This window comes from Lonchura striata, chromosome 20, assembly GCF_046129695.1.
Source record: "Lonchura striata isolate bLonStr1 chromosome 20, bLonStr1.mat, whole genome shotgun sequence".
NCBI lineage: Eukaryota > Metazoa > Chordata > Aves > Passeriformes > Estrildidae > Lonchura > Lonchura striata.
The window spans coordinates 4,586,699-4,644,328 of NC_134622.1; the positions used below are offsets into that span (position 1 = coordinate 4,586,699).

The following is a 57,630-nucleotide window of genomic DNA, read 5'->3' on the forward strand; positions in this document are numbered from 1 at the left end:
AGGCAGAGGAATACAATGAGAAGGCTTGAAGCAAGGCCAGCCCCCAGGGCTGGGAGCTGTCCTCCTTGCAGGAGGACCTGTGACAGGCTGGGCTGAGCTCTGGAGCACCCTCTGCCTCCCATGCCTCAGCTGCGGTGAACCACAAAAAATGTGTTTATCAAACTTGAAAATGGAACCTGCATTGCTTCAGGACCTCCACGCCAGTGGAAGCTGCAAGACATTTTCTATAAATGAATTTACATAGAAATAAATAAGCCAGAGCTCCTCCCTGAGATATCTGCTGTCACTTCCTTGCACTGGCCACTGTCTCTGGTTCTGCCTTGGGTACATTTCTGTAGAAGTTGGGTTTGTCACCCTCTCAGCTGGAGAGCACTGCCAGTCACCATCAACTACAGGCTTCTTCCAGCAACAAGGGAAAACTGGAAGTACCTGAAAAGTCAGAAGCTGGTGTTCACATGGGGAGAGTCACTGGGAGCAGGTTTGAGCCGGGTCATGGAAGAGCTGCTGGAGTGAGGGAGCTGGGCCAGGTGCACTACATTGAAAAGTCCCACAGGTGTGGTGGTGGTGACCCTTAGCTGGATTGTGCGGTGGATTTTGGGGGAAACCCTCCTTTTCCAGATCAGGGCAGCTGTCAGGGTGCTGCTGGTGGTCTCTGCTGCATGAGGGAGCTGCTAAAAGCAGTCATTTTGCTGCTGAAGAAGTCATTTAAGTAGCCTGTCACAAAGAGGGATGTAAAGCCCTTGTGTGGTGTAACTGGAGCTCCGGCCCATCAGGAACTGGGCAGGAAGGGGACAGGGAACCTGGCTAAACAGGGGAGTGAGACAAGCTGAAAAATCCTTGCAAAAACATAAGAGCCTCCAGGATAAGCCCATTCCTCAAACATGGATGCTCTGCCTTCTGCATGGGGACGGGGAGCACTGAGGAGTGTGAAGTGTGGGTGTCCCAGGATGTCTGGGATGTGCACAGTGAGGCTGGTGCTCAGGTTGTACCACACAGGAGCTCCCTCGGATCCTTCCTCTGCCTCCCTGCAGTGACAATTTACATCTCACGTTTCCAAAGACAAAGGCAGCCCAGCACAACTGCCTCTCTCTGGAGACTGTGCATTGATGGGAACAGCGTCAGTGGCTTCCACAGCTGTCAGGCAGGGATTTGTAATTCCAGGGCTCCTGCTGCTATCATACACTGATAATCCTGATCCCACCGAAGTCAGTGGACATGGAAGTGCTGTGCTTCCAGCAGAGTAGGAGCAGGGCTGGGGAATGCCTTTTCCAACTCAAAGTAGGGTGCTGAAGGGGACTAAGAGAATATCACTCTTAGGCAGTCCCCTTAGACCCCACAGCTGAGCTGCACCCATGCAGCATTCCCACCTCCTTCTATTGCTCCTGATATTTTTAATATTATTTTTTGTGATGGAAATTTTACCTCTCCTCTTAACTGCTTAAGACACAGCTATTTCCTCTGGACTGTTTCCACTGCCCACAAACCTGCCCACTTCTCAGCCTGGAAATCTGACAAAACATCGACAGGCTGAGGGAGCTGGGCTGCTCAGCCTGGAGGAGAGGAGGCTCCAGGGAGAGCCTAGAGCCCTGTGCAGTGCCTGAAGGGGCTCCAGGAGAGCTGGAGAGGGACTGGGGACAAGGGATGGAGCAACAGGACACGGGGAATGGCTTTAGGCTGAAGAAGGAGACTCAGATTAGATATGAGGAGGAAATTGTTCCCTGTGTGGGTGCCCAGAGCAGCTGTGGCTGCCCCTGGATCCCTGGCAGTGCCAAGGCCAGGCTGGACGGGGCTGGAGCAGCCTGGGACAGTGGGAGGTGTCCCTCCATGGCAGGGGTGGCACTGGGTGGCTTTAATGTCCCTTCCAAGCCCTGCCCCGGGGGTCCCGCGGGGCCGGCGCTGCCGAGGGGGCGGCGCTGGGCCCGGGGGTGGCGGGAGCGGCGCGGGCCGGTACCGGGGCGGTACCGGGGCTGTACCGGGACAGTGCCGGGGCGGTACCGGGGCAGTGCCGGGACCGTACCGGGACAGTGCCGGGGCTGTATCGGGGCGGTACCGGGGCTGTACCGGGGTTGTATCCGGGCGGTACCGGGGGCGGTACCGGGGGCGGTACCGGGGCTGTATCCGGGCGGTACCGGGGCTGTATCCGGGCGGTGCTGGGTCGGTACCGGGGCAGTGCCAGGGCAGTGCCGGGGCTGTAGCGGGGTTGTATCCGGGCGGTACCGGGGGCGGTACCGGGGCGGTGCCGGGGCTGTGCCGGGGCAGTACCGGGGCTGTATCCGGGCTGTACCGGGGTTGTATCCGGGCGGTACCGGGGGTGGTACCGGGGCCGTACCGGGGCGGTGCCGGGGCCGTACCGGGGCGGTGCCGGGGCCGTACCGGGGCGGTGCCGGGGCGGGCCCGGCGCCGGGCGGGCGGAGAGGTGCCGAGGCATCGCCGTGCGAGCGGCGCCCCGTGTGCCTCCTGCGCCCCCGGCCAGCACCCCCGGGCCGGGGCATGGAGGCGGCGCACAGCATCCCCGTGCTCGACGTGCTCCGCCGCTTTGGGGTCAGCGAGAGCTGCGGGCTCAGCCCGGAGCAGGTCCGCCGCAACCGCGAGAAGTACGGCCCCAATGGTCAGTGCGGGAGCGCCGTGGGATGCGGGGCGGGGGTGGGATGGGGCAGCGCTAACGGGACGCCGGCATCCCGGCTGGCACCCTCGCTATCGGGACCGGGATGTGGCCGGGATCCTCCCTACCGGCATCGGGATGTGGAGCCGGAGTCTCCCCGCCGGGATGGGGATGTGGAGCGGGATCCTCCGCCGGTACCCGAAGGCTCCGGGTGCCGCCGTGGGTGTCCCCCGGAGCATCCTCCGGGGCCCGGCTGTGCGGAGGATCGGTGGGGATGTGCCGCGGGACACCTGTTGATTAGGGCAATATTTATCGGCTTTAATTAAAAGCTAATTACTGCGGGTTCGAGCGACCAGGAACGTCGGCAATTAGCGGGGTGTTAATTCCGCTGGCGGAGTGACAGAAAGCGGGGAGGGACAGCGATATCTTGTTACCAGGAAGGAAAGAGGGGAAGGTCTCCTTGCCTGCGGGTGACGGAGGGAAACCCCAAAGAGCCGTGAGCGGTGTCCTGGTGGGGGGATCTCGCTCGCCCCGGCCGCAGCCCTGGCTGCTGGGACCGGGGGCGGTGCTGGGGGCACGGTTCGTGTCCGGCCCTGCCGGGGTCGCACGGACCCGGGGACCCTCTGCGAGCGGCTGGCCATCCTCACGGGACTCAGAGGGGACTTTGTGTGTTTGGAAAGCGTTCAGTGTGCCCAGGAGGGGCTGGCTGCGGTGTCAGGACCTGCCCAGGTGATTTTAGGGTGGCTTTGTTCAGGCTGTGACCGAGGTGGGGTGTTAACTCTGCACAGGAGACAGGAGGGTTAGGGTGGTTTGCTCCAGTGCTTTGGAGCAGTGAGTCCCTTCTCAAACTTCTGCAAGGAGATCAGTGTGTAAACTCTCCTGGGCTGGAGCTTGCTGCATCTGCTTTTTGCTTGATCCTCACGGATGAGGCTAAGCCTGAGTAGATGCTGGCAGGATTGCTGTCTGCATTTCTGTGTGTTGGGAGGGCTGTGTTAGGTGGGATCAGAGGGCTGTGACTCCTCCAGCCCTGTGGGCAGCTGACCCGTGCTGAGCTGTGCTCAGGTCCCACCATCCCACCAGTGCTCCCTGTCCCAGGCTTCAGCTCTGTTCCCTGAGCCAGCATGGTCAGGGCTGCACTTGGGAGCTCTTGCCATGGAGCACCTGCACAAGCTGCAAGCAATGGAGCACCACATCTGCTCCTGTTAGGCTTGATTTTGGAGAAGGGCAGCTGGGGACCTGTCTGGTTAACTGGGAGGAGGCCCTCTGCTTTGGGGGCTGAAGGCAAAATACATCCTTAACGCAAAATACATCCTTAACGCAAAATACATCCTTAACACAAAATACATCCTTATCAAACAGGTGGCTGGTCTGATTGCAGGGTATAATTGCAGCCAATTTCTGTGCCATGCCCTGGCCCCACAGGAGCATGTGGCAGAGGGCTGGTCTGTGCTGTGCAGCAGGGTGTCACCGATGGGCATCACCGCTGTGGGGCTCCTGGTGGCTTTGTCCCTGTGTTTGCCCAAGTGAATCATCATCACTGAGTCACGTTGGCTGCTCAGTGCCACCGGGCTCTGCCTCGAAAAAGGGAGCTCAGAGCTGTGACGTAGGTGCAGAGCAAAGGGTTAGTGGTGGCAATTAGTTTGCCTTCAATTTTTTTTCTTTTTGCTTCCTCCTCGTGCAAGCAGTGGCTCTGTACTCTCCTCACTTGGCAGTTTTGTTTCCCATGCCCTCCAGCATTGGGTTTCTCACAGGCTGTTGGCTCAGAGAGCTGCTGACTTTGGGGTGTCCTGTGTCTTTCACCTTCCCAGCACAGCTCTGCAGCTCCTGTACTGCACAGCTCGCAGTGATGTGCATGAATGTTGAGAGCAGCGATGTGGGCAGTGCAACCCTCAGTGAAATGTGCTCGAAGGTTTTTAAGAATTCTGAACTTCTGCAATTTCTGAGCAGTATTTTCTCGTGGTGCAAATGAGACGTGGACAGTTTAGAACAGTTTAAAACCATGCAGATAGGGACCTGTGTGGTTTGCTTGGTTTAAAACTTTGGTTTTAAGCAAAAAGTGGCATTTTCTTCCAGCATGGTGAGAACTTGCAGGTTGTGTTGTGGCAGCAGGCACCAACCTCCTTGGCTGTGCTGGGATACCCTGGAGTGTCCTGTTTGGGAGAGCTGCTTCGGGTGAGGGTGCCACAAGGGAGCAGCTTGGAACAACGAGCTGGGCTTGGAGATGGGCTGTATTAAATTGCATTTCAGTTTAGGTTTAAATTAAACTCCAGCAGCAGAAGTGTGGGGTAGTTTGGTGACTCGTTTGAGCTCACACAGAAGGGGAAGAAAAATCTTGTGTGGCTTGAAGTGCAGAGCAGGCCTTAAGCTCCAGCTACTTTCATTTTCGCACCCTCCTGTCTCACATTCATTCATTTCCTTCTAATCTTGATCTCTAAACTGCCACTGTGGTCGTGAATCACAATCTAAAATACATAATCTTTCTGAAAAACTGCCTCCTGACATGCTTCACAGAGCTGCTGGCTGCTGCTTTTTTATTGCATTTAAAAAAATAAGAGCTGCAACGAGCTCTGACGTTAAGTGAGAAGCAGCCATCATTGGTGTGACTGATATAAAATTATTTTATTTTGGGGGGGCAGTATTCTCTTGGAGCTTAAAATTGTTTTTTCAGATCCAGTGCTCACAAACACATTTGCAGGAGGAAGCAGAGAGCAATGCTGATTATTTGGTATCTCCAGCTCATGGCTGGGGAGCCAAGCAGTGTGGTACAGATTACTGGAGTGGAAGAAGATATTTCTCCATTAGGAAGAGCTTGTGTTCTCGTTTCAGCTCTGTCATCAGTGCTGTCAGCATGGCCTTTCATTTGCCAAGGAAACTGGAGAAGCTGCAGAACATTTAGGTCTCACCATGGCAATTCTGATTCTCCCAAGTCAGTTTTAATTAATAAATGCTTTGGATGTCTCACATGTGCCTGTCAGGTGCTTCCCTATACTTCATCCCATCCCAAGCTCCACATGTTGCTTTTAGACCACAAAACTTAAAAAAGATCCCAAACAAACAAAAATAACCAAATGCACATCTGTTATTTTATAACAGACTGAGCAGGAGGGTATGGGCGTGCACCCTTCCTAAATGTAGAACCAGGGGCACAATTTCCCTTGAAATGATTTGATTTTTGCCAAGGAACAACAGATATAAACAGGAGTTGCTTTGTGGACAGACAAGTGATTTTTCTGTTTTAAATATAGCTCTGATTTATCTCTTCTAAATGGATTTCTGAGTGTAAATGAGCGTACATTTCAGGCAGGATATTGCTGCCATTAATGCGTATGCATAATTTTATTTGCTCCATCGGTAACCTAAATGGGCTGTGAATGTCAGCAGAGTCAAACTCGAGGCTTCGGCATAGGGGTGTTTATCTCATCTTGCGTTTCATCTCCTCTGACTCTGAAGCAGAAGCCCTGCTGTGGTTGGAAACTCAGCTGGGCAGGACCATCCTGCCCATCCGCCCTCCTTGGGGGCTCACCCATCCTGTTCTTTACCCGCCCTGCCCCACACGCGCCCGTGCTCTGCAGGTCCCAGCCTTGCTGAAGCTGCAGCGTTACTCAAACCTTCAGCGCTGGTTCAGCTCGAAGCCCACCAGCAAATTTGCTTGTTTTTCCCACCACACCTCTGTGTGTCTCGCCCAGGATCCCCAAATCTTTGTGTGGATTCTCCCCTGCGCATGGGCGGGAGGAGGAGACATCCCCCAGCCCAAATCCAGCCTGGGCTGTGCTGCTGCTCTCCTCAAACCCACCGAGGCTCGTTCTCAAGGCATGAGCACACATCTGAGCCCCTGTTTTGCTGGAAACACCACTGGGCTCTGATTTATTTGCATCCCCTTCCCAGGATGTGTGTGCCGGCACACGCGTGTGTCCGTGCGTACTCCGCCTGCGGCGTGGGGCTTGACGTGGAATTAGCTGCTGGCGGTTGCTAACGAGCCAAGGTTATGCTCCAGCTCTCTCTTGACAATAATAAAAAGAAGAAAGAAAAAAAAAAAAGAAATAAAATTTCTATTTCACGCTGAAGTATTTGAGGTGGCAGCAAGAAGAGGGAAAGCAGCATTTTCTGACTCATCAAACTCCGCGCTCTGTTCCTCTGAGCATCGCCCACCTTCTCCACCCCCGAAACACACGCTGAACAGTCTGATTCATAAACATGCTACGGGTTGTGGGGCTTTTTTTCTCCTCCTCCAAATCCTTTCCCTGAGGAGACATGCTGAGGCATTCAAACCTTGCGAGCGCCTTCAAATTTGGGGAGAGACTACACAAAGTTTTCATAATTGACAGGGAAACTTGGGATTTTCATCTCTGTGCCATCCTCTGAGGTTACCTGCATTCACACCTACCTTTAAAAAACACTGTGAATCAAGAGCAGTGCTCAGAAAAACTGACATCTGCTGTCTAAATGCTGCAGCAACCAGGGAAGGAAGATTTGCAGGGCAAGAAGACACAGAAACTGCTGTGGGAGAAGGGATTGTGCCTGCAGGTCTTGTGTTTACCCCTGGGGTTGGTCTGCCTTGTAGCACAAGTGTTATTTCATGAATATTTTTAATCCATTGCTGGTTTTAAAGCTGGGGGGTGGTAGGGCTGGTGCTACAAAACACTGATTTAAGAGGAGCTGGATGCACTGTGGATGCCCAGATGCTGGCTTGGGGTGTGCTGCTTCCAGTAAGGGGCTGGAACATGTCCTCCAAAAACACCTTTAGCAGCAGGATCCCCCCCTTCTCCCAGGATAATCCTTTTCCCCAGTAATTCAGGTGTCTCTTTTGCCAGCCAAGAGTGCATGGCCATCCTAGAGCCGTACATACTTGCCATCACCACAAAGTCACACCTCTGCTCTTTGCCATTTCAGCACCATTGGTCTTTCTGCGTGCTTTAAGCCTTTTCTTCCCTCCAAATTTTATTTGAAGTGTTCCATTTCTGTGGTCATCTCCCCCCAGGGTAAATCCCTGAAAAATCCTATTGATAATTATGTTGCAAGTAAGTTTCCTTTCCTAAAGCTTCCCTCAAATCCAATTTTTTTTTTTTTTTTTTTTGAGTAAAAAGCCTCTCTCCATGCCTGCTGTTGCTTTCTTCCTCCCAAGGAGAATTTGAATTTTTGAGAAGCATCCAAGCTGCTGCCTTTTCACTCTGCCTTTGATCTGCTCCTGCCAAGGGATGGTGTGAGAACAGGAGGCTCCTGGCTGTGGGTTGGCTGTGTCCTGGCACAGCCATAGCCCAGGTGATGCCTCTGGCACGGACCCCGTGGTACAACCCTGAAGAGGGGCCAGGGCTGCAAATGCTGGCACAAAGCAGGGCTGGGCAAGGCTCAGGGCTGAGCAAGGGACACTTCAAGTGACTCAAAGCAGGTGGTTGTTGTTTCTGCTGGTGGCAGCTGCCCTGTGCAGCACTCGAGGCCATGGCTGATCCTCCGTGCACAAAAGCTCCCTGGAGAGCAGCGTTCCCAGGGCTGTCCTGTGATTGCACCAGGGACCTGAACTGGCCATCCAAGGGCATCAGGAACCTCACAGGGCTGCTGGCAGCCCCGAGGTGCTTCTGGTTTCATGGCCCTGAGGTGGTTTGATGCTTTTTTTTTTGTATGCTCAAACATCTGGAGGAACCAGCTTTGATTTTTCTCCCACACACAATGCTTGCAGAGTCAGTTGGGATGCTGAGACCCCTCTAAAATATTGTTGGGGGGGTTTATTATGGTTATTTTTTGTAAGCTATGAGCCAGATGTTGAGTGTTTGCATCTTGTGCCTTTTTCCCAGCTGGTGCTGCCCCACTCCTGGGGAAGGGGCTCCTCCCTCTGAGGCATTGCTGGGGCTGGACCAGCCTCAAAACCCTTCTCTTGGTCCATCAAGCTCACCTGGGGAGGGGGTCAGTGGATGCTCCATCCCCGTTAATGGTTTAATTAATCAGTCAGGGCTGTTGAAAGAAGGACTGAGAAGTTAAGAGCAACACCTGGGCTGTATTTTGTGGGGGATTAGGGCATTAAAATCAGAATAACAAACCTCTGTGGGCAGGTAATGCTGGACGTGTGGGTGCTCACATTGCACAAGGGTGCTCTTTAATTCCTACTCACTATTTTCAATGGGAGAAGCCCATCAGGACACTCACAGACCCTTGCTCAGTCCCTTGCTTCTCTCTGCTGGTCATGAGCAGTGAGAAGCAGACCTGAGGCTGTTTTCTGCTGGGCTGGCTGCTGGGATGTGGGTTAGTGCAGTAAAATGGGCTGGAAAAGTTCCAGAGGAGAGGCACTGGGAGCGGGATGTGGACCAGGAGCTGAGCATGGTGATGTTGTCTGGCACTCATGGTCTCCGTTACCAGGTAAAAATACATGATTATCAGAAGAATGTTGGGGTTTTTCTGCTTGCTTTTTTTATACTTCTTTCCTTTTTTCACTTTTCACCCTCCTTTTTTCCCTTCCCCTGGTTCTCACATAGCACACATGGATGACCTCCCATGGTGTCTCAGATGGGGTGAAGGCAATGCAGGCAGCCCCCCCTGCTCAGCTGGAGCACCTCGGGCAGGAGAAACAGCTGGGATAGGTGGGATGGATGGATGGATGGATGGATGGATGGATGGATGGAGGAGAAGGGGCCTGTGCCCACTCTGGGTGGCTGAGTGGGTGGCAGCAGGATGGAGCTGTCTGGGGTTCAGTGCAACCCAGTGCAATATTAACATGCAGAAAACTCGGAAAGCACCAACCCCACAGCCCATTTATCTGCATGTGCTAATTTTTTTAGGGGTGGTATTGTTACACATGTTTTTTTTTTTATTTTGTTTTGTTTTAATATCAGTGTTGGTAGCACTGGAAATGGAAAGTTTATCAATCACCTATATTTTTTTTAAAAAATCCCCAGTGCTCAGTGGAGCTGCTGTTGGTTCCAGTTACCTCGCTGCAAAACAGGTAGCAGAGATCTGGGCTGGAAGTGTAGAAATGTTGAAAAAACCGGAGCCAAACAGCAGCAGAGAAAATTGTGGTTACTCCAGTGTTTCCATGACGTGAGCGTGCACCGGAGGCTCCTCCGTGGGTGTTAACCCCTGGCGGGCCGGGCTGCATCCCGGCTGCTGCGGGGCCAGAATCCCCATCCCGGCAGGATTAGTGCTGGCGCTCCTCTCCACGCTGGGTGGGTGAGTCGAGCACTCGTGAAAGCAGGGTCACATCCGAGTCCAGAGAGATGCTGGATTCATCCTTGCCAGCGATTAGCCTCGGTCTGTAACAAGCATTTGCTGGCTTGCTGTGGGAACCTCCCGGTTTTTGAGGTTTGGCTGCTCGTTATCACTCTGTAAAAACTTTTCTCTTTCCCACCCGCCGAGGTGCCGAGTCTGTGGTCAGGCTGTGGTCTGGTGGTGATCCCATCTGCCTGGTCCAGGACATCCCTGGACATTCAGGACGTGTGGTGGCATCACTTTGTGACCTGTGATGGCTGAAAGCTGAAATGTTATACCTCTTGTTAAAGTCTAGATCTGTAGTAGTCCTAACCCAAAGTGTCACTGCTCTGTCATCAGAATCCTGCTAAAATTTAAATGCTCAGAAATCTGTGGTATGTGCTGATGCAGGTCCTGGCTTTGTACACTGTGGTCCTACATGAACCCACTTGAGATTATATATGCACTTACATATCCCATTTGGGATTCTATATACATGTTCTTCATTTGAGATTGTGTATGTGCATCCCATTTGGGATTACATGTGCTCCATTTGAGAGCAACATATATCCAACCTGAGATTTTTATACCTATATGTATATATATCCCACTTGAGATTTTATATATGTATACAATTTCCCATTTGAGATTCTAGATGTATGTCTTATTTGATGACCAACTAATATAACTTATTCACCCACCAATAACGTATATATAATATATATAGTATATATGTGTATATATACACATATATATGTATATATACACACATATACAGATATATACATATGTGTATGTATGTGTATACATATATAATATGTACAGTATTTTAATTTCTCTATATACAGGCATATACAGGCATATACATGCATATACATGCATATAATATAATATATATAGTATATATGTGTATATACACACATATATATGTATATATACACACATATACAGATATATACATATGTGTATGTATGTGTATACATATATATACAGTATTTTAATTTATATATATACAGACACACATACACACACATACACACACATACACACACATACACACACATACACACACATACATATACACATATACACACATATACACAATTTCCCACCCCCATCAACATTTGCAAGTAACTATGGGACACCTTTGAACAAAAAGCCCTTTATGGAGGGAAAAGCAACAAAGCAGAGGCAATAAGAAGCTGCTTGTCCCCCTGGGAGCTGGCAGGTCCTGCAGAAGGGTGAAGCACTGGGGCCGGTGGCAGGGCCACCCGCGGCAGGGTCACGGGCGATGTTTTGGGAGGAAATCCGCTCCTCGCTCTTGCGTGTCCCCTGTGCCCCTGGGTTCCTGCCCGCGGTATTTTTGCTTCGGGTGTTTCCTGCCATTTAAGCACTCCCAGGGTTTGAAAGCGGCGGGGGGAGGCGGGGAAGGGATGGAAGGGATGGGAGGGAATCCGGCCGGAGGGCTGGGCTGGGCTGGCTTCGCTTCTCTCCGTCCCTCGCAGCGCTCCGGTGCCGCGGCTCCCCGGAGCCGCCAGCTGCGGCCAGTCCCCGCAGCTGCTCCGTGTCCTCCTGGCGTGATCATGGCCAAAACGCATTTTTCCCTTAGATTTTTTTTTTGTTTTTTTTTTCCTTATCTTTCCGTAGAAACCCCCCGGAGCGCTCGCAGAGCCGTCCTCAGAGCAAATGCAAGTTTTTTTTTGTTTTGTTTTGTTTTTTGGTTTTTTTTTGGTGTTAGCTATATACTTTATTATACAGGGTTGTTTTTTTAAATTATAATTTAAAATCCTTACTTAAAATTCTTAGTATTAAAGTATTATTATTTTTTTAAATCTTTCTTCTTCTGCTTTGGAAACAGTTTTCCTTGCATCGCTCGGTGATCAAAATTAGTTGTTTTTTGGGAAAGCTGTGTGGGTGGGGGAGATTCTCTCCTCTTTTTTTCCTTCGTCACGGGGAGTGAAAGCTCGGAGATGCTCGAGGAAGAGCTGAGCTAAACTGAGCTGAACTAAAACGAGCTGAGCGGTGATCCGGGCTCCCGAATGCCGGGATCCAGCTCAGCTGGAGCTTGCCCAGCAGGAACCGCCTGCTCCCGGCAGCTCGGGATAACCCTGCCCTCACCTGCCTCTTTGCACTTTCCTTTTTCCATTCTGCAACCTCCCGAGTCAACAGAAGGGCTAAATTAAGGAATCTGTGGGGAGCGAGTGGAAAATCAAAATGCAAAGGGCTGGCTCAGCAGCGTCGGGCGGGACGGGGGAAGTGATGGAGCTCTGCTGCTGGTCCGTCCCACAGGGTTCCCCTCGGCTCAGCTTTGGGGTTTTGCAGTTTTTTCTGGGCTTTTCCACGCTTTGAGAGCCGGGGATCTTCTCTGCTCCCCTCCAGAGGGGATTCCTGCAGTGACCCAGGAGAAGGGGCTGCTCTGCAGTGCTGGCTCAGGCATTTTCTGGGGTTCCTCTTCTGTTTATAAAGCCTCATTCAAATTATTCTTCCCTTTTCCACACAAATATATTTAGATTTCCCTGTATTTTTATATATATATATATAGATATAGATAAGATTTTGTCCTTATGCACAAATATATGTTGGTATCATGTATATATAGATATATGTATAATATTTTAACTTTATAGTCACACACACAGATACTATGTATATTTGGAAGGCAATTATGAAAAAAACCCTAGCAGGGACTCGTATTTCCAGGGATCTCCAAGTATCTCATTCCAGGAAAGAAACTCCTTCAACTACACAGAAATGTGTGATCCTCAGAGAGTTCATCTATGAAAAGCATGAATTGTCCAACTTGCTCCTTTTTCCCATCCAGAAAAACAGATCCTTTCTATCCTACAGAAATTTTTTTCTTGTGATATAATCCAAACTGAGGGCTGGGTAGACTTCATTTTCCATGAAAACCCATCCAAGAGGATTGCTGAAAATAGACTGTTCTCTGAGAACAGATACCAGAAAAAGCAAAGGGAGGGGTGGAGGCAGGTCATCTGGGGCAAGGAGTTCTGCAAAATAAATTAATGACTGATAATCTCAGTTTGAGTTAAAAGCAGCTCAGTAGCACCCGTGTGGATTAAAGGACACATCACTCTGCAGATACACTGGATGTATTTTATCATCCTGATTTTATTTATCATGGGAGATGGGTTGGGATGGGATGTCGTGTTCAAACTTTGATATTCCCCACAGGTTTGCAGTGACAGAAACATTTCCTCCAGAAAACAAACAAATGGAAAAAAATACTCCAACCCAGCTCCCTCCAGACCAGAGCACATCAAGGATGGAGCTGAATCCATTCAGCCTCGAGCTTGGGGCAGGGAAAGTTTCCAGCCCAGTGTTCACAGTCTGGGTGTTCATGATCCAGAAATGCAGAATTTGTGCCCTGGGGCTTGGCTGCAGGCAGCAGCAGCATTGATTAAAACATATGGATTAAAAGATAGCAAATAAAACAAACATCAGCTTTTAGAGGGGTCAGGGTGAGCAGGCTCCTCATCTTGGCAGGGAAGGGGAAAAGATGCAGTTTGGATTTAAAAGCAATATCCCGTAGTTCTTGTTTGTTTGCTTTTTCCCCCCTTTTTAAAATTGACACTGCAGGCTTGGGGCTCTGTTTCAGTAACTTTAGTTAAATTTGTAATGTAATTTGTTACTTCTGTTTCTTGCTTATTTTTATTATTTATTGGTTTATTTTCCAAGACATGCAAATGTGATATCCTAAATGGTTGCTTACAGCCTCATGGGGATATTGGTCCTTGGGGAGGCAGTTTTGCAGTTCCCCCACTGAGCACAGCAGCATTTGTTGTGTTCTGAGCAGCATTTCTCCTCCAGAATCAAATGCATCCCTTTGGAAAAATGCATCCTAATCTGATTTTCTTACCTGGATAATATTTCAGTTCAAATATTTTTTTTGAAAAATAGGATTTTTCTTAAATCCTTTGGGATTTTTAGAAAAAAAATCCCAAACATGGTCTCACCTTTTTCTTGCCCCATTCCTGCAGAATTCAGCTGAAAGGCTCAGCCCAATTTTGGTTCCTCCCCTGGGGTGTTTGAATCTTCCTGGGGCTGGGCAATCTCTGAGCTGACCTGGCAGTGAGGGCATCACTGGGGCTCCTGGCACTGCCACCTCTGCAGCTCCCTGTGCTTGGTTTCCTAAACTGCTTCCCAGCACTGCCAGGGAAATGTTATTAAGTTTTCTCACTGGGTGTTGGAGTCACTGCAAGTGAGCAAAGTTTGTGCAGTGTGCCTGGAGGGGGCACAGATCCCCCACTGCACTGCCCCTGGCTGGGGCTGAGCATCTCAGGGATGTGGGGAGCAGCCAAGCACCCCAAAAAAATGAGACATTACTGGACAAAAATTCCAAATTTACTTAACACTTAGCTGGAAAATTAGTTTAAGGGTGATAAAGGAGGAAATAAAATAATATTTCTAGGGAGGAAGAAAAGAATATATTGAAGTTGCAGAGAATATATTGAAGTTGCACCAAGGGGGAGTTTTTGCAGCTTCAAAAGACCCCCTTGGTTGGGGTTGTGGTAATTTTGGCAGAAGGTTCCCAGGTGAAACCAGAAGCAATTCCTTACCTTTCTCTGCACTTATGGAAAGGGTCTGCTTGAAGCAGAGGTAGGAAGAAGCAAAAAATACCCAACATGACCCCGAAACTAAAAAAAAAAAATGTATGGAACCTTTAGCTTTATTTTCTTCAAGCTCCTGTAGTGGTTGTGGGGGTTTTTGGTTTGTTTTCTTCTTTTTCCAAAACCGTTACTATTTAAATGCAGATTTTTAGCTTTTCCACCCGGGAGCCGGAGCTGGAAATTCTTTCCACTGCGTTGGTGCAGGAGGGAACAAACTGCTGCTTTTAGTTTGCTCAAATAATCCATCCCTGGCTGGAGCCATGGGTTTCCTCCTTCCCACTCCCTCCCACTCCCAGAGTGATCCCAGGATCTGCTGCGGTGCTGATGGGGACAGGGGTGAGGGGACATTGCTCCAAGTCCCATTTCCCTAAGGTTTTTCTTTTCAATGTCTGCAAGGATTTATTCTTGCAAACACCACGTGGGCACTGGAGCAGCAAGCCCAAGTGGCAGCTTCATTTCTCAGAGCAAATGGGCAAAACCTTCTGGGATAAGTGGGAAATTGGCAGGGAACCAATTTGTTTTTCACTGTGACGTGGGATGAGGATGCTCAGGGCTGGGCAGGGTTGATGGCCCTGTGCCAGGACCCCCTGAACTGCAGTGAGGGGAAGCTTGTGCTGCCCAGCATTTTGGGGACGAGCCATTTCCAAGCATAAAGGAAGTTTAAAGTGGGATGGGTGAGGCTTTCCTTATTTATTTCACACTGCTTCTTGGACCATTGTTCAGATGTCACACTCCCTCCTCCATGCCTGTTTCCCTCTCCTTGGACAGTGGTGCAAGGTGGTGGTGGCTTCTCCTTCAGCACAGGGATGTCACTTCTGATTTTCTGGGGAGGAGATAGCACTGGGCTGGGTTTGCTGGTACTTTGCTGCTCTTGAGGGGCACATCCAGGATAACTGCATTTCCTAGTCCCTGACCTGCTGAGGTCAGCCCAGCTGGCCAAAAAAGGAGCAGATGATCCTTTCAGCTTTCCCTCTTGACGGGTTCTCCACTGGGACCCCGTCACTGTCCTGGGGGGATTGATGGTGCTGGGCTGGGTTCAGAACCTGTGAGTTTGAGGGTGGGATGAGCAGCAGGTCTGGAGCTCTGTCTGCCCCAGGAAGCTTTGTGACCCAAACCAGAAATTTTTGGGGCTGAATTTTTTGCCAGCCATTGACAGCATCCAGGTGCCAGTGAGGAAAGCGGTTGGATCATTTTACCCTAAAGCATTGCCTGGAAAACAGCAAGGATGTTTCTGGCCCTTAAACTGTGCTATCCATCCTCATGTGCTACTCGCCCATCCCCAGCTGAGCTGAATTTGCTTATTTTTGGGGCAGTGGATCCCCCAGCCAGAAGGGTTTTGGGCTTTTGCAGAGTGCAGGGCGTGGCTGGAGCAGGACGAAAGCTGGGCAATTACAGAAACAGCAAACCAGCGGTGTTTGCCGTGGGAGTGGGGGGTTGTATCTTGTTTATTTTATCTTTCTGGTGCCTTTTGAAGCAGCCCTGAATGAGTGGCTGTCGCTGGTGTAAGCAAAGCTCACCTGGCACACCGGAAAAAGCAGCTGTGAGGCGATAGGCAAATAAGGTGCTGGGGCTGGAGGGGCTCCCCACCCACAGCACACCAGAGCCACCAGTGCCTCTGCCCTGCAGGGGAGAGCACAGGAGGAAACCACCTGTGGCTTTGGCACCAGCTCCTGGGGCTGGTGGAGGACAGGGGAAGGGCTGAATCCCATGGGATTGTACCAGGCTGTGGTACAAAGCAGAGCTTGGCTTGGCTGTGGCATTCCCCAAGGATGGGGATGGATGCCACATCCCTGGAAGTGTTCAAGCCAGCTTGGACAGGGCTTGGAACAACCTGACAGAGTGGAAGGTGTCCCTGCCCAAAGCAGGGGGTTGGAACACGATGATCTTTAAGGTCCCTTCCAACCCAAACCCTTCTGTGATTCTGTGCCCCCGGTGCTGTGCCCGCGCCCCTGGGGTGGTTTTAATGCAGGATTATTTTTATTCCCTGTGCTGCTTGGGTGGCAGAGGCTCAGCAGGGCTGGAAATGCTGCTTGCTGCATGTGGGAACTCAAAATGTCCCTCAGACATTTTTAGAGGTTCCAGGCCTTGGTCAGAAGCGTTTTAGACCCTGGCAGGCAGCTGGAAACAGCTGTGATTTTGGGTTTGAGCCATGGAATGAGTTATCAACTTTGAAGGTGGAACAAACAGTCACAAAAGGTTAGATAGTATAGTAAAAGTAGTTACAAAACAGAGGGGAAATTTTTTAGTATTGTACAGGGGGGTTTTAACACCTGTACAGGGGGGTTTTTACTTTGTACATGGGGGTCAGATATTCTAAGATGGAAGAAAGGGGGCTGATCCTGTTCTTCCTCCTTCTTCTTCCTTACCTCCATATTCTTAATAATATTAACATTCACAAATTAATTTAAAATTAAAACCACTTAATAATATAAATAATAAATATTAAAAAATAACTATAAACATATTATACATAATATATCATAAAAAAATAACAACAACCCTAAACAAAAAAAAACCAAAACCAAAAAAACACCAAAGTATCAAAAATATATACGTCTCTACCGAAACCACGAATCAAACAACCACAACCCAAAAACACAATCTATTAAATAACAATAAATTACCTTAAAACCAAACATCAAAAAACTACAAAATTTTTCTTTAAAAACACAAGTTAAAAAAAAAAAAAAAAAAATTTCACCAGCATGCAAAACCCCAAACCAAGCCCAAAGTTCTCCGAGCTGCAGGCCTGGGGGCTCCCACGCTCTCGCTGCAGCTGTGCCTGCCCAGGGCTGGGCTTTCCGTGCGTGGCTGGTTGGGCTCAGTGCCCCCCGTGCCAAGGGGGTGCCCGGGACAGCCCCTGGCCCTGCTGGGTCTCGGGTGGCTGCTTGGCTGATGGGGTTTGACTCTGGGGCTTTTCTGGTGAGAGGTTGAGCGAGCTCTGGGGCTCTGCCCCCGCGCTGGTGCAGCAGCACGTGGGGATGTGGGTGCAGAGGAGCTGCAGGCACTGTCCTTCAGCTGCACCCTGAGGGTGCCACTGTGCCCTGGCACATGAGCAGGGCTGGCTCGGGGCTGCTGCCTGCTCGGGAGCTGTGCAGAAAGGGAAGTGAAACGTAAATTTTAAGGAATTTAGAGACTTTAGAGGAGCTAAGGTTTTAGTTAGAAATAAGCCTTACTAGAGTTAATTAAAATAATAATAACAAATGAGTAGGCCTAGATGAAGTAAGGAGTTAGTAGTTAACTAATAATTGATTGCTTGTCAGCATAATGTTTAGTTAGCTGGGTTTATAATGAAGAATATACAAACTGACAAATAGCTTTTAGGAACATAAGACAAGTGTGGCCTCCTCTGTTCTGAAACCAACTGAAGAAAAGGAAATGGGAGAGTTCTACCAAGAGTTCATTTGTCATATCTGCATTGAAAAGGTAGAAAGGTCAGAACGAGGAAGACTTCATTGACTTCCTCATTTTGGGACCCCTCCCCATGAAAGGGACACTGACCCATTTCAAGGAACAAACTATGCATGCTTAATAGCTTTTGGAGTGATTAGCATATGAAGCGGGGAATGGGATGTACCAAAATTATGAATATGGATTTGTATTTTGGGTATTCAATACTTGTATGGATAAAAAGACCCTGTAATCACCTGGAAGGTGTGGTGTGGATTTGGGAGCGATCCCGCACACTGCCCAGTGTCGAATAAACATACACTCTCTAACTTTAAACTGTTAGAGAGTTTTTGTCCATCACAGTTGGATATTGGTACTAGATCAATATCCATATTTTTTCAATAAATCAGAAGCTGAGTGGGTGAGTTGAAGTCATATCCAGCCAAGCCCCTGGATTACTGCGTTTTGTCCTCGGGGAGCATTAGCACCACTGGGCTTTGAGTGTTTGCATCCCAGATAACGCTGAGACACCCAGGCACACGGCTCCCAAACGCTGCTTTTCACACTTCTCACCTCAAGGATGAGGAGCAGCCCCGCTCTCCATCCTCGGGTGGCATTTATGGGCTGGGTGTGTGTTATAAGAGCCCAGCAAAGCCTGTCCTGCCCGTGCAGCCCAGCAGTTCTGGGGAGTGGAGGTGTGCAGTGCTGGCTGTCAGCGGGGGTGAGGCAGAGCAGACATCCCTGCAGGATGGGATCCTTCCCCTGCAGCCCTGGGAAAGGCAGCCAGTTAAAATAACAGTTTATCCTGCCTGCTGTCTTGTGGGATGGTGGAAGGATCCCAGAGCAGCCCTGCTTTATGTCACAGGACAGGAGCTGTTCTCCCAGCTGGGGTTGTTTTAGGGTTTTCTTACCCTTTTCACTACTTTTTTACTGCCTATCAGCGAAATCCAAAAGAATTGGATGCATCCTTTATTTTGTGCATCTATTTCCCCTTCCCTGCATAAGGGAAAAGATATTAAAGGCAGGGGGGAAAAAAGTGTTTACAACATAGAAATATAGCTTGAATTAAGTTATTTAGAGCAGAAAGCTGGGCCTGGACGTGATGCTCATCATTATTCTCCCATGCTCTTCCCCACATCATTTTGGGGCAGAAGTGTTTCCCATGAGGGAAATCTGATTTTATCCGAGGGAAGCTCCTGGAATGGTGAGGGAGAATGGAATTTCAGTGTTCACCCTGCAGGATGTTTGCTGTTCTGGATTGCATCCTGGACTCGAATGTGCAGGGGTTGCTTTGCCACGTGCTGGCTCTGAGTGTCACCTTGTTCCTCGCTTTCCCCCAAAGCAGAGTGGGATGCAGCACCTCAGGGCAGGATGGAGAAACACCAGCTGCTGTAGGGATGTGCTCCAGGGATTTTGGCTCCTGTTACAGCAGGAGAAACTCAGACATTTCCCTGAAGCTCCCCAGTGCCACCCTGCCCCAGCCCGTGTTTGCTTTGGCCGGGAGAGCGGGGCCGGTCCCCATGGGGACACGGGGCTGTCACAGAGCCCCGTGCCCGTGGGTGGCTCTGCTGTTTATTTACCTTCTCATCACCTGATTGCCGTGCCCTGCCACGCTGCAGGCGCCAGCCCGTGGGCTGCCAGCCCTGTTTGAGTTGGCAGGAGCTGGAGATTCACCTCCTGCTAAAATAGCCCGACGCCAGCCCCGCGTCTGCCCAGGGTGGCCGGGCTCCTTGCACGCCCTTAGAGCACCTTGTAGGGATATTCTGCAGCCTGGAATGGGCCAAACGTCACCAGGTGAGGTGATGGCACAGCGAGGAGAGATGTCGTGATGTGACAAGCTCAGAGCAAGCTGCAAATGCCCAGCAGTCCCTGGAGCTGTGGCTGTGTCCCTGCAAGGCAAAGCCCTCTGAGGTGGTGGGGCTGGGGGTGCCTTAACCCAGAGGGGACAGTGCTCTTCTACTGGTGGGAATGGCCCCGTGGCATCCAGGCTCCCACCACCCCTTGGGATATCTCCCCTTTCTTGGCTCTGCTCTCCAAAGCTGCCGTGCAGAAGAGGAGGAGCACAGGAGCCACAGATGTGTCCTGTGATGGGACTGCTCAGCTCATATTTATGGCACATGTGGGTGACCCATTTTGGGATTCTCTGAGCCACCATTACCACTTTCCTCTCTTGATGGTGTCGGTGCATTTTGTTCTGGCTGTATCAGGGAGCTCGTGAGCTCGTGCCCAGGGCTGGATTTCTGTGCTGAGCCACCATTCCAAGAAAGGGGCGATGCAGGTGCCAGCCAGGAGTTTCCATTTCAGTCTGTTTGCACTCACCATGTTGTCCCAAGGGAATGGCAGATTTGGGATTTTGCTGGTTCCCTACCTGTGGTGGGTTTCCTGGCAGGATGGGACATGGCAGCACAGCCATGGGGCTGACTGACACAGAACTTGGGGTTTGGGGAGTACAAACCCTCTTATTTCTAGTGAGACTTTGGATGTGTCAAGAAGAAGCTCCAGCCCCAAACTTTCCTGTTTTCCATTGTGTTTTTATCAGTGACACCCAAACCTGTGGGCTTGTTCTGACTTCCTGCCCTGTTTCTCGGGGTGTTTGGTGCTGAGCTGCTGCTTGAAGAGTGGTGGAAGGAGCTGCCTGGTTATCACTGTGCTCACACCTGGGGCTTTGGGAGGCGCCTGCAGCAGCGCTGCTGCGTTTGAGGTTTGGTGCCAGCGGTGTCACCGCAGTGCTTGCCCCAGTGCACGTGTTTCCTGAGCTCACAGAAACCCTTTCTGTGCTTTAATCTGGATCTCATGCAAAGCCCTGGCTCTGTGGAGGGCCCTGCTGCCAGTCCTCCTGCAAACCAGTGTGGGAGAAGCACTGAGAGCACGGTGCTCTCCAGCTGGCTGCTCAGGGGGAACGCCCAAGAGCTGTGGGACCCCAGCTGCCTCCCCAGGGCACCTGCCCGCCCTCAGCCCTCTCACCTTGCACGCTTGCACCCTTTAAAGTGGATCTGGATGGAAACAGCAGCAGCAGATCTCTTCTACTTTTAATTTTGGAGGCTCTCTGGGCTGGGCAGAGGAAGCTGGGGGTGGAGAGGAGCTGTGAGAGGCCAAGAGCCACTTTGCTCTGACACGCTCTGTAGAGTGAGTCGAAACACTAAAGGTGCTCCAAGATTATTTTTTTTTCTTTGCTATAAAAATAATTATGGGCATTGTGTACTGGTCTGTTTCTCACAGTGGCAGGGGATCAGAGCAGGCTGACCCAGGGGGAATGTGGGTTTGAAACAGCTCACAGTGGGTGTGTCTGTGAGGACTGAGGACCTGGGACAGTCTGAAGCATGAACACATTCAGGCTTCTTGTTTTCACTGGTTGGTTTAGTGAAGGTAGGTTTGGTTTGGTTTTTTTTCTAATTCCTCTGAATGAAAATAGGTGATGAAAAACAGATGGGCAGGTTTCACATCCTGCTTTCACTTAGGGCTTCTTCACACTGGGGGTGTTTGGGGGCAGCCACAGTGGTGGGGCATCAGTGTCTGCCTCGGGCTGATTCCTCTTGGACTCCTCTGGTCCCTTATTCCCTCCCAGAAACACAAGGAGTTGGAAAAACATTTTGTTTTATCATAGAACTGTTAAGGGTGCAAAAGACCTCTGAGTTCATTGAGTGTAGCCATTAACCCAGAGCTGCCCCCTGTTTCTCATCACCCCCATGGGGTGCAGAAGTACACTGAGGGATGTGAGGAGAGGAGAGGGCTCTGGGGAGACCTCAGAGCCCCTTCCAGTGCCTAAAAGGGCTACAAGAGAGCTGGAGAGGGGCTTTGGAAAAGGGATGGAGTGGCAGGACGAGGGGTATGGCTTCCCACTGCCAGAGAGTCTGGTTGGATGGGACACTGGGAAGGAATTCTTCCCTGTGAGGATGAGGAGGGCCTGGCACAGGTTATCCTGAAAAGCTCTGGCTGCCCTGTCTCTGGAAGCATCCAAGACAAGGCTGGATGGGGCTTGGAGCAGCCTGGGCTAGTGGAAGGTGTCCCAGCCCATGGCAGGGGGTGGCACAAAATGAGCTTTAAGATCCCTTCCAACCCAAACCACTCTGGAATTCTAATGGGTGCAAATGGAGACAAGCCCCCATGAGCCACCAAAATCAGGGGGGTCACTCCTGAGCCCTCCCTGGGTGAGGACCTTACAGTCTTGGGCCCAACCTTGCCCACAGCAGGGCCAGCACACCCCTGCTGCCCCGGAGCAGGAGGATTCCCTTGGAGGGTTCCAGGGTTTGAATTTTGATGCCTTTTTGAGACTACCTGAAAACAGAGGCCAGACAAAGTTAAGAGAATAAAAAGCAGTTTATTTATATTTATTGAAGGGCCTTCAGGTACATTTAGGGCAGATGAAGCCCCCCAGGGGCTACACCCAAAATGGACAGTGGGTCACAGGTTTTCATGTTTTTGTAGGTTTGGTCCATTTGCATATTGGGGGTTGATCTCCCAATTCCAGCTTCAGGTAATGAAGTCATTTAACCCAAGTTGGCTTCCCCCAACTCACTTTTGTTTCCATCTCTCAAGGCCTGAGGCAGTGAGGTGTCCTTGATTGCCAGGCCTGGAGAAGAATTGCTGTGTCTGCCCAAAATGGGAAAGTAGCAGCTCACACTGCACATGGAGTTTAGAGTTACACACTAAAGAACTGCAGGATAACAAATATATATAAAAAAAAAAAAAGCTAAAATGTTAGGGCATCACCTTGTCCAGTGGTCATGGGACCTGTCACTGAATGCAAAGGTCATGATCACCTCTGGGGATGTGGGAATCTTGGGCATACTGTGATGGGTCTTTGGAGCCCCTGGGTTTCTCTCAGGTTCTGCAGGTGCCTGGGCTTGTGTTTGTCTGGAGCAGTGTGGATGGAGGCTCTGCACACACTGGGTGGGTTCAGGAGGACAGCTTGGAACAGCTGAGCATCACCTTTGGGTTTGTTTCCTAGAGCGTTGCAAGCTGTAAAGTACAACAGATTAATAGGAAATATGGTCTGAAAGTTACAGTCCCCAGTGGGGCTGTATTGGGTTTCTGGCAGGGCATTTTATGGGATGGTTGGACTTCTGTGTCTTGGATTTGGAGAGGGCAGCTCCTGAAGAATATTTTCTTAGGCAGGCTGAGTGTAGGAACAAATGCTGCCACAGCCACTTGCAGCAGGGAAATGATGTTTCCAGGGCTGCTTACTTGGTGTTGGACTGAGAAGTTTGAAGACAAGCTGTCTTGATGTGGGAATTTGTGCAGAAGAATTTGCATTTTGGGGTACTGAGTGAACTGCTGGGCATAAGGGAAGGGGTTGCTAGTCTGGGTCCAAATCACTAATGATCTTTTTATTGTTCTCATTTGTTGCTGTATTGTGCTCCTTGGGCTGTCGATGAAAACCCACAGAGCTCCCTGCAGAAGAAGGTAAGTCATGGGCTGGGGTGGCAGCACATGCCTTGAGTCTGGGTGAGGTGTGCTGGGGACAAGGAATAGGGAATCTTTGGGGTCTTTTAATCTTGGTTGCAATCCCAGAGAAAGCTGGGACAACAGTAGAACTTACCTGTGGTGGTGAGGCTACCTCTGTGAATAGGAGGATTTTTAAAACCAGGCCCAGTAAAAGCAGGGCAGTGCCAGAAATGGAAGCATTCCATTTCAGAGAGAAGCCCCCACTGCAATTCTGCATGTCCTCACCAATGCCCATGGCCCAGGGGCACTGGAGCAGCCCTGAAGCAAGCAGGGATGTAGTTCTGTGGGTCTTAGGGCCTCAGTGGCCTGCCTGTCTTCTGGGGATTTTTTTGAGCACTGACTGTGCTTGGCTTCGTGTTTTCCCATCAGGAAAGTCCCTCTGGGAGCTGGTACTGGAGCAGTTTGAAGACCTACTCGTCCGCATCCTTTTGATAGCAGCTTTTCTGTCCTTTGTGAGTACCCAGGGCTCGGGGTGGCACCTCCTGGGGCACACACAGCCTGGGCTGACATCCAAGGAGGAATGGAGAGCAGCTGCCTGTGGCATGAAGGAGATGCAGCAGCAGAGCAGTGGTTCCTAGGGCATAGTGGCACTGTGTCTGCCTAAAGATGGGGCTGGGGGATTTTTCAGTAATGCTGATCAAAAAGCACCAAAAGTGATATCAAATTGCTCCCTGGTCTGCCTTCTGTTTGCACGGGGCTGATGATTTGAGCCTGGTTTGCTGTGCACAGCACTGAACTGTCCAATTTTGCTCACAATCTACCTTGGGAGCATCTCTGCATGAGGAGATGTTTCCCACCAAGGTGCTGGAGAACAATTGGGTTTTTTTTTTATATTTGGCAGCAGGATGGCAAAGCTGAGACTCTTGTTTCTTCCTTTAGGATGTGACCCATGGGTAGATAAGGGGGAAGGCTGGTCCCTTGTGGGGTTTAATACATTCCCAAAACAACATGCAGTGGAGTGACTGCAGGTAAAGCAGGTGTGGAGCCCTGTGCCAGAGGTCAGGTCCTTGTGCCAGTGCCTCTGTGACAGAGCAGAGAGGTGCTGCTGTGTTGACACAGCGCAGGTCGATGAGCAGTTAAATGGAGTGGAAATATTTGTGTGTGTGCTTCATTTGTACTATGGTATGAGGCCTTTGAGGGATGGAGAGGGGGGCTCAGGGTGGTAGGAGCCACAAGGTCAGTCCCTGCTCTGCAGAGCTGCTCTTGCTGCACTGATAACTCGTGCTGCTGCACTGACCTTTGCTCAGGAGGGGCTGCAGTGCTGCCTGGTCTCTCCATTCATCAGCTCATGGCCATGGTCTCCCCACGGGAGCACTAAACAAAGAGAGAGGCTTTCCTGGTGCAGACACCCACTCAGGCATTGCCTGGCTGTTTGCTCCAGCCCCACTTGTTCAATGCTTCAGCTTATCTCAGCAGAGGAGTGGAGGTTCCAGATGTGGGACGTGGCAATTCCACTCTGACCAAGCCGTGTGGCTCTGGCCACCTCCAGGTTGTTTCTTCTGCAGCAAATAACCACCTTGTTTGGCTCTTGTTTCCATCATCCTTCTTAAAATGTTGCTGCTCTTGTTTGAACCGCACTGTGCTCCTTGTTTTCCCTTGCCACCAGATCCTGGCCTGGTTTGACGAAGGAGAGGAGACCACGACGGCGTTTGTGGAGCCCATTGTCATCATCATGATCCTGATTGCCAATGCTGTGGTGGGTGTGTGGCAGGTAAGGCCCAGCCTGCCCTCGGGGTCTCTGCTCCACGTGGCTCAGACCCTTCATCTAAAGGTCTGGCTGCTTCATGCCCCTGCAAACTCATTTTCCAAAAGTTCAATTTCCATGTTGGCCATACTTCCCCATGTCCCTGCACATATGCTCAGTTGCTGGCTGCCTCTTGGCTCGTTCTTTCAGTCTTTCTTTGGCAATTCTTGTAGGTTGGAGCTTATCTTGCACTAATCCAGGCAAAAGCTGCTTGTCTCCTGCCCAGATGTATTTTTCCAAGGGAAGGTCTTTGCTCTGTCCACCAGAAAGCCACAGTGGCTGCTGCCCCTCACCTCACTGTGTCCCTCCTGGGGGATGAGCAAACACTTCAGCCAGTGGTGCTCCTCTTTTCTACCTATTCATTATAAGGCCATTTATTTATCTGCAGCTTGATCTGAGGTGAGCTTGCTGGATGGGAAAAAATGGAGTTGGTTGGGATACACTGCTTTTCAAACCAAGAATGAGATGATCAGCCCCAAAGGTCCAGGATCTGGGGTGGTTTAAGCCAGCAGGAATCATTGTGCAGAGGCTGAAGGTGCTCGTCCCATCCATGGTGTAAATGGATTCCAAAGCCAGGGCTGGGGTTTGGGGCTTCCTGTCTTTGCAGGGGGTGGGGAAGGAGCCTGCTGGCACCAGCAGCTCTAACACCAACAGCTCTGCTCCTCCCTGCTTGCAGGAGAGAAATGCTGAGAGCGCCATCGAGGCCCTGAAGGAGTACGAGCCCGAGATGGGGAAGGTGATCCGCGCCGACCGCAGCGGGGTGCAGCGGATCCGCGCCCGCGACATCGTCCCCGGGGACATCGTGGAGGTGGCAGGCAGGTGCCACCACCCCAGGGCCTGGGCTCGGATGGGGAGGTGCTACTGGCCAGAGGGGACCCCAAAGCTGAGGCTCTTCAGCCTGCCAAGGCTTCGCCTGAGCACCAGGCAGCAGAGAACAGCAGAAAAGAGGAGAAAGGATCCATTTGTGACGCAGGTTTTGTGTCTCGGGAGGGTTTCCCCTTTTCCTGGAGGAGCTAGGAGAACTTTTAATTTTCTGCCAAGATTCCCTGTTTCTGGAAGCAGCTCTCCCACACACATCTCTGGACAGGGTGTGGGTGAGGGGCCAGAGCTGGGTGCTGCTGCTGTGGGGAGGTGCCTTGGAGGGTGACAGGCAGAGGGGACGAGCTGCAGGGTGCTTTTTCCTCTGGGTGGGTTGTACCCCCCAGCCCTTCTGTTGGAGCTGTGCATTCAGCACAGCTTGCCTGGGGGTCTGCTGCCTGCCCCAGCAGAGCTGAGGAGGATTCATTCCAATTATTCTCTTTTGTTTGTTCCTAAAATGATGCCGTAAACCCCAAGAGCCACAAAAGTAATCCTCTCCTTTCCTCCTCATGGCCCTGCTGGTGGAAACATGCTGCAATCCCTCCTGTGCCCAGCCAGCTTGCTGTTATTTATGTCTTCTAGTTGGGCTTCAGCTGGAAGATGAATAAAAAAATAATGGAGGGAGGATCAAGCCAGCCAGATCCTCAGCTGGATGAGCTGGCAGCACTCCCAAGCCAGCTCTGACAATACAGGCCAGCTGCTGACCTGGCCTTTAATTAAACTAATGAATTATGAATAAAATTCTGCCATCTCTCCCCAAATGAAGTGCATACTGCCTGCCCATCAGTGGCCAAATATTACTTTTTAATGGCACAATCATCACTGCATCTGGAATGGAAAGAGATGGGCTCTCTGGAGGGCTTTTGCAAATTATTAGCAAATTGTGGGTTTAGGAGGTTATGGAAAGTGGTGAGGGTGCTGTCAGGTGCCTGATAGGAAAGCACACCAGGAGGAAAAGCTTTGAACGTGCCATGGACATCCAGGTGATGCCCTGGATGTGTGACAGCACAGGCAGGAGGGGCTGGCTGCTGTTTGCATGTGCAAATGCAGGGAATTTGGCAGCAGGGAGCAGGAAACCTGCTATGCTGAGACAAGGAGGTGTGGTTGGAGGTTGGCAGGCTGCTCAAACCCAGCTGAGTTTTGCCCTTTGGTGACAAGGCCATGGAGGTGAGTCCTGGTGCAGGCAGCTTTTGCCTTTGCCAAGAAGCACAGGCAGAGCATCTCTTTGGGAGCTCCGTGGGTTGCTGTGACCCCTGTGGTGCTCAGGCAGGGCCAGTGGCCACGGCCAGGCAGTGGCCTCCTGTTTTCTCTCTGTCTCTGGAGAGCCTTGTGGTGCTGGGGGCATCAGCACACGTTCAGCACCTGGCTAATGGCCGGGCCAGGTGGGATAAAGGAGGCACTGTGCACCGTGGAGCAAGTGCCACCCCTGTGGCACCAGGGCTCTCTCTGTCCCTGGATGTTGCAGGACTCTTCCCCTGCAGGTTCAGCTCGTGTTTGTGAGTCCTCCTGCCTTTCCCAGGGGAAGAGGAGCTCCTTGCTTCCTCTGAGATGCTCCAGCCCCCTTGAACAGATGCAGTCTGAGCCTGTGCATGACGTTTTGGGGAGGTCTGTGCTGCCACCCCCAGCTCAGTGTGCCCAGACAGGTGTGACAGGGACAGACAGGGAGCAGGGGGGTCTGGCTGATGTTCCTGGAGCCTTGGGATGTGCAGCTGGAAGAACTGGCTGGGTGGTGGAGCGGCGCCAGCCCCCTCCTGCTGCTCTGGGGGGGTTTACGAGCCCTGGGAGGAAGGCCTCGTTAAAGTCTGGGGTTTGAGAGCATCGTTAGCAGCCAAGCCAGCAGTGTTGTGTAAGGGATGGGAGGGGCTGGGAGCCAGGGCTCCCTCGGCCTCAGTATTTCCAAAGCATCGGAGCGTGGCTGTGTCCAGCCGATAAGGGAGCAGGAGGAAGAACCAGGGGGAAGAAACCCAGCGAGAAAAGCAGCTTAAAATGTTTTGTTTTTTTTTTAAGGAAGCACAAGTGCCTTGGAGAGTGGTGTTGGGTGGCAATAGATGGGGTAGCTTTCACCTGTGCCTACTGTGTCGTGCCAGGAGAGCCAGGGATGGTTGTTTGTCTTGGACACAGAAGATTTTCCACTGTTAACAACTTCCAGTCAGCCCAGAGAAACCTGAAGCAGGGTTAAAACTGGTATTAGGAAGCTCAGATTGCTTCAACTTGGGGACATTCTGTTTTTTTTGCAAGTAAGAGGCAAGATGGGGGTGCAGGGAGAGTTTGCAGGGAAGAGGAAAGACAGGGACATGTTGGGGAAGGGGATGCAGCACAGCAGGCAGGGCACCACCAGGGTTTGGCTGGGGACAGGTTTGTAAATTACAGACAAAATGAAGCTTTAACAAAGCTGTAAATGCAGAGATGAGGTATCCCAGTGCAGGACCCTTTGCCAGGGTCTGCACCCCTCATTACTCCAGGCTGGAAGGTGCTGTGCACCTGCACATGGCTGGTCTCAGTTGAGGGTTTGCTGTCCCCATTCCCGGGGTCTTGGGTGCTGCCAGTGCCACCTGAGCGAGCTGCTGTGCTCCTGTCCTTGCAGTTGGTGACAAGGTGCCAGCAGACATCCGGATCATCGAGATCCGCTCCACCACCCTGCGGGTCGACCAGTCCATCCTCACAGGTGCGTGTGGGCCTCGTGGAGCAGAGGCAGCTTCCTTCTGCTGTCTTCCTGGAGGCCACTTTTGGAACTGGTGCTGGGATAAGTGCTTTGCTGGGGTGGGAAAGGGTGGGAGAGCAAGATTTAGATGACGCTTGGACCTTCCCAGGTCCTCAGAGTCACAGCATAGGTGAGATGTGTCTGGTGCTTGGGTTTCCTTCCAGGCACAAAGCTTGGGGCTTTCCTGTGTGACCTGTGGGGTTGGACATCCCTGTGGTGGATGTTTGGGTAGTTTGGTGGCAAAGTGCTGCTCTGGTAGCTATGGGGTGTGTGATGCAGGCTTGGAACAGGGATGAGCTGAGGCTGGAGTGGGAACATGGGTGGTCCATCTCTCCCCTCTTGTCTTGGCAGGGGAGTCTGTGTCGGTGATCAAACATGCCGACCCCATCCCTGACCCCCGGGCTGTCAACCAGGACAAGAAGAACATGCTTTTCTCTGTAAGTCCCTTACACCTTTCTCCACCTCTCCTGTGGTTTTCCAAAGTGCAGAGGCTGGTGGATGTGGGAGATCTCTGAGCAGACGAAGGGAGTGCATGCATAACAGCTGAATCCATAAAAAGAGCCCCAAATCCATAAAAATAAGAACCTTCTTCATTTGGATTCCATTTGGGCTGTGGCACATAAGGCCTTTAAATACCTTGGGCAATCTCAGAGCTCTTTTTTTTTCCGTCAAGTGGGATGCATTATGGATGGGGAGGACGTTTGTGGTTGAGCCTGGAGCTATTGCAAATTTGGGTTTCCTCCTTTCTCATGTTCTCCTCAGGCAGAAGTCATGTCCTCGAGGGGTTACAGCTCTCAAGAAGGGCTCTCCTGCTCCTTAGGGTGGGTTTATATAAAACCCAAGATGTCCCATTTTCCACTTAACCAAAATCTCATGTTCTCCTTTCACAAAGAGCAACCCTTTTCCCTTCCCAAACCGAGAGGTTTCATGCCCACATATCCCCTCCTGTCCTTTCCTCCCTTCCCAGGGCACCAACATTGCAGCTGGGAAGGCCGTAGGGATCGTTATCGCAACAGGGGTGTACACCGAGATCGGGAAGATCCGAAACCAGATGGTGGAGACCGAGCCTGAGAAGACGCCCTTGCAGCAGAAGCTGGACGAGTTCAGCCAGCAGCTCTCCAAAGTGATCTTCCTGGTGTGCATCGCCGTCTGGGTCATCAACATCAGCCACTTCAGCGACCCCGTGCACGGCGGCTCCTGGTTTCGGGGCGCCATTTACTATTTCAAGATCTCGGTGGCGCTGGCGGTGGCCGCCATCCCCGAGGGCCTCCCGGCCGTCATCACCACCTGCCTGGCGCTGGGCACGCGCCGCATGGCCAGGAAGAACGCCATCGTCAGGAGCCTGCCCTCGGTGGAGACCCTGGGCTGCACCTCCGTCATCTGCTCCGACAAGACCGGCACCCTCACCACCAACCAGATGTCCGTGTGCCGGGTGAGAGCGGGGCTGGGGCCACGGGTGCAGGGCGGGTGCTGAAGTGTTGGACTGAGCCCTTTTCTGGTCCTGAGATGGGGCAGCTGAGAGGCCTTTTAAAAACTTTTATTCCACTTTCAGTTTCCTGAGAAGGGTGAGGCGATACAGATGCTATAATTCACGCCATCGCAATCAGAAGACAATTATTTCCTAATTACAAGCATTTATTGGTCTATCAAGCATTTCTTGTCCTATCTTGCCACACCATGCTGTAAATGACTTAAAGCTAATAATCTAAAACTACCCCTTGGTGGGTCCTACTACAATGCATCTTTCACAGTTCTATTTCTCTTAAGTATGCATTCTTATTTGCAAGGCCATCCTTTGAAACTCGTTTTTAGTTCTATTTCTCTCTCAACAATGTCTGTCCTATTCCATGGCATTTCTAAGTCAGCATTTCTTATCTCAAGGTTTGCATATGGATGCACACTGTGTGAGCCTTCTGTCAGGCCCTGAGAATTCTCTCCAAATCCATTTCCCACACTTCAGAGCACCCCATCCTGTGATGATGGGCTCTGTATCCTCACCAGAGCTGTGTCATGGTGGCAGTGTGGGGGTTTATTAGCAGGGAGGAGGGTTTATAGGAAGCCCTGAGGTCCTCCTGGCCAGGGTCAATAAGGATCAGGGCTTCTCTTGGCTTGGGGGTAATTAGAAAACTCACTTTTACCAGCACACCATTGTGGAAGTGCTGTGTTGCAGTCTCATTTCAGGGGTCACTTTCCAGGGAATGTTTCTTCGTGCTGGGATGTGGCACTGAGACAGAGCTCCTGGAGATGCTGATGCAATCAGCCTCCTCTGCCCTCTTCCTGTTTTTAACCTAACCAGTGAGAAATTCTGGACCATGCAAAATTACAAAGCCTGGACCTATGAAAACCATTTCTGATGGAGGGAGCCCTGGGGTGGTTTGGTGAAGAGTTTGAAGGTTCCTCATCTACCAGAGAGTTTTGCTCCCACATAAGTGGCCGTGTGGAGAGGTGACTTATTAGGAAAGCCTGGACCATCTGAGTGCTTCTCAGTTTTCCCATTAATCCATGAGTGTCAGGAAAGCTTTTTACATGCCTTTGGCGTGTCGTTTTTATAGGAGAACCTTGGAAAATGTGTTGCTTTGGGAAAAAAAGGACCTGGCCAACATCCCTCCTCTCTGACACGCAGATAGTGTGATGGGAAGCTGTGACAGTTTTGCAAAGTAGCCACAGGCTTTGGCCGCTGGTTAGCTCAGCACAAACTGCAGAGGAGTGGAAATGTCTGGTGTTTCTGCCCTGTGAGGGACACAGAACAAGACAGGGCTGGAACAAAGCAGGGACCAGACTGCCCATGACTTGCATGAGGAGGGGGTTCCCACCAGCCCCATTTTCAGAGCCGGTGATGCAGCAAAGCAAGGGCAGGGTGACCCCAGTGCTGAGGGTCTCCTGAGCTCTGCCCACTGCAGGAGGAGAAGGAGGAGTGACCCAAACACTTCCTACCAGCAGGTTTGCTCTTTGAGCTTGGCACAAAGTGCCACCAAGTGTGGCACAGTCAGGAGAGTCAGGATGGTGGTACCGAGGCAGGGAGAGGGACAGAGTGGGGCAGTGGCATGCCAGGGTTTTGGCATCAATTGTCATTTTGGCTCATCAGAATGAGCCCAGCAACTCTGAAAAAAAAAAAAAAAAAGCAATTGAAAAGTCAAAGTATGCTCCAGCCCATCTCCCCATAATCCTGTTCCAATATCTGTTTGTTCACTTGGCTGGATCCTGGCTCCCAGGGCACAGTCCTGGGAGAAGGGCTGGCCCCAGCACCCAGAGCCAGGGCTGTTAATGTTTCAGGGACAGGGATTCCCGTGCTGACGTGGGCAGGACGGGGCTGTGCTGGCCCTGGGAGTGGCAGGTGGGTAAATATTTGTGCTGGGCAGCTGTTGGTGTGCCCAGGACATGCTCCTGTGCCAAGCAGCCAGCTCTGCCGTGGGGCTGAACAGCCAGCAAACCCAATCAATAACCTGGGAAAATGTATTAATTGAGTGTGGTTTCATTAAGTTGCCCATTAACAGGGTGAGGGCAGCTGCTGAGCTGCTGAGCAGGGCCTGCTCACTGTCTCAGGCTGGCATCAGCTCTGTGAGCTCTGCAGTGACTCTTGGAAGGCTTCAGGTCTGGTGTCAGAGCCTCAGCTGGGTTTTGAGAGCTGTGCCATGTCTCTGGGGACCCCCAGTTCTGGGGTCTCGTGGCCAGGGTGCTGTCTGAGCCAGGACACACCCAGTGGTCAGCAGGGATGAACCTGTGTCCCTCAGAGCCACCCAAAATGAGGGGCTTTGTGCTGGGGACTTCCTGGGGACTTTGTGATCCTGTCCACCCAGGATGGCCGAGGCTTTGGTGGTTTTGCTCTGACCTCCAGTCCACCCAAGGTTACAGTGACAAAGCCCCAAACCCACTTAGTAAATCAGAGTAAACCTGTGTTTTGTGTCACAGCTGGGGCTCTCTGAGATCTCCATCTCCCCCAGGGCAGGAGGAGCCAGGAGCAGCCTCCTCCCCACCATTCAATAACCATGGAGCTGGGAGCAGTGGGAGCCTGGCAGGAGGAGAAGGGACATGGAAGCATCACAGCTTTCACTGCTCTCACAGTTTAAATCACTCTCTTAAAGCTTGCAGCAGCCTTTTATGCATGCTACCTTAATTTTACAGCAAGGTGGCACTTGAAAATCAGGACCCAACGTGGAGATGTGGGCTCGGGGGAGGGGGAATGATGCTGGCACCCCATGTCTGGGAGGAGATGATTAGTGATATTTGGCTGTCTGAGATGGCTGCTGGCGTTTTGGGGGACAGAAGCACAAAGGGGTTTATTTTCCACAAACCTTGTAGCAGAGCCTGGATGTGCCAGCTCCCATCCCTGGTGCAGCAGCCCAGGAGCTGTGTGGGCACTGTTTGCTGTGCAATCTCCAGGGCACCGTGCCTTGGCTCAGCACTGTGGTTTGTCTAAACCTGTCACTGATTACTGGGGGACCTGGCTGGGGGTCCCCAGGGGCTGTGCCAGTTGCCAGTGGGTGCCTGTTGGCTGGGGCTGCTTCCAGTGCAGGAGGAAAATGATGCTGATCCATGGCTTGGTTGATGGAATAGTGACTGATGGTTACAGCTCTTACAGTTTCAGACAGCAATCCTGCCTTGCCTCCATGAGTAGTTCTTTTAAAGGCACTACAGAAAATACAGAGTAGTGCAGATAAATCCTTCACACCGACAAGCCCACAGCTGCTGCCATGTGCTGCTCCAGGGCTGGTGCACCCACAAGTGCCCTTTGCTTCCAGAAATACCCAGCAGCAGCATCCAGCTGTGTGATACAGCACCAGGCTGGGCAGGACCCACGGGACAGGGGAGGAAGAGTGATGCTGGAACCCTCTGGGAGAAGGGTGCACTCTTTGTGAGCATGTCATTACATTTTCCTTCCAGCCTCTCTGTTCATTAAAACCCCAAATCACTGGCATGGCTTTAAAGGGTTGAGGGCAGGGGAAGCCCTGGGGTGCTGCTGGCTCTGTTCCCCTGGCTGGAGCTGCTGCTCCCTGTGCAGAACAAGAGGTTGGGCAGCCCCTCTGTGAGCCTGACTTGTCAGCAGCCCCCAGCTGAGCTGCAGCATTCCCACCTCCTTCTATTCCTCCTAATATTATTTATATTATTTTTGTGATGGAAACTTTAGTTCTGCTCTTAACTGCTTAAGACACAGCTATTTCCTCTGGACTGTTTCCACTGCCCACAAACCTGCCCACTTCTCAGCCTGGAAACCTGACAAAACACCGACAGGCTGAGGGAGCTGGGCTGCTCAGCCTGGAGGAGAGGAGGCTCCAGGGAGAGCCTAGAGCCCTGTGCAGTGCCTGAAGGGGCTCCAGGAGAGCTGGAGAGGGACTGGGGACAGGGGATGGAGCAACAGGACAAGGGGAATGGCTTTAAACTGAAGGAGGAGAGATTTAGATTCGATTTGAGGAAGGAATTCTTCCTATGAAGGTGGGCAGGCCCTGGCAGAGGTGCCCAGAGCAGCTGTGGCTGCCCCTGGATCCCTGGCAGTGCCCAAGGCCAGGCTGGACAGGGCTGGAGCAGCCTGGGACAGTGGAAGGTGTCCCTGCCATGGCAGGAGGGTGGGATGAGATGAGCTCTAATGTCCCTTTCACCCCAAATCATTCTGTGACCCTCTGATCACACCAAAACCCTGCAAACACCTCTGCAGTGCCCTGGCTGCCCCCATGCTTGGCCAGTCACGCAAGCTGGGAGCAGCAGGAAATTTGATATAACCTCTGGTTGCTGTGGGTTATGTAGCACCTTTTTTGAAAAGGCATGGAAAAATAAAGGGCTTGGAATGTTGTGGGTTTTTTATTTCCCTTTTCCCCTTTTTAATAAGAAAGACGCTATTGTGAAAGCAATAATTGTTTTGTAGCCATGGGCATTTGAAAACAAACAGGCCCATATCAGGCACAGCCATCAGTGGCTGGGGTGGGTGCTTTCAGCTTTTTCAGAAATGAGTCTGGTTGGTGTTTCAGGAGTCCATTTTCTGAAGAGGCCAGGAGATTTTGGCTCTCTGGAAGGCTGATGGTGTTGGATATGGGTGCTTAGCCTTTGAATGTTCCTTTTGATGTTGTGTCAGACTGGGTGTCTTACCTGAGGTTCTGGGTCTGTCATCTCTGGGGGGTTGTTACCAAAGGAAATAGGTTTTCTTTATTGAGTTTACACCCAGCTGCCTCCAGGGGACCCGGGCCACCTCTTCTGCAGCACTTTGGCTCAATATTTTCTTCAGAACATTTCAGGGATGCTGATGGGCCTTCATGATGGGCCCTGGGAAAGGAGCTGAGGGCACTGATGCCTTGTGAAGGCTGCTAGAACAGACACTGGGCAGAGTTAAAGAATAAAGTTTATTTATTAAAAGGCCTCCATGGATCCACCTTGGGCAGCACCAGAGCCCAGCCAGGGCTGCACCCAAGATGAAGCAAAATGGTCCCAAAATGGACAAATGGTCATGGAGTCTCTCACTTTTATAAGTTCTGCTCCATCTGCATATTGGAGTTAATTGTCCAATTCCAGCTTTAGGTTATGCAGTCCCATCCTTCCTGTTTTTCTCTCTTCAGCCCACATTGTTTATGCTCTTGGGCCTGAGATTTGGATCATTTGTCCTTGGTCCCCAGCTGGAGAAGGAATTGTTTTGTCTCCCTGCACTGTGCAGAGAGCTCACCATCCTTTAATATGAAGCTCAGACCCACACACTAAAGCAGCACAGAATGTGAAAAATAGAAAAGCTAAAACCTGAGGCACGGGCATTAGCCCAGGATAGGGCTCATGGATATCTGCAAACAGCTGGGAAGCCATGGTGAGGTTGTTTTAGGCTCAGAGTTATTCACACTGGAGATCTGTGCTTTGAACCTGCTCCTTTGATTTACCTAATCCTGTAAAACAGGGAGGTGAGAAAACCTCCCTGGGGTGTCCTGGTGCTGGACATGCTGGCAGTGTGTGCTCCCCTGAACGTGCCCTTTATTGCTTGGCTTGGCCCTAAGCTCATACCTGGGGACGCCTCCTGTGTGGGGGAGGCTCCACCTGCCAACGTGGCTGCATTGATGAGGTGTCCTTGTCTTATTAGCAATAATTAATAATAATAGCAAGCTCACCTCTGTTTGTTGCCAGAGGAAACGTGGAAGGCACAGAAGTGGGTGGTAAGTGGAGCTGCTGCATCTCTGGTGCTGAGTGATGCCTGCTGATTCCTCCAGCATCTGTTGCTTCCCTCTCCTGGGGAACAACACAAATAACCGGAGGGGAAATAAATAGAGAAAAAACAATTATTTTGAGACAGGTTGGAGTGGAACAGTTTTCCCTGCACTTGCTTTCTGGAGGCACTCAGCAAGTTCATGGAGCTGAGGAGAGCAGCACTTCTCTGCATCCTAATTAAATCCTGGCTTCTCCCTGCAGCCAGGGAAATGCATTTGCCAAAGCAGTTTTATTTATTTATTTACATATTTACGTATTTATTATGTTGCTTTTTTACTTCAGTGTGGGTCATTAATAACAAAGAGCAGAAACAAGCATCTCTGAACTCTCTCCTCGGCCAGGGTCAGGCCCTGCTCTTGTTCCCAGGGATGCTGCCCTCAAAGGTGGGCTGTGCTGAGAAGGACAAGGGGGGACTGGGAGAGCTTGGGGAGAGGGGAATTTTAATTTTATTTCAGAGTTTGAGGGATTTGTCTCATTATAGCAGCAAAAGAGAAACTGGAAGGATTTTGAAAGGCAAAAATCACTAAAAATAGAGTGTGGGGGACTTTTCTTGCTCACTGGGGTTTTATTGCTGAGCTGAGCTGTGATCCCAGTAAGGCACAAGGCTGGTGGCTGAGAGGTGGCTGGGAAGGGGTGGCAGGGACAGCCACCCCTGCTCAGATCCTGCCCTGCAGAGGCTTTCCAGGGCAGGAGTGGAAACCTTGACCCAGCTCCTCCTCTGCTCCAAGAAAAACACAGGCACCTTCTTAGGAGCAGGCTCAGCATCTCTTGTCTCCTAGGGAAAGAAAGAGCTGGAGGAGGCAAACATGGAAAAGGCAGAGGAGAGCTGGAAGGATTTGGGGACAGCCAGGAGCTGTGGCTGAGCAGGGATGGGCCAGAGCCTGGTGCCAGCAGGGCTGTGACTGGGACAGTACCAGCTGCTGGGTTTCCAGGCTGGGCACGAGGCTTGTGCCAAAAATTTGCTGCCTAATGCTGTGTTTCCACCTCTCTCCCTGGCAGATGTTCATCATGGAGAAGGTGGAGGGCACCCAGTGCAGCCTGCACGAGTTCAGCATCACCGGCTCCACCTACGCCCCCGAGGGACAGATGTGAGTGAGGTCCCCTCCCCTCCCCGGGGACACTGGGTGGCCCTGGGCTGGCAGCAGAGTTGGGGCAGGGTGGCAGGGTCAGGGCTGGGGAGAAAGGAGGGGTTTCCACGGTGGTTGGCAGTCCTGCCCATGGGGATACCCACTGGGTGATTGACTGTACCCTGCTGTTCACGGGGAGCAGGGCAGTGCTGTCCCTGTCCCCCGCTGGATTTGGGTGCTGCTCACCCTGGCTCTGCCTTCCCACTCCTCAGCAGAGGGGCTTCCACACACTTGGCTCTCCCTTGGTTAGCAATCCCAATAAAACAAGGCCACCTGTGAGCCAGAGAAGATGCCAAATGTGGGCATGGTGATGAAGGAGGCTTTTTGCAGCAGCAGGTGACTCTCCGTGGTTCTGGAGCCTGCAGTTTTGCTGTTGACTAGTGACTGACTAGGATGCAGGGCAGGCAGCTTGTCTAGGAGCCACCAGCAATGCTCAGGGAGGCTTGCAAGTGGCTCAAACCCCACAAGGAAAGAGCTCCCCGAGCCCTGTGCCCACAGCAGGGATGGCTCCCATGGCTGGTGTGCCCAGGGCATGATCCTGCTGATGGCAGGGGTTGTCTCAGGGCAGACATGAGCTTTGCAGAGCTGCAGCTGAGGGCAGGGAGGGGAATCTGGGGGCTTTTCTCTGAAGTGTCATCACACACATGGGGTTTTCTGCTGTTGTTTTTGTTTATTCCTGTTCTTTGGAAGAAGGTGATGTCCCCCAGTGTGGCAAAGTCTAGGAAGAAGGCAAATGAGAAGCTCAGCTGGTGGTGGGAGCACTCTGCTCCCCTTTGCTTTGCTCAATGATCCCAGACAGATTTGTCAGCCTGGTCCCTTCTGCTCATCTGTGGAGCAGCTGTAATTCATCTCAGCCACAGACTAAATTTCATGAATATTTATAGAGCCAATTTGATCCTTGGCTAGGAATCTCCATTAAAAACTGAGCCAAGTCATAAGCTGGTGTCAATCAGTGCATTTCAGCTAAAACTGAGGAAGACCTGGGGGCTGAACTTCTGCCTGCCAACCTCTGAAGCTCAGTCCCCTATCCTCTGGGGGCTGCATTCAGGGCCATTCTGTTGGTCTGCAACAATTTGTGTTGTTCTTGAGTTTTGCTTTAGCCCCATCCTTGTATTGTGTATTAAGAGGGATGTGTGGGCTTGCTGAGAGACCCCCCCCTTCCCCCAGGGCTTGTGGCACTGAAAGGCTTGTTTGCTTTAAGCTGGCCTTGGCAGGGGGATATTTCCTGCAGGACCCTGGGTTTGCTCACACAGCACCCAGCAGCAGCACCTTTGCTGATGTTTTCCCAGCACATGGGGCTGACCCTGCAGGCACTGCTGACAATGGGGCTGTAACCTCCCATCCCTTCCCAGCAATACCCAGGGGATCCCATGCTGCAAAAGCCACGCTTGCTGTGTCTGCAGCTCCCTCCTCCACCCACTGTCCCCTCCTGTGAGCCCAGGGCCAGGCAGCCTCTCTGGGCAGGAGCAGTGGATCTCCCTTCCCACTCACAGCCCAGTCTGGCTTCGTCTCCCTCAGCAAACAGATTTTTCAGATTTTCTTGGCTGCTCCGTGTTTTCCGCTCCCGAGCTGTAACAAGGGCTCCAAAATGTTCTTTCCATTAGGAACCAACAGTGGAATAAGCTGATCCTAGTAAATGCCTGACAAATTATTTTTCCAGCCAGCAGATGACCGGCTGGGTTTACACAGCTCTAACCTGCAGTTACCTCTGCTGGAACCAGGATAATTTTTTATTTCCTTCAAAACCACTGCTACCATTCCTACCACCAGGCGAGGAGAAGCTTCTGGCTTGCCTGGAGTGCTTAGGGCTGCTCCTTTCCATAGCAAAGAGCTGCTATTTAGGAAGCAAAGATCACAGTTCAGCACTTGCTTGGAATCAGTCACAGCAGTGCAGCTGTTAAAGCTCTCTGCTGCTCCTAAATGCTCCCTTGGGTTCCCTCTGGAGTGTGAAACAGCATCACAGGGAGGAGAAGGGACTTGCTGTTGCTTCCACAGCTCCTCTCCATTCAAAGCAAATGGAAAACCCTGAGGGGGTGGATGTTAACCTGAATTTCTTTGCCCCTTTTCTGGTCCATCACCTTCATCATCAGCCTGTGAGCAGCCCCTGCTTGCTCCTTTGAACTCCTCTGCAGCCCCCATTCTTCTGGGCCACTTCCAGAATTTATTTGCCTCCTGTGATCTTTTATTTGCAATTTAGTGCCGCCCCATTTAATAAAGTACAAAATATGAACCCAAGGATTTATTGCCAGCACTGGTGCTTTAACTGGGCTTTTGATTCCCCTTTTGCAAGAATGGTATGTAGGCTATCTATGCCCCTAGAAGGGATGTTTAGGGTGAGCCAAGGGTATGTGGAGGTGTGAGCTGGTGTGAGGCTGTTGGGTTGTTTTCTGCCCGCAGCCTGAAGGACGAGCAGCCGGTGCAGTGCGGGCAGTACGACGGGCTGGTGGAGCTGGCCACCATCTGTGCCCTCTGCAATGACTCCTCGCTGGACTACAATGAGGTGTGGGGGCACCAGGGCCAGGATGGGGTGGGGGGATGCTCTTGCTGTGCTTCAGAGCAAAGCCAGTAGAGTTTGTCCCTTGGGATCCCCTTCCCTGGCTTCAGCTCATCCCAAGGGGATGCTCTGGTGTGGTGGGTGGCAGCATCCTTGGGGGCAGCAGCAGCATGTAGAGGATGTGCTCTAAGGCTTAAGCTCTTTTTTTCTGCCCTCTAGTCCAAAAAAGTCTATGAGAAGGTGGGGGAAGCCACTGAAACAGCCCTGACGTGCTTGGTGGAGAAGATGAATGTCTTCAACACAGATCTCAGCAAACTCTCCAAGGTGGAGAGAGCCAACGCCTGCAATTCAGTGAGTGGGGAGAAGCCCCTGTGAGCTACAGCACTGAGGGACAGGAGGGAGAGGAGGGACTCAGGACGTCTGATATTTGGGCAAATAAACACTTGCAATGATCTAAGGGACTGATTTGGCACAAGGCTGCAATTTCCAGGCTCTCATGGTGAGCTGTTTTTGGAGCTGTGGCCCTGGGGGGGCTGATGCCAGGGCCTTGAGGACCAACGTATGTGGAGCTTTGGAGGTGATTCCTGAGGCTCCAACTCGGTCCAGTCCCTGCTCAGGCAGGAGAGACCCTCTAAATGATAGCCTCAGCTCTGGCTGCAGATGGGGAAGTTTGGAGTTATCTCTAGGTGCCCAGTTTGCACTGAGCAGTCACCCTTCAGCATGAGCCAAACCCTATTCCCCAGAGCCTTGCCTGCCCCAGTGACATTTGCTTCTTGGAAGCCTCTGTTTTTGAGATGAAAGTATCTTGTGCTGGCTATTCCCCTACTCCAGTGTCTCCCTGTCCTCCTGGGTGAAAACATGCTTTATTTTGGATCTGTATTTCCTCTGCTTTAAATCTTACAATGTCTTTCCTTGCTCAGAGGGCTCTCTGTTCCAGCATTTTTCCCCAGGATAGATCTGTGCAGGTTGTAATAAAACTCCTGACTTTTTTCTGATACAGAAATCTTGTAAGCCCTGTCCCATCTTTCCCGGCTCTTGTGGCTGCCTTTCTCCTCCACCCCAGGGCTCAGCAGGGCTGTCAGCCAAGGCAGAGAGCAGCAGCATCCCTGGCATGTCCTGCTCAGCCCCGTGCTGTTCCTGCAGGTGATCAAGCAGCTGATGAGGAAGGAGTGCACCCTGGAGTTCTCCCGGGACCGCAAGTCCATGTCCGTGTACTGCACTCCCAGCGGGCCTGGCAGCAACTCTGCGGGCAGCAAGATGTTTGTCAAGGTAGGGGTGGCACCTGCAGGGCCACCAGCCTCACACCCAGCAGCACCTGGCCCTTGCTGCACAGGGCTGTGCTGATGCTCTGCAGCTCCTCTCGCACTCTGGGGAATGTGAGAGGAGCTGCAGAGCATTCCCTGCAGCTCTGGAGGAAACTCTGAGCTGCCTGGGGATCCAAGATCCAGCAGGTAGGCTGGTGGGGTCGGGGGAGTTTTTGCCATGTTGATTAGGGAAGAAAGGGGGTGAGATGCTTTAGAGAGGGGCTGAGTGTGCTGGTGCTGGGCCAAGGGAGAGCGGAAGTAGTGCAGAATTTGGGCACTTGCTTTTATTAAAGGCTTGGACCCTCTGGATGCCAGTAATACCCAAAGGATGATATCCAGTTTTCCACTGTAGCCAGAAATAAAATAGTGCTTCACAGGGCATTTTCTTCCCAAGAGAGGACATGCGGTGGAATTTCTCCCCGCTGACTCTGAGAAGATTTGGATATTGTTATTCCCACTGGGAGATTATCTGGGTAGGTGAACTCTGCCCTCCAGGTCAGGCTGGGACCCTCCGAAGCCTCTGATCTGTGTCCCTGGGTGAGCTTTTTAAGAGGTGCAATAGAAGGATTGCAAGTTTAATATAAAAGAGTAATATCAGTGTCCTTTGTAAGGTCAGAAGGGCTGGGGTGAGAGGCTGGGATGCTGAAGGACATGTTTTCCTGAATTGCAAAGGCATCACAAGCATCTGCTGAGTATCCCGCATTTTTTCCCTCACAGATTTACAGCCCTTATCCCCAGGTCGGAGGAGAGATCTGTGGGGCAGGAGTGTTTTGGGAGGATATATGGGTTTTTCAGGAGTCAGCTGGCTCTCCAGCAGATCCTGCTCTTGGTGACCTGGCCTGGGTTCATGCTCCGGGGTGTGATCCCGGTGTGCTCGGTTGGAGGCTGCCATCTAGTGCCCTGAGCCACAGGGCCGGATGCGTGCTGGAATTTTGGGGAGATCTCCTCTGCCTTTGCCCAAACTTGGTGCCTTCCCTCGCTCTGGCACTTCCTGAGATCCCCCAGCTTCACTCCAGCCCCTGAGCCCCCTCTCCTCCGCAGGGAGCCCCGGAAAGCGTCATCGAGCGCTGCACCCACGTCCGCGTGGGCACCGCCAAGGTGCCGCTGACCGCCCCGGTGCGGGACAAGATCCTGGGCAGGATCCGGGACTGGGGCATGGGCATGGACACCCTGCGCTGCCTGGCCCTGGCCACCCACGACTCGCCCGCCCGCAGGGACACCATGCAGCTGCATGACTCCGCTGCCTTCGTGCGCTACGAGGTACGGCGCCGCAGCCTTGGCCGGGAGCTGTCTGCCTCCTTCCCAGGGTTGCCCCTCGTACTCCCAGCTGTCCCAGCAGTGTTTGCCCTCTGGGTTCTCTGTGGGCAGTGTGGGCTCGTCTCCTCTGCAAATCTCAGGGGCTGATCTGAAAGGATAACAAGCCCCATCTCACTGAGCATGTTTTCCTATGGAGTGGCTGCTGAGAGGGCCTTGGAGACCATTGTGAGGATGAGGAGGAGGGGAGTAAAGAAAAAGCGTGTGAGGAGGAGCAGAGGGGATGGGAGTATCCCACTGGATTTGGGCTGTAGAGTGCATCCGTGGGGCAGTTGGTAGGAAACCTCTTGGAAGTTTCTTCCCAGGGGAAATCCCTGTGAAGCCCAGAGTGGTCACAGCAGCAGCGGGGAAGTGGATGCATCCCAAGGGGTTAATGTGGGTCTGGGGTGTGTTCCTCCCACCCAGAACAACCTGACCTTTGTGGGCTGTGTGGGGATGCTGGACCCTCCCCGCAAAGAGGTCACCTCCTCCATCGAGATGTGCCGCAAGGCCGGCATTCGCGTCATCATGATCACCGGTGACAACAAGGGCACGGCGGTGGCCATCTGCCGCCGGATCAGCATCTTCTCCGAGACCGAGGACGTGTCTGGCAAGGCCTACACGGGCCGGGAGTTCGATGAGCTGCCCCCCGAGGCGCAGCGCCAGGCGTGCCGGGAGGCGCGGTGCTTCGCCCGCGTGGAGCCGGCGCACAAGTCCCGCATCGTCGAGTACCTGCAGTCCTTCAATGAGATCACGGCCATGGTGAGCCCTCAGCCCAGCCCCTGTCCCCTCCTCCCCGCCCTGCCCAGTCCCTGGCACACCTAAGCACGCTTTGTGCAGACAGGTGATGGCGTCAATGACGCTCCGGCCCTGAAGAAGGCAGAGATTGGCATCGCCATGGGGTCGGGCACGGCCGTTGCCAAGTCAGCTGCTGAGATGGTGCTCTCTGATGACAACTTCTCCACCATCGTGTCGGCCGTGGAGGAGGGCAGAGCCATCTACAGCAACATGAAGCAGTTCATCCGCTATCTCATCTCCTCCAACGTCGGGGAGGTCGTTTGGTGAGAGCCTCCCATGCCGGGCACCATGCTGCAGTGGGGGGACACATCCCCTGGGGCAGGGGACCTGCAGTCGGCAGCATGTAGTGCCCAAACTGGTAATCCCAGGCACCATGTTTCATTCCCCAAGGACAGGGAGATTTTTATTTTTTTTTGTAGTTTTACAATCCTGCCATCCTGCAGGACCTGTTCTGTCAAAGTACTGCCCACTTAAGCTCATGCCTGATCTGGGTGCAGATATTTGTGCACAGGCTGCTGTCACCCAGTCACAGCTATCCCTGCCCATGCCCATTCATCCCAGTCCTCAGCAACATCAGCACAACCTTGGGATCACTTGGGCATCCTTTGCCCTTGCATTTCAGCATGGGTGTTTGTGCTGGGAATGGGAACCTTTGTAGTCTGGGGACATCAGTAGTTGGGTTGCAACTGCAAAGCAAATTTCAATAGCAACAGAAACAGATTTTAGCTGCAAAATTCAGTGCTGGGCTTCAGGTTCCTTATTAGGAGCTGTGGGTTGGTCTGCAGGACTTGCGGTGGATATTCAGTTTGGGGCTTTGGATCCAGATGCTCTCTCCCCCTTGCATGACACAGAACCTTGACTACCCAGAGCTTGTCTAATTTCACATCTCTTGTTTTTTTCCCTCCAGTATCTTCCTGACAGCCATCCTGGGCTTGCCTGAGGCCCTCATCCCTGTGCAGCTGCTGTGGGTGAACCTGGTGACAGACGGGCTGCCGGCCACCGCGCTGGGCTTCAACCCACCCGACCTGGACATCATGGAGAAGCAGCCCCGCAACCCCAAGGAGCCACTCATCAGTGGCTGGCTCTTCTTCCGCTACCTGGCTGTTGGAGGTGGGCGCTGCCGGGCTGGGTGGGCACTCTGAGGTGTGCCTGGGGTGTCCTGGGTGGGGTCCCTCTCCGGGTGCTGGGGTAAGGGTGTCTCTCTTGGCCACAGTGTACGTGGGCCTGGCCACGGTGGGCGCAGCGACCTGGTGGTTCCTGTACGACGCCGAGGGACCGCAGGTGTCCTTCCATCAGCTGGTGAGTCAGGAGGGGAACGGGCTGACAGCTGGGGCAGATGGGTGAGGCTGTGCATTCACGTGTTGGGGTCTTTCATCTGTCTTTCCTCTGTGTTGGTTGCAGCATTCTCAGATTCCTAGTGGAGAAGACAGTAATTTAAAACAGAAGCAAATTCTCTCCCTCGGGCTGTTTCCAGCCTTGCTTCTGTGAGCCACCAGCATGGTAGTGAAAGTTTCAGATTCAGAAAGATTCAGAGAAGCTGAAAGCAGCTTCTGTGCTTCATCCCTTATTGGAAGGGATCTGTTCTTATGTTACATTACTATAGCTAATGTGAAAACTGCAGGGTAGGGGGAAAGCAGGTGCTACCACATACCAATGGCATGTGCAATGCAAGATGGATTTCTGATGGAGACACGTGTGTGCTCAAACTCCTTCCAACTGCACCTGAGAGCCTCAAAGCCACTGTCCAGCCATACCTAAGGAGGACAGGGAGACACTGGAGTAGGAGAGTAGCCAGCACAAGACATTTTCATGTCAAAAATAGATGTTTCCAAGGCCCAACCCCAAGAGAAGCTGGGTCACTGTATCAGTTTATTGGTGGGATATTTAACAGCAGCACAGTTCATCCCGTGCCCCCCAACCAGTCGACTCTTCCTCCTCTCTCCTGCCTTTTCTGCTGCTCTGCCATGTATTTACCAGCAGTTTCCTGTGCTGACAGAGGAACTTCATGAGGTGCACTGAGGACAACCCCATCTTCGAAGGAATTGACTGTGAGATCTTCGAGTCACGATACCCAACGACGATGGCTCTGTCTGTGCTGGTGACAATCGAAATGTGCAATGCTCTGAACAGGTGTGCTGGCCACAGGGCTGCTCTCTTTGCTCTGTGCATGACTGATTTTGTCTCTTTGGGTGTCTGTGGGTGGGGTGAGGGCTTTGCTTTGGCTCACCAGAGCCATTCAGAGCACCCTCGCAGGGGATCACTGGGTTTTCCATAGAGAAACTCCTCCAAGGCAGTGTGCTGTAGCTGAGAGCAGTGAAGGAAGAGCTGGATCTGCATTCATTAGTGATTTGGTCATTAATAATCAGCCCTAATTCACGCATTGCTGGTTGTATCCACATCCAGTTTGCAGCAAAGCCTGAAGATGAACAGCCTGGAAAAGGAAGGATATAGCATATGGCCTTGCATGTTAGAGGGAAATGAAATTCCCAGCATGGGGAGGTGTGGGGAGGTTTCTGGAGCTAACGTGGTCCCCTCACTTTCACAGTGTCTCTGAGAACCAGTCGCTGCTGCGGATGCCACCGTGGCTCAACATCTGGCTGCTGGGGGCCATCATCATGTCCATGGCTCTGCACTTCCTCATCCTCTATGTCAAGCCCATGCCTGTGAGTGCCCTCTGTCACCTCCCTGTGCCTTCTGTGGACAAGGACATCCTTGGAGCAATCTTTGGGTTGGGAAATTTCTGGAATGGCTGTTCCCAGAAGGTGCCCTCAGGGCCAGGTCCCATGGCTCAACCCAGCATGGAAAATAGGAGTCATTCTGCCCCAAGAGCCAGGAGTACAAAACTCTCCCTATGGGCAATGCAAAGGCTCTGGATATCTCCAGAAGGTGGTTCAGTCCTTTAGGAATTGTCTCCTTTGCTAGGCTGAGGATGCCTTGGTTGATGCCCAAATGTGCTCAAGATGAAGTATGTTTGTGTAGCCAGGACATTGCATTGTCCCTTGTCACCTGCTAGGCACCTGTGACCACATAAACACACAGTCCTACTTGTGCCTCACTTTCCCCATCTGCAGGAGAGGTGAAGACCATCATTTTTTACTCATCTTGGCCGAGGTCCACCTTGCCAATCCTTGAAGAAATCCTCCTGTTTGGGCTGTCCCTCTTTATACCAGGGATGACCCTCTCTCAACCATTGCCATACGACAACGTGACCCTTAAAACAACAAAATATCCCACCTGCTTCCCTAGTGACATGTCCAATCCTTTCCCCCCTGCAGCTCATCTTCCAGGTGACCCCCCTGAGCTGGCCACAGTGGGTGGTTGTGATGAAGATCTCCCTGCCTGTGATCCTGCTGGACGAAGGACTCAAGTACCTTTCCCGCAACCACCTGGATGGTGAGCATGGTCTGCACCCCCCTGGGTTAGGGTGGCTCCGTGGCACTTTGCTTGGGGTTCCTGGTAGCTTTGTGGACATCTCTCTCTCCTCCTCTGCTCGTGTGGTGTCTGCACCTGCATGTTCACCCACCTTTGCTGTGCAAAGGGGTTTCTCCTGCTCCATTCCTTCCTGGTGCCACACCTGGCAGAGCAGTTGGTGATTACATCTGCTTGAAATGCTCCCTTTGGAGCTGGAGCATTAGATAAATCTGCCACAGGTTATTAATTCAACTCCTCTCGAACCTCCAGGAACTGGATCCCTTTGCTTATGAAGCAAAACAAACCAAATACTGATTTATAACAGAAATCCTTTCTTTTTTCCTCTCAGATTTCCACCCCTCTCTGTCCATCCTTATTTTGTGTTGGCAGCCTCTATGCTGTGATCAATTGAGAGCTGAGCACCTTAAAATCTGGTTTTGATGGGGCTGCCCTTGGCCAGCCCCTCTCAGGGTGCAATCCCTTGGCACAAGCAGAGGAGAAGCAGCTCCTGTGACACTGGAGCAGCAGTTCCCGTGTGCTCCTGGGCTCCATGCTGTAAATCACAGCATGCCTTTGGGCAGCCCTCCAAAGAGATGATAGCATCTTTCCTTTCATTTCTTGTAAAAGATGTTGCCGTGGGGGATATCTCAGCACTGAGTTAAGCCCACGGGTTTTCCCAGCAGTGGCTGCAGGTCCAAGGCTGCCGAGCAGTGCTGTGCCTGCCACAGGGGTGGCCCCTCTCCAGAAAATAGGATTTATTCATTTTTTGGGGTGAGCTTGCCCTGGCAGTCATAGCAGGGAGAAGAAGGGCAGGAAAGGCATTGTCCTTGCTCAGAGAAGCTCTGTGGGCAGATGAACAATCTGGATTTTTTTCCCCACCATCACCTTGCTCAAACTATCATTTCACCCCTTAGGCCACCTGTGTCATAACAAACCCCTCTTTTTCCCTTCATGCTGTAATAGCAATCCAGAATATCTGTGCAAAGCCACTCTTGCCTTTCTGGGCTGAATGCAGGTCTGGCCAGCCCTGTCAAGAAGGGCTCTGGGGCATTGTAACAGCTGTGTTTGGTTTTCATGGAGCAGGGCTTTGCAAGTACCTGGAAATATGGGACGGGAAAGTATTGCTGGCAGGAAATGATCACACACAGATCTCCCTTCCCATCAGTGCGTCCTGGTGTGCAGGTGGTGCTCATGTCAGCCTTTCTTCCTGTGTTGAGCTGATGCAGAAACTCAGAAATTGCTCAGTGAAACAGAGGCACAGGGCTCCTGTTTTTACAAACCAGACAGAAATTGTTTCTAGCCTGTTTTTATTGAATCGTTTCATCTCTCATCAGACACCCAAGTCTGTTTTATCCCACAATTACAAGCCTGTAGCAACAATTCTACAGCACAGCACTGGGCTGGGGTGTAGGAGAGCTGGTTAATGTTGCATCCCATGCATGCCCTTGGTCTTCACTTCACCATCTGTGGTCTGGGGCTGAGTCTGTCTTTCTCCCACACTTTGTATTTCTCTATAAAATCTCAGCACTGCTGGAGGAAGTGCTTTTCTTTGGCTCTGCCTGCACAGCTCCAAGCACAGTGAGATTTCTGGTAGGCACACGATCCTCTCAAGTGCCAGCACAGCAGCTCAGTTTTCTCCTCCCATGGCACACTCCCAATGTTTCAGGTTCTCTGAGCTTCCCTCATCCCCACAGTCATGGTGCTGCTGATGCTCACGGGTTGCTCTGTCTCATGGATCCAGGGTTTCCCATGCAGCTCTTCTATCCTGGCTGTGTGGCAAAATCACCATGCTTAAATCCTCAGACTTGAAAGAAGTAATTGAAACTCTTAATCTTCCTGATTCCTCTGGCCTTTAAAAAGGAAAGAAAAAAACCTACAAAAGCCACTTTTATATGTGGTCTTGTGATTTTTTTTGCCAGGCATGCTCAGGACAGTAAGACCCAAGTGGAGCGGGGAGCACCAGTTGAATACCTGCAAGACTCCAGAGCAAGGGTTGGCTTCCTTACGTGTCTCATCCCTGAATGCTCTACCCCTGGGCTTCCTGCAGTCTTGCCTGTGTGTGGTGGGGACCTGCTTGGAATGTGTCTGGGTGAACATGGCTTAGATATAGAACAGAGATACAATAATAGAGCCAAGAGACTCTACCCAGACAGGATCTCCTTTCCCACAGTGGTCTCTGTGTTTTGCTTCAAAATAAAGCCTAACAAGCCTGTGAAGTAGCTGTTTGATGGCAGTTTTGTCCAGGGGCCAGGCTAGCACTTGGTTTCTGCAAGATGATGCTTGGGAATGGTCTCCAGCATGGGACCTGCCAAGGGATGGCCAAGGGTGTTCAGCTGAGGAATGCAAATGTATAGCATGTATAGCATGCTGGAGTTCTGCTGATTCAGGGATTGCATGGAAAAGTTTCTCCTTTGATGAGATTTAGATAAGTTGTGTTTCCATTATGCTGGATTCTCCTTGTCCTTGAAGTGGCAGAAAGCTGAGACTCTTCAGTTCTCACTGTGGTCTCAGTGCTTTACATTCCTCTCCCCGTCTCTCTGCTCACTTCCAGCCTTTCATTTCACATCCTTTGCATATCTGGCTGTCTTCATTCCTCTCTGGCCCCTCTGAGGTTTCTGCTGTCTCGGTTTTGGGAGGTGATGTGAATCTGAGAGTGAGAAAACGTGCAGGGCTGAGGTTGGCTTTGTGTGAGCTGCAGATGTTCTGGTCAGCAATGTGGAGATGCTCTCAGGGGTCTGTCACATGCTGGCAGGCTTACAAGGGCTCATCATCCTCAGGTATCTCTTGCTGTAATATCTTTAATATTTTCCATACTCTATGCATTCAAGTGTTTGTTCTCTCAGAATCTGTGGCATGCAGGAGGAAGGTTTCCAGGCATTTGTGCCAAGGCCTTGCAGAAGTCTCTCTGTCTCTTTTCTAAGTGGTTCTCAAGAAGTATCAAATATAGGGAGGGCCCTGAGATAACCCCAGTGCTCACATTCCTCTGTGCACCATCAGCCCACTGCTGAGGCCACCCTGCTCCCCTCCTGCACTGTCCCTGCACCTCCTCATGTCCACCATCTCAAAGCAAGACCCTCACAGGTGCTGGAGTGGCTGCCGTGTTTGTTCTCAGCATGTTGAGCAGCAGGCCCTGTCTGGGTGCTGAGCATCACCATTTCTCACCTGTGCTGTGGAAAAAGTAGGGGCAAGATCACAAAGCAGGTGTTTTCTGCAACACAACTACATGCCTGCCCTGACAGCAGCAGGACCGCTGAAAAACGGGAGTTTGGATGTGCAGGAATTGACTTGGTGCCTTTTGTGGCATATTAGCATTTAGGCAGCTGTTTGTCCTTGTGCCCAGTGAGGGCAGCAGCCCCCGGGGTCATTTTGCAGGAGGTGCAATTTGGTGGCCACCCCACCCTGTTCCTGCTCCTCTCCCATGGGCAGCACCGTGCCCTGCAGTCTCCTGCCACTGCAGCTGATGTCCATGTGAGGTTGCTCTCTGGGGTGAGCATCTCCACCACTGAGGGAGCTTTGGCCCCTTCCCTGCAAAGCTGGCATCAGCTTTAGGCTTCAGCATCCTCCCAGAGTGGCTGGCAGAGGTGGCAGTGCAGTGACAAGTGCATCACACTCCCCGCCAGGGGCAGATGAAGCTCCGCATCTGAGACAACCCAAAATTTGCAGAGAACTAAATCCCCACGCTCTATCACAAAAAACCCTCCAGCATATAGCAAAAAGGAGCTGTTCACCCTCACTTTCCCCATGCACCTGGGTACGAGGGAACCTCCTGAAAGGCCCCCAGGAGCAGAGGAGCTGCTGCAGCTGCCCCTGTTCCCTGCAGAGGAGGCAGGCATCCCTGTCGTGGCACAGCAGAGCGGGGAGCGAGTGCCTGCGGCCGTGGCCTGCCCTTGTAGGGTAATCTGTGCGTGGAGCTACCTTGGCTGGGTGCTGGCAGAGGAATGTGTCCCCGTGGGCCAAATATTCCCTTGAGCTGTGGGATGCTCTGCAGGAGAGCAGCGCTGCACCTTCCAGTGCTGGAATATCCACACGGGATTTTACAGCTCTGCTGCCTTGCTTTTTGTTTTTATTTCCCCCTCTTGCCTTGCTTTTTGTTTTTATTTCCCCCTCTTGCCTTGCCTTTTGTTTTTATTTCCCCCTCTCTCCTGTTTTTCATATGTGTCCGTGTGTCGCGCTTTAGAAATGGAAGAGCAGAGGGAAGCTGCTGGTGTTGCTGCCCTGGTATTGCAAAGGGATGGGGGGACAATTTCCCTTTGGTTTTCTCCTGGGGCCCGGGGTCTCAGCTGAAGCTCAGGGTTCCCTGGTGTGACGGGGGAGATGTGCAGTTTTCAGAGCTACAAGGGCTGCAGCGTTTCCCTTGGTGAAGGAGGTGAGCTGGGCTGGCAGTGGGAGCCTGCATCCCTCCAGCAGCACCTTTTACAGGAGCCTGTTAAGGGAAGTCAGAAGCAGTATGGAAAAACCTCCTCAAAAGCCTCAGCTGTCCAGGGGGGAGCAGACCTTGGAGGAGCTGAGCTCACATTGTTTACCTGCTGGTTGGCAAGTGCTGAAGGGCTGTGACACCCCTGGTGTGAGGCAGCATCCAGAGGGACTGTGACCATCCCATCATCCCTGCAAACAGGTCCTACATCCCCCATGCTTCTGTCACCAGAAGGACAGACAGACACTGACATGCAGGGACCTGCAGATGTGGGGGCTGGACCCTTGGCTGATTGTAGGACTCTTGGAAACACCTGACTCACTCCATGCCAGGACTGTGTTGCTTTAGAGACCTGAGAGCAACTTTCTGAAGAGCATCCACTGTGGTTAAACACTTCAGCCATGTCCCCTTCCTGTCCCTGCCTGACACGTGCCATGGCATCCTCCTCCCTGTTTGCACAACCATGGGGTGATGTGTCTAGGGAAAGTGCCATGGTTGGCAAATTCCCACTGGTGTGTCACCTGGTGGGGACTGTTCAGCTGCTGGAGGAGAGGGAAGAGAGGCTGCTGCAGCGGGGAGGAGATTAATTGGATTATTGCAATGATATTTAGTACAATGCAGTTGCCAGCATTCCTGCCTTACACCAAAGCCTGCAGTGTCATCCAGAGGGATGCTGCCATCCCAGCAAACCATTTTATCCTAGGACACAAGGGCTGGGCTCTGCAGCCAGCACTGGAAAAAAAAATGTTGGCAAAAGTTGCAAAAAACCCTTTTGCCTCTGTCTTGCCTGTTATTTATTAATTCCCCTGAAAGCTGTCGGCACCAGGGCTGGCAGCAGGCGCGGAGCCTCGCGGGTAACCCCGGGCAGGACCCTTATTTATCAAGAGCACAGGAACAGCAGTCCCCAGTGAGATGTGTTTCATGATGTGTGCAGTGATGAAAGTTAGAAAATACAGTCAAAAGATTCATGATAATGGATTTTTTTAACTCTCCTTAGCAAGTGCTGCTTCTGGAGGTTTTTTTTTTTAAGGAAAAAGATGTGTTCTGGGTAAACCAAGCTACCCCAGGCTGGAGGGCAGCTGCTGCCTCAGGGATCAGGGACACTCCTGTCAACTGCTTGAAAATTTGGGATCTAGTTGCTGTAAGACAAATTCTGGCAGGGATTTTGAGGCTGTTCACATGGAATTCAAGCTGGATGCCATCACTTTCCTACAGGCCATGTGTTGCCTGTTACCTTCCCTGTCCAACCCTATGCATCTCGAGGAAGGGAGAAGGTAGGAGGGCAGCCCTGGGACAGTGGCTGTGATGAGTAGGTTGGTCTTTGCTAATTGTTTTGAAGGTATTTCTGGGTGTAGGTACATGGGTAGTGTGTGTAAGTGGTGTCAGCCCATGGAGCAGGATCTGTGTCTCTGGCTGCAGCAGGGCTGGGGCTCTGGGGTGGCTGGGAGGATGCAGTGAGCTTCCTCCTCTCTGAGGCACTGCTGTTCCCTGCATCATGCCTCATTAGGAGCAGTAAGGAGGGATCCTGCCTACTCACCTTCCCTCGTGGCTCCACCTCAGGTTGGATATTAGGAAAACGTTTTTTACAGAAAGGGTGATAAAGTTCTGGAATGGCTGCCCAGGGAGGTGGTGGAGTCCCCATCCCTGGATGTGTTTAAACAAAACCTGGATGTGGCACTGGGTGCCAGGGTTTAGTTGAGGTGTTGGGGATGGGTTGGACTTGCTGATCTTGAAGGTCTCTTCCAATCTAGTAATTCTGTGAATTCTGTGAACTCATCTCTTTTCCTAACTCTTGCAGAGACCTTCCTCATTCAGGGACCAGCATCCTTCTCCTCATGCAGGCTGAGCTGCCACAGCTGCAGTCAGGCCAGCTCTGTGCAGACAGAATCCCAGATTCCTTCTGGGACCAACCCAGGAGCAGCCACTCTTGGTAACAAAAACATGGAGCTTTTAAACCCTCACCAATACTTGTATTTCTCTTTTTTGCCCTTTGTTTCAGGAGAGGAGGACAAGAAATGAACGACGCGAGGGCGACTCTGAACTAGAGGATCCCAAACTTGTAACTCGGACTGAAGTCTTGCATGCGTGACCATCGCTAAAGCCAGCAGGACATGCATGTGTCCGACTATCAGACAAATGCGGGTGAATCGTCAAAAAGAAAAAATACTGATTTTCATTTTGTTCTGTAGCTTTCTTTTTCCTGTACATATGAGTGCAATTACTGGACAGCTGGCGTAGAGTTTGGGGATGGAGCTGTGTGGATCTGAATCATTGTAATGTGGTTCCTTGGGATTTGTTCTTGCCAAATTTGAGACCCTCTTTCCAATTTTCACCTTGACTGAGTGAGCATGGGCAAGGTGGCCTTCATGAGAGATTAAGGCAGGAAGTTGGGATTTGAGGCCACATCCCCCAGTGGGATGGGATGCACAAGGCAGCTTCAGGGGCTGGGAGGGGCTTGGCAGTGAGTGAGGGCAGGGAGAGAGGAGAGGGGCTGTGTGCTGGGGTTGTTGAGCCTTGATGATGTCCATAGTGTTGCTCTGCTGTGCTCTGCTCCAGTGGCTGCAGCAGGTTCAGAGTGTGTCCAACGTTGGTGTGAATCTCATGGACGTGTGTTTGTACATCGAGGTCAGGTGCATGTGGTGGAAGGTGAAGTTCTCCCTATTTATCACACTGTCCTGTTTGATTATGGAAAGCCCAGCACCTTCTCAGGCTCATCCAGCACCAAAGCACGACGAAGTCTTTGTCTGTTCTCCATCTGGCATCTTGCTAGATCCTGTCTGCACTATATAAGGCAGTCCTTCTCCTTGCAGGGGCAGCCATGTGAAGAAAACCAAGGGGATGCCCACCTTGCATTCCTCATGTCCACCACTCCTTCCTGGTCACACTTTCTTTTCTCAGTGAATTTTTAACTATTTCCCTAGGAGTAGTAGAGCTTAAGTGTTTAGGAGCACATCCATGACTTGATGTGCTCTGCTTTGGAGAACATCACTGACTTGCACAGGGCATCCCCGCCAAGGGATCACGATGGGAATGAATGTATGCTTGTACATAACACAGTCTTTCTCCGTGAGTGGTGTTTGTTGTGGCATCCCTTTTTGTAAGGCACCAACTTTACCTTGCCCTCTGGGGATTTCTTCCACAGCAGGAGTGAGACAGTCTTCAGTGAGGATTTGTAGACCAGGAGTGGATTTTGGGATCCATTAAATTTATCTTTCTCCATTGACCTGTGTCAGCTGAGAAGCTGATAGTGATTGGTTTCTTCTCCAGCTCTCCAAATCCTCCCTCCTGTTTTCCTTATGGTCCCCTAGGATCCATCCTGATGATGTCTAGTTAGCCAGAGCCTGTATCTTTCCTTTCTCTTACATTCCAGCACTAGAGCCAGGGTCTGGGATAGCATTTGCTCCTTTGCTGTTGGGTTTTTTCTTCTACTTTTTGCCTCTTAAAAGTGTTTTCCTGTATCATCTGGGCAAGAGCATCTCTCCTTCCATACAGTAGGTGCCAAATATCATCCCTCCTTTCTTTTCCCCATCACCAGCATTGAAGATGAGCAGAGCCCCCAGACCAATGGGAATGTACAGAATTGTTATACTACTGAGCTGATTTATTGTACAGAAAACCTTGCATGAAATGTTGTTACTGTATTTAATATATAATGTATTCAAGGAATTTTAATATGGAGCTCTTTAAAAAGATCTTTATAGATACTCTGTGGTTAGAAGATCGTTGCTGATTTTTTAAATCTCACTATACTTTGTCTTGAAGAAGTTTTATTTTTCAAATGTGTTCTGTCTAAATGATTTAATCAGTTGATCCCACGGGATGACCAATTCCTCTTCAAAAATTTTCACCATGGATGAGACCCACCCTGATGTAGAGGACCAGGACATGACCCAGGTACTGTATAAGCCTTACAAAAAAGGCTTCAGTAAGACTAATGCTGTAGACGTGTGATTTGCTCTTCCTCAAAAGGGAGGATTATTTTAGTACAGGTCACAGAACTAAAGAATTGTTTAAGTTGGGAAAGACATCCAAGATGATTGAGTCCATCTCCTTCACTCTGTGCAGAAAAACAACCAGTGGGAATTTAGTCCAGTTCCAGCTCAGTGTCATCAGAGGAAGCAGCTTCTCTGTTTCTCTGAGGCTAACAGCCAGTTTGGGAGAAGCTGGGCTGGATTCAGAGGCTGGGCTGGATTCAGAGCATCCCAGCCTGTCCAGAGGGTCCAGCAGGGCCTGCAGCTGCCCAATGGCATTTCCCTGGTCCCTTGTGCCTACAGGAACCTGCTTGGTCCATCCATCACCTGAGTTACACTGTTTTCCCTGGACTTAATGTCTGGTGGAGGATTATGAATTTAACCCAAATGTGTGTGGTATGGAGAAGTTTCTTGTGTGAAAGCCCAGGCAGTGTCAGTTTGTTCATGCTCATCATTGAGTCACAATTGTGAGTTACCAAAGCCTGAGACATCGTGGGCAAGAAACCACAACTTCGTCCCAGCTTGTTCTTTCCAGCAGCAGCAAATTGCATTTTATTTCTATTGTGAGCCTTCAGATGTACCTAGAAAATAGCCCAGGTAATCTGCACTAGAGCTGCCTGGAGCAGGTGGCCCCCTTGTTAGGAGGGACCATTTTGACACGTCCCCATTTCCCCTTCTGAATAGTTGACCATGTCTCTTGTCTCTCCCCCCTTCCTTTAATTATTTAGAGTACAGGTTTCACTCCATACTTTTGATTACAGAGGCTTATGCTTCAAACATCTTAATGAAGTAGAAAAATATCCATAGATGTAAGTATTTTTTCCTTTATTCTCCAGTGAAAGGTCAGGAAAAATCACAGAGTAGTTATTTATTGCATGTGTGCCAGCAGCAGCATGCTGGGAGCTTTTACAGGCTGAAACATGTTTTTATGTAAACCTGGAGATCCCAGAGCCAAGACCATCACTTTGGGATAGGCTCTTGTGTCTTACCAAGGCATCTGACTGTGCAATACAAGGAAGATGGACACTGGGTGGCTGTTTTGCCCTAAAGCTTTTTTAAAAAGCAGTTTAGGGAAAACTTCTGGGATCCTTGCTTTTCTTGGCAACAGAGGTTAGAAATTATTTCCTTTTTAATTTTATTTTGATGGTGCTGCCTGGCATATTCTAAGTCTATAAATAAAACTCAGGTCTTTCCAGCAAGACCTTTAGCATTGGTGGGCTGCTGTGACAGATCCTCCACAAGATGCAGGGCTGGATGGCAGCATGGGATTATGATTATCCATGAGCACTTTATATTCCTTCCTCAGGGGCCAAGCACCATGCTGGGGTACAGCCAAGGTGGGAGGGAAATGTTCTGTGTTCCTGGGGCAAGCACCAGGGGGATCAGCTGTGGAAAGTCTTTTGTACTGTTTTGGGGTATTGTGTCATTGCTGGATGAGCTCTTCCCCCTGTGGTGTGTGATCCCATAGGAATCCCACATTGGAAAAGGAAAAAGAGCAAAGAGAAAAAGAGCATCCTGCATTCCATTTGTGTCGTGTGGCCCAGGTCTGGATGAGGTTTGTGTTTGTGTGTTTGGGGTTTTGGCACTGTGAACATTCTGTGTGTGTGTGTTTCTGGTGCTGCTCTGCTCAGCCAAGGCTGGATGGCACCACCAGGCACTGGGGAGGGCAGTAGGAGGGACAGGCTCCGTGGAGGGGCTGGGGGAATTCGATCCTGTAGGAGCATCAGATCTGGGATTGAGTTGGAGTTTCTGCTCATGCTGTGGATGGCAGAAGGAGGAGCAAGAGAAAAACTCAGCATTAATTTTTGGTCCTTCTTTTGTACATCAGGTTGATAATACTGCTTCCCAGTCAGGGTCCTGCTCCACCAAAACTTATCAAATAATGATTTGAGCTGTGCAGGGGCCCTGGCTGGGAGATGAGGTTCAGTGACCTTAGCATTACATCACTCCTGAAACTCAAAGACACCCAAGTTCCCACTACCACCTCCTCAGACTTCCTGTGATTTTTGTACCATACCTGGCATGGCCATCACTTTGTATAAATGATGCCAGAGATTCAGACCCATCTGGACTTTTTTTCCTCCCACTTCTGCAGTGGCATTTTTTGTCAGGTGAGACAGCCTGGGAGTACCAGCCAAGGAGAGGGCTTTACTCCATGCAGATCTTGTGTGGCACAGTTTGGGTTAGGATTTGCAGGGCTGCAGTGAGGAGATACAGGGTAAATTGTGCTCCCTGGACCTGTTCTTGTGGTGCCATTCAGCTTTTGGTGTGAGCGGGGCATTAAATGAGCCAAAATCTGTGTGTGCCTGGAGTGATGGGCACTTGGGACCAAGAGGAGGGCAACCACTGAACTGCCAGCAGGTGCCCTCAGTGGCTTCAGTCTGGGAATATGCTGATTTTTTTTATATGAGATGCCAGAACAGCCAAATGTAGAAATCTCTGAGATTGTGCTTCGTAGTAAAAGGTAAATTGTTATATCTTGGGGGGTGGGAGGGTGTTACCTGAGGGACAGAGCTGAAAGAAATGAGGTTTCCTATTTTATTATATGAGAGATATTTTTCCACTAAATTACTGCTTCCTAAACCGTGTCCTTTGTCTGACTGTAAATAGCCAGGTGTGCTGGGAAGACGTGGGAAGGCTCCTTGTGGTCACATCCATTCAATCCACTCTGTTCACACAATATTGGGCTGATTTGTTTTATACTTAGAAAATTACAGAAATAAAAGCAATTTTACTGGATGACTGAGGGTTTTTTGTCTATTTCATTGTTGTTGTTTTACCTTTTTTTTTTTTAATTATTATTTTTGCTTTTCTTGTCCCATTTGTGGCTGATTTGGGGGACATTTGGGAGCCCATGGAGCCATACGGGAGTGCCTGAGGGCATTCTTCAGCCATAAAAGGAATTGTGCTCACCAGATCAGGATTTCTTGTGGGTTTTCAGAGGAGCCAAACTAGAAATGGAGCTGAGCTTGTGCCTGGCATGGGATGACAAAGGCAAAATGAGTGGAGTGGCATAATACAACTGTTGGGAATTTTTACATTCACTCTTGGGGCACAAGAATACAAATAACAGTGCTAATTTTGACTGTATCCAGAATAGTCAT

General features: G+C 51.3%; 1 protein-coding gene across 1 annotated transcript; it reads left to right on the plus strand.

Moving 5' to 3' along the window:
- The first annotated feature begins 2,401 nt into the window (after nt 1–2,401).
- Nucleotides 2,402–57,265, plus strand: ATP2A3 (ATPase sarcoplasmic/endoplasmic reticulum Ca2+ transporting 3). The gene is made up of 21 exons (XM_021550859.1): nt 2,402–2,608; nt 23,179–23,196; nt 23,608–23,690; nt 24,845–24,949; nt 25,659–25,797; nt 28,425–28,505; nt 28,893–28,978; nt 29,509–29,973; nt 36,714–36,802; nt 39,239–39,341; nt 39,555–39,686; nt 40,479–40,604; nt 41,681–41,899; nt 42,359–42,694; nt 42,773–42,993; nt 43,638–43,840; nt 43,944–44,029; nt 44,727–44,860; nt 45,276–45,393; nt 46,006–46,123; nt 52,555–57,265. The coding sequence occupies exons 1-21, from the start codon at nt 2,491–2,493 to the stop codon at nt 52,572–52,574; spliced, it is 3,000 nt and encodes a 999-aa protein (XP_021406534.1). The 5' UTR covers nt 2,402–2,490; the 3' UTR covers nt 52,575–57,265.
- Nucleotides 57,266–57,630: the final 365 nt, after the last annotated feature.

Excerpts from the sequence above, each read along its gene's own strand:
- ATP2A3 (XM_021550859.1), top strand. The coding sequence starts at position 2,491 with ATGGAGGCGGCGCACAGCATCCCCGTGCTCGACGTGCTCCGCCGCTTT. Across the intron at positions 25,798-28,424 it reads GGACATCGTGGAGGTGGCAG|TTGGTGACAAGGTGCCAGCA; the intron begins GCAGGTGCCACC and ends CTGTCCTTGCAG. Across the intron at positions 45,394-46,005 it reads TCTATGTCAAGCCCATGCCT|CTCATCTTCCAGGTGACCCC; the intron begins GTGAGTGCCCTC and ends TCCCCCCTGCAG.